Raw genomic sequence first — 71,328 nt, forward strand, 5'->3', positions numbered from 1 at the left:
GGCAATACTAAAACACAATTGGAAACTAATTCACCAACACACAAGAGTCAGGCCATCATGAAACCTCTAGTTCAACAATTTATACTCATCCATGCGTATATATACAAGTGATCTTTTTCTGAAAAGAAATCAATTATACTGATACAGATTGTGAAAGTGTGCCAATGCCATTGCCTGAAAAATATGTTTTCATTTGGTGTGTCTCTTTCGAGTAACACGGAAGTTTGGCAAAAATCTCGTTACAGAATATTGAACACCAAAAAATCTAACAAGGTTTTGACAATCTTTCTTCTCTTCTTCATTATCTGCTTGTGGACTCAAGTGACTCAAATAAGTTTTCCCCTCGTATATATAGGAGAGCTGCTGCCACAAAAGAACGGCTAATCCTATCTGCAACGAAACACTTGCAATGAACAGATAAGCAAGAATGAGTCCTCTAGAGGAAAGAAGCAGGGCAGATCTCAGGAATGCAACAACAATTTCATTCAAAATTCTCCATGCCAGATAGGTTCCACTAACCCCGTCTATGTGCCTAAGGGAGTATTTCAACGGTGGCCACAGATGCGAGCCTGCATATACAGACATGATAGAGACATAGATTGTACTCAACACTGCAGAAATCAGAAAGCCAACGAAGCTCCGGTGATTAGCTGCACCAACACAGTTCCCAATCTGCCAAAGAATTATGATCAAACGAGCATTAAGACAAAGCACGTTAACCACCAAAAAATCATCCATTCTAGAACAGTTGGTAGGTAAAGATTACAGGAGCGCTAAAAAAACCAGTCATCTTCATGCCTGACACATCAAACAATTTTTTTAAGTTGGATACCATAAACAACACTTCAAATACGAAGGGTTACTGAGTTTTTAGCAATTGAAAAGTTTCCAAATTAGGGTTTTAGTCCCTGACTTATGAAACATTACTCATAATCTATATTTTGAAATACTCGAACTTTCGTCCTCGTATATGGTAGAAAAAAGTGATAACTTTACAGTTTGATTATTGTTAAAAACTTATAAATGGAAACTATTGGTTGACAAATCTCCAAATTTAGAATTTTTTTCATGGAGCAAACACCATTAACTCTAGCAAGAAATTTTAACTTGTCAATCTCAGTGTTTCTCTCGGTCTGTAATGTTTTTACCACAATTTATCAAACATCATTTTACAGAATATGAAGAAAGAAGAGAGGATATCCAACATTTGGGGTCATACTGAGGAAGAACATCCCACCAAAGCTCGACAACAGTCTCAGCTAGCTAATGTGGTCGAAGCCACAATTCCCACTTCAGATATCCTCCTTCCTGCCACTCAATGAGCACCTATGGCACTGGTTCTCCTTGCAGCTGATTTGTTCCCCTTTCCAACACTTTGAGGGGACACACTGTCTCTGGCAGGTACGTCTGTTTTGTATCTTTGTTTTGACAGGAGTATTACATCCTGTGTGAAGGGAGAATTGCTCCCTTGGATGCTTACAAACATCATTCTTTGTTACAAGAATAATGATACAGGTTGTTCCTTTGTGAGATTGAGTGTAGTGTGTGTTCGGGGTGTTAACCTGAGTGTGTCCTGGGTTTCTTGCTACCAAGAAACCTATCAGGTTTCCCTATATTATACTTAAAATGATTATAAGAAAAGGATTTACAGGTGCAATTAAACAAACAATTCACAACAAAGAAACTCTTTAGCAACAGCCAAACTGAGATCCATACAAAAGTATACAGCTAAAACTTGGAATGTATACAATATATTTTAGGTTTCTTGGTGACAAGAAACCTAGATTCTATCTCAAAATAAACAATCACAAACAGAGAAATGAATCCTCACTGTGAGGCAGCAGTTTATTGAATGGAAAATACTGAAAACAATCAACAACCTCCAAGGGAAAACATTTCCTTCTACACAGGACAGTAACTGTTCAGAAATAAAACACTCAACAACCAGAACTCACCCCCTCCTTAAAAGCCAGAAACCATCTAACTACTAATTAAAACTTCTCCGAACTGTTGTTTAAACTCCTCCTAACTAGCCCTAACCACTTCTTACTAACTTCTATGTTTTATTTTTCCCTAACCACTTCTACTAACTTCTATGTTTTATTTTTCCTAACGTAAACCTTCAAAGATCTATCAATATACCTAAAAACCCATGGTAAAAAGTTGTACAATTAAAGATGGTGTGCATTAATTAATATATAAATCAAAAATTGAAGTGCTGATTGCAACAATGAAATTGATATTTCCATAACTAGAAGATGATGGAAAGTGAAAACTTACAAATGGGCAGTGATGATCCATGTCCAGGATGCATTTTCTACAAGAACGACAATGATGAGCTCTAGGTGACTTTGGTTTCGAGCAGTAGTGACAAAAAGTATAATTTTCTAGGTCACCTTTCCCTACAGCAGGGTAGCTTCCCCATACCACATTTGGTGGTGCGCCAGCACACCTAAATGCTGAAAAGCTGAAAAAGGAAACGGTGGCAATGGACAGTGCTGCTGTGACGATTGAGTGAAAAACTCCACAAAGAATACTGATAGAAAAGACAACAGGATAAACTGCCCAAACCCCACCAACTGCACAAAAAAACATGTACAAGAAAATAACAAAATAATTCAGTCCATTTTTAGAACTGACAAATATTAAGGATTAACTGACAATAAAACATTTAATGAAGAACTACTGCTGATTGGATGATCTATTATAGTTTGACATTCATAGGGAGAAAAATAAATAATAAACCAAAGAACAATTTCACCAGCACAACAAGATCCTGAAAAGCAACAACTACAACTGAAACTATAACACCAAATCCATGCACTCTTTGCATACTCAATCCAAACTCAATAAAACAATGTAATAAAATCATCTATTTAAGTCATCGGGCATATAAAATCTTAATCTAGTCACAATGCAAATTAGTGAGTAGATTGAAGGTCAAAACTTAAAATTGCAGGATATGGTCTTTACACGCCCAAGCAGACCAGATCTATACCAAAGGTATTCACAGTTCACTGATTTAGCAATATCCAAACAAGATATCTCTCCAAATTCTCAGGGGGTCAAACTAGCTTATTTTTTGAGATTTCCAACATATTCTAGCCTATTATAAAAGCTGAATATATAAGCACAAAGATTGGTTTTTATATAGGGAAAAACATATAGATCCCCGAATTCCATCAGATAATTAATAAAGAAAAGGCTTCCTTGACTAACCAGAAAACCTGGGTATTCAAAAACACTGCTGGGAAATGGAGAGGGCATTTCCTAATACAGTGGAATTTTTTTCCTTCGCTCAAACAAAAAGTAGAAAAGGAAAGAATAAAAAAACAAGATGTAATCTTGAAGGAGACAAGAAATATGAATCTGAAATTAAATTATATTTCAGAAACAATGTTAAAAAATAAAAACGAAAAAGGAGTTCTTGTTAAGAAATAACATATTCTGGTTTACGAACAATTAACACAAGGAGTGCTTAATGAGTAACCATTTAGTGACTAATTGTTCTAAATAAAAAATTGTAAAAACAAATCATTACAAGTGATTTTCCCATTTTTAAAGGGAAGGCAATATTTTATTGGAAAGATAAAGAGGAAAACATAATATTGTGGCAGAAGAATGCCAGGGCTTTTACAAAATATTTCATAATTGTGTTTTTGTATGAGATAAAGCAATTTTCTGGGCTTCTGCCTAATTTTATTCAAGAGGGTTTTCACTTGTACAGATGTAAAAAGATTGCTTAAATTTGTTTGTCTGATGTGTCTTTCTTTTCTGAATTATTTTGGTTGAATTTTCTTTTCATTTACCTTATCTCATACTCTAAACCTTCGGATAACGTATATTTATAAGTCCCCCAAAGTACTACGACCAAAGCACTAGACTGTAGCAACAGAAGACTTGTACACCATCTCTCAATTTGAATCTATCAAACAAACTTCTGACACTAGGCAGATATTTGATAAAAATATGTTGGCATGAAGAGAAAAACAAAGAAAAGAAGGAAAAATTTTAAAATAACACCTACCCTGAGGAAAATAAAAACATGTCTGCCCATTATTGATGACAATAAATAAAAGTAGAAAACAACAGGAACAAGAGAGACTTACATATTACAAAAAATATAAATACGAGGACAACAGAAACAAAGCATCGATCACGCACTACTCTCCACCTGATGCACCTCTGGTCACGTTTCTTTTTGTTCTGATCTGTAATAGCCCCACACCAGCCACATTTGAAAGCAGATGCACATGATGGAAGCAAAACACGCAGTCCACAACCCCAGCATATTGTCTCATAATTCTCAGTAACCTCAGTTACATATTGCTCCTATATGTGACTTACATGAGCAACCAAGGAAGCTACAAAATTTTCAAACTGTAGAGAGAGAAAAGGCAAGCAATAACAGCCATGAAGTCATCTATTTACTAAATGACTGAGACCGAGAAATCATAAGGGCTAACAATATTGATGTCCAAAATCATATGATTTATAGAGATGTTGCAAACTTCAATTACTAGTACAAGAAACAAAAACAAAATATAATTATACATTATTCTTTTTCACAATGTTAAAGATTCACAATTTTTTGTCTGATAAATAATAATAAGAATGATAATACATTAAGGAGCTTGTAATGTGACTAAAAGTGGAATTTGAAAGGGAAGTAGAATTCTCTGTATTTGTTGTATTATTTAGCAGTGATGGATTTCGTGCACTACCTTGGTTAGGGAATTTCTAAGATTGAATGATACAGTTGGGCTAGGATGTGCATAGTTGTCATAACGCCCTTGTCTTAACAATACGTTTTTGTTTCAACAATTTCTAGGGAAAGAATGGCATCTTCTTAAAACCTATCTCACACAGCTTCAGCCAAAAAGAATTGCTTTTCCTTTCCCCAAAATAAGCTAATTGAAACACACAAGGTGTGATAGATTGATATCTCTTTCAGTTTAACATTTTGTCACTTCATAGATAAAAGGATCCATTAAATGTCCTGCAAAGTTGAGCATGTTGTGTACTAGAAAACTTGGAATAGAAAAAGAACACTTTCCACTGGTTTTAAACAACAAAAACATGTTTCGGTATAACGTCAATATGAACTCGTTCTGGAATAAAACCAAACCTTTCTATACTATGTTCTAAGTTTCCTACTTTTTTACCTTCTCAAACAACCACACAACAATTCACATCATAACAAGGGCAAAACTAACATTTTACTCCCTGCTCCAGAGGGGCAATTTCCTATTGACCCCGTGCCATTCCTTTTCTTGGTATTCTAAAAACTTCCTCACTCAGAATTAAAAAGGGTATTCGAGAACAAAAATCCAGAGTGCTTCCTAACAACCTGATTTTGTGACAAAGCAATTTAACATTTGATTTTCTGTTCAATTCAACAATTACACTTGCAAGACATCAAATAACACAACTTCCACTAAAGTAATTAAAACAATAATAACAAAAAAAAAAAAAACGTGATAAACATGATTTCTTCTTTCTTCCCTTTCATAATATTAGTCAATGAAACATATTTCAAGAGATTAAACGCAGGCCACTATCTATGTAACCAAAAAAATACATCTTTGGTTCGGGGTAAAGTTTGAATACACGGTCAGACTCAGATATAACGGAAATAATGATTTGATTAAACAACTGATAAAAGAAACGATGATAATCGACAAACTAATAAAAGACAAATAAGAGAATCCAAATAAAAAAATAAAGAGAAAACGATCGAAAGATGAAAACGGGTATGATTTGGAACCAACCTGTGTCGAGGAAGAAGAATCCATAACAGTAAGAATTGGGAGCTAAGTTAGAACCCGAACAAATTTGACGAAGGGGTTTTCAATTTTGTTTTTCATCTCAATAAATCGCACGTGACGATGACGCAATTCAAACAAATGGTGTTCGGTTCACCATTTCCCACACTAGCCACAACCGGTTTGGTTCAAAACCATTCCTGGCATATGAATGGAAGGCATTTCTCTTTGCACCCCATGATTTCCATGTACAGCCCTATAAATTTAAAATTCCAAGTTTATATTTATGCTATTAAATGTCAATGCACATGGAGTTTGTGAGTTTTGCTACTATATGGTATAATCTAAAACCTTATTAAAAATGAAATTTGACTTTCATATTACACATTCTAAAAGTCAAAATTGTGTTGTTATTTTTAGTCCATATATAAGTTGTTTATTTTGCACCATAGTACATTCATTTGATATTATATATTCTTACTAGTATTCACTAGTGATTTTTTTTTTAAAAGAAATAGATTTTGAGTTTTGGAGAAAAATATAATATGAAGTTAATAAGTTTGTTTCACATTAATAAAATGTGATATTGTGAAATTTAAGATAATCGAAGATGAATTAGTTGAAAAATATTATGTTAAAACTTTTCCAACAGATGAGGTAAGTAAAATTTGTTATTATTTGTGTGAAAATGTGACACATCAAATATAATTATGTTGTAATGTATTTATCTAAATACTTGATATGCAAATACTTGGAATAACATTTAGATTATATTTGTAATTGTGATGTTGAATTTTCGTATAGAGAATATAAAAGAGCTAGATATATGTATTATTAAGATATGAAAGAAATTACAAATATAGAATATGCAAAAAGAGTTTACATTTCAAAGTAAATAGAACATAGAAATGTGACTATCCATTTAAATTGTGATATTAAACTAGTACAGAATGGAGAAGGGTGGATTCTGAAGGTAATATGTGAGAGTCATGATCATGAGTTGAGTGATATATTAATATGTCATTCAAATGTTAACATAATAAAAAATAACGAGAATTCAATGGTCTTTAACATGACTAAAAGCTTAGTAAGTTAGCAAACACCTTACTTTAAAAAAGAACAAAAGGAAAATGTGACCATAAGTGTATAATGTTAGTAGTGCATATAGGAGATCTAAGAGAGGACAAAAAAATAACTTAAATACAAGATTTACTTATGTTGTTAGAATGTGACATGTATATTCACTAGAGTAGCTTTGATGAGTCATCAAGTTGTTACACATGTTAAGAGATAACTAAGAGACACAAGATTTTAATCTAAGATAGATGGTGCGAAGCACAAAAACCTTTAGTTTTAACACTTAAAGCTCTAGTAATCGATTATCACCAACCGTAATCAATTACAAGTGAAGTCGATTACCAGAGCTGTAATTAGATCTTATTGAAAGACCTTCACCTTTAAGAGAACTTGTTTATCAACTTTAGAGCATAAGCATATACTTCAACATATATGGAATATTAATTGTGAATTTACCATGTCATTTAGGAATCAAATAATTTATAAACATTAGATAGGATTGAAATAACATACAAATTCTAAAAAGGGAGATTTCAATAAAGTTTGAAATTTTTTTGCAATTAGTACTAAATGCTAGTTGTAAGAATTAGACGGTATGCAGACATTATTGAACTGTTAAGGATTTTTACATTTATTATAGCATTTAGCATAGTCCGTATATTGCAATGTTTAAGATAGTTTGTTTTCTTTATCTTTTAGAATAGTGAATAATGTTTAGGATATTGTTTAGATATATATTATGTTTGGCGTGTTATCTTAAACAGTTTATTTTGATAAACACTATTTCGTTAGATTATTTTGTTAAACTTCAAAATAAAGGATTTTTAGACTATCTTTTCTTTAAGAAAAATAAGATTGGGTACCCTTCCTCTTATCTATGTAACTCTCTTATTATGTTCTACGTTGAGATGTGCTGTTCAGGGAATATTACCATAAATGCTAAATAATGGTTTCATACTTCTGTAGAGATATAAAAGAAAGAAATCTTATTACATAATATTAAAAAAAAAAAAAGCAGTGCAACATGTACAATTACATACCCAAGCCTCCATATTTATTCAGAAAAGCGAAGTTGTATAACAAGAAATCCAAATACAATGTTTAATCATTCCTTAACTTCATATAAACATCATCATCCAACCAAAGAAGCATCAAGGACCACCATTCAAGAAGGTGTCAACCTTCTTATTGACAGCACTAGACAAGAACTTCATGCAAATTGGTGGACTGGCTCCAGCAAGACTCAGTATAGCAGCAGGAACACTCCACAAAGAATCACCACATATAAGTCCAGATGCCAAAGCAGGACCAAAATCATTTGCTTTTGATTTGTTCTTTTTCTCCCACAAAAACAGAATCAAGCTCCCAATGCACATGTCAATAGCAAAGTACCCACCAAGATAGAATGGGATGGCCAAAGCCATGGCGTTAGGAACAAACCTATATATCCTATACTTGGTCTCATAATGCACCAACAAATCACGCACTATGTTAATAAACACAGCCAAGAAAAAGAATATGATAGCCATTTGGAGACAATGTTTGGGGAGAGAAGAGAAACCTTTTGCCCCAAGAAGGGCCATTCCACGGTAAACTTCTCCATAGGGTGCAGGGTAAGAGCCTTGAGGGTCACCAAGTGTGTAGGCCTTGTGGAAGAACCAAAACATCAAAGGGGACACAAGACACCCTGTGGCTGTACCTAAAACTTGGCTAACAAACATGGATCTTGGAGATGCAAGGGTGAGGTACCCGGTTTTGAAGTCTTGCATCAAATCAGAAGCTGTTGAAACAATGCTCATCATGACACCACACGATGCAAGGCCTGCAATGATGCCTCCATTCTCAAGGCCAACCCATGAACTGAATATAATTATGGCAACTTTGCCATAGTTTGATGCCAAAGACCAATCAGTGAGGCCACATCCATAGGCATTGCAGAAGGCTAGAATAGGAGCCATGAGGTATGTGATTAGTACATGATACCATTTCAGTTGAGGAAAGATGTGTGACACTGTTACGATGGAAATAACTGCAAGAACAATATAGCCACTGAAAGCAACCCAAGAGGGAATCTGATCTTTCAAGAAATACTCAGTGCGACGTTGAGTATCTAAATCTGCACTTGGTATTTGATCAACATCGTCCGGGTTTAGATGGAGTGACTCTTTTTTCTTAAGGTGTTCCGTGATAAGACTATAGGCAACTCTTATCAACATGATGACACAATGGTAAAGACCGTCACCAAGCATCATAGCAATTGCAGTGAAGACCTGTTCATGCATTTTTCTTATGATTAGCACTACACAATTAAATATTGTAAACAAATTTTAACTTTGAAATGACATGTTACAAACTATGAACTATGAAGCTTGATAAGTGGATATATATGCTTACCCTATATCCTTGGATGCTACTTAGACTGCTAGGAGGTATATCTGCACTATACCAGATTCCTTTCTTTTGCTCAATCCAAGGCCATAGGATTCCCCATGAGATTATTGCTCCAAGAAGCAGAGATACATTTATCAAGTAAGGGCAAATCATTCCAACTCCAACATAGGTAGATGAGAAATCAAAGTAGAACCTGTGAATTTTGTATTCAGATTATTGATTTTGTTACTTTTATACAATACAGTCATAGGAAGAAAAGAGTGTTGGGAAATATATATGCCCAGTACGAATTACTATACTCTCACTATAAGTCTTACCACATGAGGATTATAGTCTGATTAAAGAAATATGTTGCTAGATGGAAATTTAGTAACTGGATTTGTCTTGATTTCTTGTGATATGCCAATCAATCTTAAATAAAAGAAGACGAGATATATTTGGCTGGAAGACATATATGCATACCTTTTGCTGTAGGCTTGGAGACCAAATGTGGGAAAAGTGCTGAATCCACAATCATCTCCTGCAGTGAAAAACCACTGGAAGAAACCAAAAGCAAAGCTGCCACAAAAGCTTTTGAAAAGCAAAGCAACCTGTTTCCTGTTTACACAAGAATGGTAAAGTTAAGTATGCCACAAAGTTAAAAAAAAGATCAGTTTATTGCATATGATGTACTATCTGTTTATGTATACATATGAATTGCAAAACCATACTTACTTTGCTAGTTTTGCTCCTTTTGGTGTGTGTAAGCTATTGACAAGAAGAGCTGTGGCAGTTCCACTAGGGTATGTTAGTTTGTACTTCAAAATCATCATCTGTGAAATGTCAATTGAAATTTTAGGTTCAATAAACTGCAATGAAATTTACATGAATGAAGGTGCAACTGTAAAACTTTGCTATAGTTTTGTTTCAACCTACCTTTCTCAGGGGCACTATAGAGAAGAGACCAACAAAACTAACAACAAAGAGGAAACCAAACATCCAACCAAGGGAGAGACTTTTTGTATTGATTGGTGTGTTCCCCCCATCAACTTGAGCAGCAATGTATGGACTCATCCCAAGTAGATAACTTCCCATGCCACCTTTTCACACCACATATTAAATATAAGCAAAACATATTATGCAGTAATCAAAGCCAACAACTCAGTATTATTCAAAAATTGGGGAAAATAAAAGATTCAAGGCGAATTCATTAAGAAAACAAAGATTTTATATATATTTTGAACAGAAGTCCTACTATTTAATGTGTTACCCTGAACCTAATATACTGGTTTTCCTGTTTTTCTTTATAACTAACAACATGCATTCATTGCTGTGTTATATATACCAGCTTTGAAAAGTATTTACAAAATACACGAGCAAAAGGGTGGTCAATGAAAGAGATAGTTAAAAACTCACTGCTGAATGCAATTCCAGAAGATGCAACAACGAAGGTTTGAATGACAGTGTTCTCCTGGCGAGTGAAAGGTTCTCTGAGAAGGCCACATTTGTTGAGGAGGGTAGTGTAGGACTTGATCACTGCAAACCCCAACAACCCAGCAGCTACATTGAGGGATGGAATGATCCCTGTTGTGAAGTTGAGTTTGCACACAATGAAGTTGAAAACAAGACTGAGAACAAAGCTTGTGACCACTGATCTCACTGTGATTTGTTTTGTCCATGGTGGCACCCTTGTGTTCCTGAATGCCTCTTCACCCTTCCCTTTACCCTCTTCTTCCATGTCTACAGACCTTCACCACAACACAATGCAATCAATGCTTTGTTCACTTTCTCTCACCCCTTCAAAGGAATGGTGAATCAGGACAAAGTGTATATGAGGTAAGCACATCAACAAATTGTGTGCAGTTTGTTTAACAATGGAAAGTCTACAGAATCAATCATTTTCTATTTACTACAATTTTTGATAAGGGAATCAAGGGGTTACCATATGTGAAGGATTGATGGGGATTGATTAACCTCTTGTTTTGAAAAGTTTTCATTGCAGAGATTACTTTAGTCATGGACCAATTATTCCTTGTACAGATGAATATCCAACCGTAACCTTTTACTCTTTTAAGGAATATAATTGTTTCATACTAAATTTATGATCAGGTTTTAATTGCTATCTTTATTTTAGAATATAATAACTACGCATTACCAATATAGAAAACAGTGTACAGTTATTCAGTCAGAAATCACTGTCAGTTTAATTGTAAAAGCCAAAAAATAAATATGTATGATGGTTGTGATTAGATGATAATATAATTTTCTACATGGTTGTTTCATAACCTATTTTCTATGCATGTTATCGAATGTGATCTTACCTGGATCTCTCGTGGACTTGGGAGAGTTCAAATCCTAAGAGCAGTTTGATTGCTCCTTTTGATTATTGAGACTAATCTTGTTGTTGAAAGAAGATTCTCTAAAAAAAACTCTTTGAGACTCAAGTCACTGAAAGAGTTGAGGTATTTGAACAATGGAGAGTATCCCTATTTATGGTAGAATGTGAGAGTGAGTAATATGTTCTTATCAAAATAATATTTATCTGTACCAGAAAGATAAATAATAATCAATCCACCAAATTAAATTAGATTTAGTTATAATATATAAATATAATATTATTTATACATATAAAATATTCTATTTATAATAAAAAATATGAATTAAATTTAAAATATAAATAAAAAATAATAGCAAATTAATTAAAGATAAATGATAAAAATAGCATATCTAATAATATAACATATTTTACGGTTAAAATAAAAAAGTTGGATATACTCTATTTGATTGAATAAAAACACAATGAAATATACAAATTAAAATAAAAAAATAGACAGTGTAATTTTTTAAAAATTAAATATGTTTTTATCTTCTAATTAAAGATATTTTTATTATAAGGATCGTATTAAAAATTAAAAATTAAAATTTTTTCTTACAATATGTTGATAGAAAAAAAGTTAAGACCTAATTAAATTATAGAGTATAAAAAAATATTTTATTTTATTTTTATCTTAGTTATTTATATTTAATTATTAGATATTTTAACTTTATCTTTTTATCTTGAGATTATTTTTTATTTATATTCATATATTTTTTATTATAATAGATTCATTTTGTATATATTCAACACAGGGAAATTACTTTACAAGATTGAACATTAACCTTAATTCTTTTTTACAACAAATTTAAATATAAATATTAAAATAAGAAAAAATCCGCTTAAATATAAATTATAGATCTTAAATAATAGAATACAATTCATAAAAAAGAAAACTAAAAATTTATGATTTATTAAATAAAAATAAATTAAAGATAAGCTGATGTTGGACCATTCTAATTTAATACACAGAGTCACATTTAAACTTAAATAATTAATTGTATTATTTGAAATTAAATATTTATCAGTTACAATTCTTTCCCATTCAATAAAGATTACGTTTCATTTAAAGAAACCGTAGTGCTCTCCCAATAATTTAGTGGCAAAGTTACATTTTTTATTCTCACATGTCTCTAAAAATTAGTTTGATACTGTTACTTTGTATTTTTATAATTATAATTTTTTCGTAATATTTGATAATGAAAAATATTTATCATTTTAACATTAAATATTTAATAATATTATATTTTATTTATGATTTTTATTTTTATTAAAAAGACATTTAATTAATATTTGAATTTTTATATGAAAGATATCAATTCTCTTACTATTCTCAGTAGTCATAGCTGTTAAGCAACAATAATTACGTAAGAAAATAGGTGAAATAAGCAACAAATTAATATTCCAGTTAAGATTCTTCAAAATATTCTAAGATAAAAATGATATATTACAAAAATCTCAACAATATATTATGTGTATGTATTATAAGAGAAAATCTTACCTTACATACGAATTGATATATATACTTTTTCTCATATACTCTTATCTAGATGGACCTAACTCATATATGCTATGTCTATTTTAAGAATCGTGGACATCACATTAAATTTCATATTGTAACATTAATATTGATGCATTATTTGCCTTAAATGCATGTCGTGATGATACTGGTTAACTAGTATAATATGATCTCTGTTACAATAACATGACTAGTATGATATAATTTCGACGAGTACAACATGATCTTGGCCACAATATAGAAAACAAAAGTTTCCAAATCTGGAATGTTAAAATTTTACATTAAAAATGATGTTAAATTTCTTCTATGAACAACTCATACTTCATAAGCAGTAAATCTATTGAGTTTATTTTCTAAGAATCTTAATAGCACCAAAGATTGTTAGGTATAAACAAAGTCTTACATCGGATAAAATAAAAAATAACATGAATTTATATATAAATAAAATATCACTATTGATAATTGATAAGAGGTCTTTTGAAGTGGTACCAAAAATAAAACTGTAAAAACTTGACTCGAAGTAAACAATATCTTATCAATAAGACTTATGTTCGTTGAACTTCCTTACAAAAACGATTCATAAAATGGTATATCACTAATTTCTAAAAAAAAAGTTAAGTGAATAATAATTCTTGTTTTTTGAAAACATATTCCTCAAAGAAATAAAATATTATAAGATAAATACATGCTTACATAAAATAAGACAACATAAAAAAAATAGTTTTAATAAACTTAAAACCAGCATTAAAAGACACAAAAGAATAAATATATAATAAGTCCAAAAAAGAATATTAGAGAAGGGTGACAATGGTATGAACGATACATAATATAGAAGGAAAATGGATACAAATTAAGAGGTCTAAACAAATTTTTAATAACAAGACTATATCATTTGGAACAAGGTTTAAATGTAACTCGTTCAGATTCAAATATGATTTTAGATTATGTAGAATTAATGAGTTAAGTTTAAATATGTTCACCCCAAAAACGTTTCAAAACCCTACTTTCAGTTTCTAATATATTTACTGAATAAATAATACTTTTTAAAAAAGAGGTTTTTAGATTTAATATACATATTAATATTGTTTGACAATATTATTACGTACCACTTAAAATCAGTCACTTTGACTTTTCTTCGACATATATGTCGTTATATTTTACTAAAACTAAAATCATATTTAACATAAGGGTATTGTATATATAATTTTCAGAAATGAATGAGCAAACATACATTGGAAATTGGGGTGGTGGCGCAGTTGGCTAGCGCGTAGGTCTCATAGCTTCTGAGTGATCCTGAGGTCGAGAGTTCGAGCCTCTCTCACCCCATTTTAATGTTTTATTTTTCTTACAATTTTGTCAAGGTGTATGAGTTGTGTTTGCACGATTTCTTATTGTGACCTATTTTCTTACCTTTGAACATGTTTTAAACAATGCTTATATATTCCTTTATCTCAATTGAGGGTGTCTGGTTTCCATTTTTTTTTTCTTTTAACTAACAAGATGCAATGATAAAACAAAAATCAAGGACAAAATAGCTACTATAAGACAAGATGACTTAAATTCAAGATACTTTCATTCATTGTTTAAATAAAGGAGGGCAAAAGACGAAATTAAAGGAATGTGTGTGGAAAAGAATTAATGATAAAGGTAATCAAGCTTAATCCCATAAGAGATATATGCTATTCTTTATTCAATTTTATAATAATTGGTTAACGAGTCTTTCATTTTTTTACAATATTTTATTTTTTATTTCTATTCAATATGAGATTTTGATTTATACTTAGATTTTCATATAAGCGATCTATTTATTAGATTGGTAGAGACTTTATAATATGCATTTTGGTTAGACGAGTATAATTATAGGAATGATGGTAATTTAAGCAAAGTAGTGTTTAACATGGACTTGGCTCATATGCAGAGGAAGCAAAATACCTATTCACATTTGAGGCACCGCAAAATCACATTATGTGCACACAGAAATGGTGGAGTGATCCCGAGAGCATAAAATTCATGTAAAAAAATACACCTCAAATTCATTAAGTGAAGGTGTGTAATGGAACTCATAATTCATGAGCACGTGTTGGTGAATTTTGTATCCGTATATAATATATATATCTCTTTCTTCTTATAAGAAAAAACAAATAAAATCAAAATGAAAACTCATTAATTAAACTTGTTGACACATTAATAGTTCTTGTTTTTTTCTTAGGATACAAATGTTGAGAATCTTATCTTTGGTGAAGTAGTCCAACCGCGTAATCACAAACTTGAGGGAAAAAACAGAAAACATGTCATAGAAAGAAGTGTTAACTTAAAGAAACATGACAAGAACACTTCTTTCAATCACCGATCTTGTTCATTTGTTATGAAGAATGAACATAGGGAAAGTAAAATAACGTTGTTGTTGTATGACCCAGACTACAATGAAACACAACATTTATTACTATATATATATATATGTGTGTGCATGTTTTTGAAAACAAGACTAGACAACGACATCGATCAGACTATAATGTATTTAACTAGTTCTACATCATCTCAACCACGCCACCATGTTTCTTCTTGTGTGCCCCAGCTTCAACATCATCATACAATGAACTTCCATACTTCGAACTTGAATTTTCAAGTTTATCACCCTGACCCCAGATGGCATAAGCCTCTTCCCCATGAGCAGCTTCATCACCAATCTCCATATCCTCTTCAGACATTCTAAGTGGAACAAAAAGTCTGATGAAGAGGCATATCAAGCTTGTGGACACAACATTGACAAAGACAACAAAGATAATCCCAATGATTTGTACCCCCATTTGCCTGAACCCTGTGTGTATCCTTTTGGAATGGAAACCATAGAAAAAGCCAACGTATTGATTAGCAGCTCCATAGAACAATGTGTTGAGTCTTGGCTCGGCAAACAGTCCAGTGAGTAGTCCTCCCAAGGTTCCTGCAATAGCATGAGTGTGGAACACTGCCATAGTGTCATCAACCTTCTGCAGTAGCTTTGATCTCTTGTGGATCACCATCATGGTGAACCAAGGAATTGACCCAGAGAACACTCCCATTAGAAGTGCTGCCCATCCCTCCACAACTCCTGAACACCATAATAAACACTAGTTAGGTTAGAACATGTATGGGATAGCTTATATTTTCAGTAAAAAAGTTGAAAATTAAGTTAACTGTTTCGAGATTGTAAAAAGTTACTTGACGTTAAAACTATTCTACAAATTGAAGAAATATATAATATTGTTTAGAAATGTATTAAAAAATCAACTTTAAACTTAACTTTACAATCTAACAACCTAACTAGTTTCTGCATTGTAGTGCACAAAAAGAATTACACACACACACACACATATATATATATATATATATATATATATATGGAGAATGAAAACATGAGAAAGAAACCTGCAGCAGGAGTAATGCAGACCAAACCAGTGATCATGCCTTGAACAGCTCCAATGACAGAAGGTTTTCGGAAAAAGATGACATCAAGAATGACCCAAACGAGCAAGCTGGTGGCAGTGCAAGCGTGGGTGTTGAGGACGGCAAGTGAAGCATCTGCATTTACTATGTATGGATCTCCTCCGTTGAACCCTGTCCAACCCATCCACAACAACCCTGCACCTGCCAGCATCAGAAGGATGTTGTTTGGAGGAAACCTTTCCCTGTCCTTGTTTAGTCTTGGTCCAACCTGTCAAACCATATACACACTCATTCATGCACCAAAATCACTTCATATACATGTAGTTTCAGTAATTGGACATGCATATTTCTACCCCTAAAAGAAAAGATGATTGGGACAAATACTAGATATGATTAACTAAAAACATTGACCATGGGAGTTAGTTAGCATATTGATACAAAAAACCTGATGCTTACCCAAAATGCAGCAGTGAAACCAGCAACCCCAGAAGACAAATGGATGACATATCCACCTGAGTAATCTATTATCCCCATTTTGGACAAGAAGCCCTTCGTACTCCATATGCTGAAAGCTGTGAAGGTGTATGAGAATGTGAGCCACAAAGGCACAAACAGCATCCAAGCATAGAAGTTCATGCGCCCCAACACAGCCCCAGCAATGAGAATCAGAGTAATGGCTGCAAACACACACTGGAAATACACCATTGTGGCATTAGGGAAGGCCCCCAGAAAGGCCTTCTCGAAGAGATATGCATGATTAAGTGACATAGCAGGCTTTCCCCAGAAAGGGACAAGTGGTTCACCAAATGACATTCTGTATCCCCACACAACCCAACAGAAAAACACACATGCAAAAGCATAGAGTGACATGAATGCTGAGTTCACTGCCCATTTCTTCTTCACAGCTCCACCATACAATATTATGAGCCCTGGAACACTCTGCAGACCCACCAGCGTTGCAGCCACAAGCTGCCATGCATTGTCTGCCCTACTCATCCATTCAGGGCTTCCATCTACTGGCAAAAGATTCGAGGGAAACGGAACCTGAGCCATTTTTTCACACCCTCTTTCTGAGTGAGTGAATGAATGAATGTTCGCTATATGGATCACTCACCCATATATGTACAATGTTTGATGGATGAAGCGGCTAGTGTTGGCCTTTTGTGTGAATTCGTTTTGAATAAGGTTGTTTTGATTCTCACGACTAGCTGTAGAGTTGTTGCATAATTGATATGTTGTCATAGGTGATGTCGGTCTTGATATTGATGGGTAAACGATGGCGGGTATTACGAACATTTTTTCTGCTAACGGGATCAACAAAGTTCCTTTGTGTCTTAGTACGTAACTGTCTACCAATCACAAGAAGGCTCTTGTAGATAATATATGTATAATAATTGGTCAGAAATATTCTTTAACATATTTAAATAAAGTGGTTTATGAATAAAACAATATTAACGAAGCTTTTTCAATAGAAAAAATAATTATTTATTATATTAAATGATTATACCGAGTGCGATATGCTATTTTTATTAGGTGATAACATTAACTAAAGAAAGTTAGATTCCTCCCGCAATTGAATGGAAACAATAACCTGGAAAACTAAGTTAGAATACTTACAACATGAAATTTAAATTATGAGAAAAAGGTTATTCTAATATTAATTTTAAGACAGCGACCTACTTTTATTCTTGATATTCTAATTGTTTTAATATACGATTTACTCCCAAAAATAGAAAGAAAGATGGTTAGTAATTGTTTTACTAATTTTTTTCTTTTGATAAATTGGGAGTGCAATGTATCATTATACTAATTTTATTCTAACAATGTTGACATTGATAGCAACCATTTGTAACAATCCAAGAAGAAAATAAAAGAAAATAATATTTAACAGTTTATTTTTATTCTATATTATTGGAGATTTTCTTTATTTCACTATTTTCAAAAGTTTTAATAGTAAGGGTTCCATTCATCAAGAGTAAGGGTTCATGAAGAATAATGAACCATTGAATTTACATTAGAATGTGTTTCTTGAGAGTGATGAACTGAATTTAGTAATGATTTAATGGTAATGGAAATGATATGGATCATGGTGGTGCTAAGGTTGAGTAAGAGTGAAAATGAGCACTCTCACAAAATTAAAATCATGTACTTTACAATAAGCAACCTCGAGGGTTTGACAATATTAAAACCTTCCGTAGTGTGATATAATCTCAACAGTTTTTTCCTGCACTTCTAAACATTTCTTCCTACAACCCACATCTTTTTAAAATTTTAAAATTATTTTCTACAATTCAAAAAATCCTACACTACATTTTTTTGTGTTTTAACGAATTTCGAAATCTGTTGAAAAGTTTTTTCTTTACCGAATTTCGAAATTCGTTGAAGAATTTCTCAAATCTTCAATGTATTTCAAAATCTATTTAAAAAAATTTCAACAGATTTCGAAACTCATTGAAGGATTTTTTTTCTTCAACGGATTTCAAAATCCGTTGAAGAAAAATGTAATCCCGAGACTACTTTTGGAATATGGAGGTGTAGTGAGAATGTGTGGAGGTCCAGTAAGAAATAGTCTAAAGATAGTGTTATTTTATTATATTCTAAAAATAATGAGCTTTTACAAAGATTCAGAAAATAAACCCATTAGGGTTAGTTATACCTTTTGTTAGATATATTATATTAGGTTTAATACCTATTTTGGTCCCTCTTTTCGTAGGGTCTGTTCAAAGTCGTCTTCCCTTTTTTAAAAAGTTCACTAAAGTCCCACTTTTTGTAAAAATGGTGGAACTTAGTTCTTTTTACTTACGGCGTTAATTTTGCTAACGGTAGAGCTGCCCAACTGTCAAATATTTGATGAGTTGTAATGTTTTGGATGTGCTGGCATTGTGACTGTCACTGTGACTTCATTACATGTGTTAAAGAAAATAATTAATTGTGACGTGGAATTTAAGAAAGTTAGGGTTAAAATAAAATCTGAATTTGGGGGTAATTAACTAAAGTAATTTTTAATTAAAGCAATTTAGGGTAACTTACTTGCAATTGCGATTTTCTGGGCGATTTAGGGTTCAACAACTAGCTTCAACAATCTAGAGATTCTTGGTGAAATCGCATTCGTGGTTCGTCGAAGACCTTGTTTCGTTCATCAGCGTTGGTGTACTGCCTCCACTTCACAGGAAGATGCCAGGGAGACCAAAGAAAAAAAGAAGAATGGAGCCTTGGGAACTAACTAAGAATGAGACCCAAATGAGTGTTGATGGGCACAAAAAGAAGTGTAGCATTTGTCGTGAAGTAGGGCACAACAAAAAAGTGTGCCTTTTACGTCTAACCATCATAGAACCAACATAACCACCACAGGAACAAAGTTCATAACCCCTTGCACCATCACAACCATCAAGTCCCCAATCTCCTCACCCAACACAACCAACTCAAGATTCCATCCAAGATTCCACACCACCAATAGCAAGGAAGAAGTTAAACATTAGAAGAAAAGATCCATAGATTATAGTGAAAATTTGGATGTATTTGGATATATTTTGTATTGTTATTAAACACTTTAATTATGTATGTTATACTCTTATTAAGCACTTTAATTTTGTAGTGCTATTAAGCACTTTATTTAAATATGTTAATTTGACTATATTGTGATATTGTGTTCTCATATTTGGATGTAATTATATCTGTTTGTATGCCAGGTATCCTTAATATGTATTACAGTCATATAAGTTAGGGACCACCTTGCATATTTTTAAAACAAAAGGGGGACCAAATTTAACATTTTTGAAACAAAAGGGGGACTAAAACGAACTTCATTGCACGAACTCAGATTGTTCATCCATATTACAACAACAGTTGATATTACATGAAGAAAACATGAAGCTAAACACCTAAGTCATTACATGAACAAAACATACATTGCACACCTAACATCAAGCTAAACACAACCACAATAAGAGCAAACACAACTCCAACTAAGAACTTTATCCTTCTCTGCAACTCTTTAACATCATTTTCGAGATCACATATCCTGTTGCTTTGCCTCAGACTTGTACCCTCTCTATCATCAGCGTTATTTTCAGAACATCACTTGAAAAAATTACATGACATCCTAGTTGAAAATCCACCCTATTATTCACCAAGAACAGAAAAATGTATTAACACATATTATCCAATACACATAAAAGTGACTACGGTATTCAAACACCTTGTAATGACGACATCCCCAAAATTTCGTCCCTACATTCCTTGAAGTTCTGGCAACTTTCATTACAACATTATCACCACAGTGGCAAATAGGGGTTATCCCAACTCCCCTCGAAACAACACCGTGTGAGGATTGCGAAAATCCTTTGCCCGTTGCCTTCGAACAGGAAGAACAAATTTGGGAAGAAGCCATCCCTAACCCTAAGACTTTGCTGTCAAATTTGGGAATAACAGTACCACGAATCTCCAAGAACCCTAACACTTTGCTGTTAGATTTGAGAACAAAGTTAATTCACCAACCTAACTTTGCTTTTAAATTTGGGAACAACCATGAATCACTTTTCTTTCAAGATGAATCAGCAATTGAATTTAACACGTCATCCAAAACATTACAACTCATCAAATATTTGACAGTTGGACAGCTCTACCGTTAGCAAAATTAACGCCGTAAGCAAAAAGGACTAAGTTTCACCGTTTTTGCATAAAGTGAGACTTTAGTGAACTTTTTAAAAAAGGGAGAACGACTTTGAACAGACCCTACAAAAAGAGGGACCAAAATAGGTATTAAACCATTATATTATTAGATATAATAATAGATAAATATCTTATCTTTATTTTGTTGGTTAATATTCCTTATTTGCATTTTGGACTTAACTCATATTTCTTTATTATAAATACGGTGTCCTATATGTAAATTTAAGCGAAGGGAAATTAATCGCACACAAATTTTTATTATATTGAACACCTTCTACTTATATTATGTTAAGACAGAGGCCTTAGGAATCAATAAAAAGAGACAGAAAATCCTATAATAGTAGTGAGAGGTTTGAGAGAAGAACATTATTTTTTCTGCGAGAAGCTTAGGAGCCAAGTTGTTAGGAGGACTTAGAAGATCTAAAACTCTTTGTTGGATTAAAGGTAGGGGGAACTTACGTTCTTGACTTTTATTATTCTTGGTTTTTATATTCTCGTTTTGTTTTCTTGTGTTAATTATGTATATGTGTTGTTGTCTGGATATATGAGTGTGAAGATATGACATGTTGTGTAGGGTCATCTCACCATACCTAGTAAATCCAAAGATGACTCTTTTGGTCGTGGATGTGAAAAGAGAATAGGTGGTATAGTAAGGTACGAAGAATAGATCACAAGTTTGTGATAATGATATGTCACCGTGTTTAAGTTGTTGGTGTGTCAATTGGATTTGATGCATAATTAGCACTTATGATTCTTTTATTCTGTTTATCTTTTTATGATTGATTCTCATTTAACTCACCCCTATGTTTATGGTTGTGATTTTTACTTGCGATGATTGTTTTATACGAGATCATATGAATATGTAGATAATTCAGATATTATATAGCACGACGGGTTGATGGAAAGGATTGAGAAATTTATGGTTTTATTTTTGAATAAACAATTTTATTTTAAGTTTAATTTGTAATTAATTAGAATTGAGTTATTTTTAGTTTATGGTAAAGAATTATTTAAATTAGATTTCCACCATGGTATTATAGTTTTAAAAAAAATTGAGTTTTTTTCTTATAAAAATGAAACAGCTGAATTGGATCCTTTTTCTTTTTTTAAATTGTGTAACAAATAAGTCTTTTTCATTAATTTGACATAAACAATGTCAAGACATAGTGACTTGTAATATTTAGTGAAACACATGTCATTTTGTTGAATAATTTCAATAGATGACATGTTCACTCATATCTTTTTAAGTGATTAGTTTCAAAGTTGATTTACTTGATCTTGTTAAGATCGTTCAGTCTGCTAAATGGTCGTCTGATCTATTAGATTACCATCTAGACAGTTTGATTAATAGTTCGAAATCATGATTTGTTGTCAACATAATAATTGACTATCTGAATTGTAGTTGACCAGATAATAATCATCTAGGTTGAAGTTAACCAAAGAATCATAAACTAAAATAGATAAAAGATAAATTCCCTAATATCTTCTTTTTCTATATTATAATAGATTTTTAAATATATTTCCGTATTTATGGCATATTAGTATAAAATAAAAACAAATAGGTAAAAGAGTAACAAAATAAATATGGATAAAAAAACTAAATTAACAATGCTAAATGACTAAAAGATAAGCATTTAGAACACTTGTCAAAATAATAAACATAGGAAATAAGATATATTCTTCTTTTCTTATATTATAATATATTAAATACCATATAATGTTAATATCCATCTAAGTAATATCAATATAAATATAATAATTCAGTTTTTTTAGTTTATAAGTGTTTGAAAAAATCTGTTCATAATTTACTTTTGCTAAATATTTTTCTATAACTTTCAATTTCATTCCATTAAAATTTAGTATTCTTTTGGTTTTATTAAATTATTATTTTATATTCTGATTTGGATTTCGTTTTAAATATTTAATACTTTTTTGATATGCATGAAATTTTTTTTATATTTATTATTTATAGAAATAAAGATGGAGATGATTAATTTGGGTATTGAATTTAATGTTTATTTAGTTTGAGATGAATTTCCGAACAATAATAATATTTACAGATTTTTCAAATCAATTTCACAAGAGTTTCCCAGAACAAGTTGGGGGCTGGTCGACGGGCTGCTTCAAACGAGGCAGAGGGTTTCCGCTTCTTTAACTGTAAGTCCTTGAAACTTTTATCGCCCCTATTTTCTATATCTTCTTCTGTTATCTATCAATTCACGTGTTAGTATTTTGAATCGAACTCTCTGGGTTACGCTTTCAAATTTTTCGCAAATCAAAATTTATCATCCACCATATCATTTTTTTCTGCTTTCCTCCATTCATTTATTCACTTTCTTGGAATTGTACTTTATCTGAAAAATTCTGTTGCTGTATACATGTTTCACCCATTTTACGTGCAAAATAGGGTTTGGTGGAGAAGGGAATCAAAACTAGATTGTTGGTATTTGTAGTGGCGTTCAGCTGAGGAAGAAATATGTCGGTGACAGCGGGTGTTAGTGATACTGTAATAGCCATTAGGGATAAGCTGAGAGGTAAAATTGGGCAAACAAAAGTTCAGCGTTATTGGCCTGGTAAAGTTCCTGAATGGGCTGATGATGAGAATGAAGACATTGCCGCTGCCGATATTAGACCCTCCAGGGAAGCTGCGTTGGAGAAAGTATTTCCTCGTCACGAAGAAGATACTGCTATAGTCAGAAAAGATGATCGCCGGCTCCGGCGATTGGCTGAGAGTCGGATAGATAACCGGGAGGAGGTGAGGGCTGATCATCGCCGCATTCGGCAAGCTGAGATTGTTTCCACCATTGAAGAGGAGGCCAGGAGGCAGGAAGGGTTGGAATTGGAAGAAGAAGATGAAAATGCTTTGGCAGAAAGAAGGAGGCTGATCAAAGAGAAGTTGCTTCAAAGAGAGCAGGAAGAGGCGCTTCCTCAAGAAGAGGAGGAGGAGGAGGAAGAGGAGGAGGAGGAGGAGGAATCTGAGTATGAGACTGACTCTGATGAGGAATATACTGGAGTGGCTATGGTGAAGCCTGTTTTTGTTCCCAAGTCTGAGAGAGATACCATTGCTGAGCGTGAGCGGCTTGAGGCTGAGGAACAGGCACTTGAAGATGCAAGGAAGAGGAGGTTAGAGGAAAGAAGGATTGAGACGAAGCAGATTGTTGTTGAGGAGATCCGAAAGGATGAAGAAATCCAGAAAAACTTGGAAATGGAGGCCAACATTGCTGATGTGGATACTGATGATGAAGTCAATGAGGCTGAGGAGTATGAGGCTTGGAAAATTAGGGAGATTGGTAGGATCAAGAGGGATAGGGAGGATCGGGAGGCAATGTTGAAGGAAAAAGAAGAGATTGAGCGGGTGAGAAACATGACAGAGGAAGAGAGGAGGGAGTGGGAAAGGAAGAATCCGAAACCTGCTCCACCACCAAAGCAGAAGTGGAGATTTATGCAGAAATACTATCACAAGGGAGCTTTCTTCCAGTCTGAATCTGATGATCGGGCTTCCACTGTTGGATCTGATGGTATTTTCACACGTGATTTCTCAGCTCCAACTGGGGAGGATAAAATGGACAAGACAATATTACCCAAGGTTATGCAAGTCAAGCACTTTGGTCGTAGTGGAAGAACTAAATGGACCCATCTTGTCAACGAGGATACAACTGATTGGAACAACCCGTAAGTTCAATTTCCAATGTTCCCTTCTTTATATGTGTGTGTGTATATATATACATAGCATATCTCTTCGTATTTATCTTCTGAACTTCTGAACTTCACCTTACCTCAAAATGTTCTCTCACATAACTTTCGCATTCTTGGAATGATATTGAGAGGGTTAGGTCAGAAGTGAAATGTTCATCTATGATTAATTTTTAATTTTTTTCTCATGATTTAGTAATATTTACTGCTTATAACTTCACAACTCATCACCCATCAGAAGAGTGGAATTATTATTTTAAGAAGAATGGTTCTGTGATGTGGCCTCAAAGCCGAAGATCACTTAGTAATGGCTGTTTAGGGATAGGCAAAAAGTGTGGTGTACGAATGCAGTTTTAGGCGAAGAGATAACTAACTTTCAACCTCACAGTAGAGCCTGGGAGGAGTGCTTGTTGGTTTGTTGGAGAGAAAATATATACCCGAGAAGGTTGTGTGGAAGATATACTGAAATTAGGCTTGGGCTGGGAGTGACTATACCCTTTTAAAACTGCATGGTAATCTCTTGCATTATTTTCCCATTATACACAGAACATACCAGGATCTGAGCTCCCTTGATTAAGACCTATTCCTGAAATACAAATATTTTTACACTTAATTATGATATTTTAGTCATTCTTTCTTGCTGCTACGTATCATTTTGCTTATCATGGAATTTGATTGTGCATGAGAATGAGATTGATGGAGAGCTGATTGGAAGGAATATAGTTAACTGGAATATTTCAGTTAGACTAAGCATAATTATGCCAACTTACAAATCCTATTTTATTATTTTGGAATTCATTTTGTAGAAAAATATGTACCTTTTGAAACTTTCCAATAACACTCATGTATTCTCTTTCTGTGTGCCACTTCATGATTAATACTTTTGTGAATATAGCTGGAAATTAAGGGATCATATTGCGTGCCACAACTTAAATGATTTGTTCATTAGCAGCCCATGCTTCATTTTATCTAAAATGTTTAACTCCATATATCACCAATTTTTCTGTTACATTGCATGCTTTACACTAGAATATGTTCACATCTGTATTTAGTCATACAAGGCCTAATTTATACTCTATTGTTTTTTCCTTATTGGTACTATGTCTGGCATCACATTTGTTAGAATTGGACTGGATTAACTGGTTTAACCAGGAACTGGTGAATATCCAGTCCAAAATCTCATGAAAGTTGGATTTAATTCAAATTGGGATGAAACTGGCTGGTAGAAAGGTTGGTTTTCTAAGAGAGTGGTAGTTGCAAGCAAATTTTATTTGTTATTATCAAGCTTAAACATGATTTGTTAGTTTTGCTTCTGATATTAGCATCACGAGTTAGGATCTATCCTAACGAGATTGTGTTTGTTAGACATATCATTCTACCTGATATTGGACCACTTATTAATTTTTAGTTCCACGCACGAAATGTATATACCTCAACATATGAGGTGGGTGTTGGAAGTCCCACATTGACTAGAGATAAGACTAATTTAGAGTATATATGTGGGTACAAGTCTCACCTTACAAACCAATTTTACATTAATGGGGATTTGATTTGAAGATATAATAGCTATTATATGTCTTTAGCCCTTCATAACGCATTTTGTTTGAAAGATATGTGCCTCTGTTAGTATAGGTAGACACCTACTTTCTTTTTCCTTTCTCCTGTACACTCCTAAGCTGTAATTGGATAAAGCAAAGAAATAGTTATCTTCACTCTTACTTTGAATGTTCAAGTGGATCTCTCTTTTGGTTTCTGAATGAAGAAATGGCTAGGAAGATTTTTTGTGCCTGCTCCTTGTTCTAAATGTTCAAGCAGGTTCACTTGGAAAGGAACCAGCTATTACATTGCTTTATCAGTAGGAAAGAGTGATTTTAGTTTATAAAAATTTCTCAAAATTGTCATGCATAGTACCACAGTAACGTTGATTCTTAGAGTTGATTCAAAGGACTTTTAGGAACTTGAGATTGAACCTGTAAAATATTTCTAGAGGGCTTAAGAGATCCCTCTCACTGTCATTCTATATATAATAAAGTTCTGATACAAAAGTACATGGAAGATTAGCGGTCTGCCCTAGACACCTAGGTGTAGACCCAGGTACTACTACTATACTAGACTGGCATACTACCCTTAAGTAGGCTTAATGATTATACATAGGGCAACTATTTTAACACTCCTTCTGAACATACAAATTGTATGTACCAAGCTTGGAACAAATAAACTCAATCTGAGAACCCTTTAATGACTTGGTCAACACATTTGCGAGTTGGTCATTTGACTCAACAAACTCAATACATATTTCTTTAGTCAACAATTTTTCATGAACAAAATAGCAATCAATTTCTATATGTTTAGTCCTCTTGTGAAACACTAGTTTTGATACAATGTGGAGAGGAACTTGATTATCACAATATATCTTCATAGTATGGATGTCACAAAAGTTAAGCTCTTGAAGGAATTGCTTCATCCATATAAGTTCACATGTTAGTGACATCATTGCCCTATATTCGGTTTCAACTGTTGATTGAGCTATTACATTATGTTTCTTATTTTTCCATGAAATAATGTTTCCTCCCAGGAAATCACAATATCCGATAGTAGACCATCTATCAATAGGTGAATCAGCTCAATCTGCATCACAATACCCAAAGACCTGAATGCTTCCTTTATCTTCATATAATAATCCTTTCCCGGAAGCCTTTTTGACATACCTTAGAATGTGAATGATAGCATTCCAATGGTTAACACATGGAGCCTGCATGAACTGACTAACCACTCTAACTGCAAAGGATATATCTGGCCTTGTAATAGTGACATAAATCAGTTTTCCAACCAACCTCCTATACCTCTTAGATAGGAGAATGATTCACCTCTTTTTGTCTTTAATTTCTGGTTTGGGTCCATGGGACCATCTATTGGTGTGCAATCAATCATGCTTGTTTTTTGTAATATAACAAGAGCCTACTTCCTTTGGGAGATTATAGCTTCATCTTTGGACTGTGCTACTTCAATGCCTAAGAAGTATTTGACACTTTCAAGATCTTTGGTTTGAAAATGTCTACACAAGTACTCTTTCAGTTGAGATATTCCAACAACATCATTTCCTGTAATGACTATATCATCAACATATACTATTAAGTAAACACATTTCTCAAGAGAAGAATGACAATAAAAAACCGAATGGTTTGCTTCATTGCGTTTTATCCCAAATTTTTGAACAATGGAGCTAAACTTTCCAAGCCAAGCACGTGGTGATTGTTTGAGGCCATATAAAGATCAATGCAATTTGCATACCATACTAGACTCTCTTTGAGCAACAAACCTAGGAGGTTGCTCCATATAAACTTCTTCCTCAAGATCATCATGGAGGAAGGCATTCCTGATATCCAATTGATGAAGTAGCTAGTGACGAATTGCTGCCATGACAAAGAAGAGGCGAATAATAGTCATCTTGGCTACAGGAGAGAAAGGGTCACAATAATCAAGACCATAAACCTGAGTGTAACCCTTTGCAACAAGCCCAACTTTAAGCTGATTAATTTCACCATCAGGGTCGATTTTAACTGCATACACCCATCAACAACCAACCACCTTTTTGCCTGGGGGAAGGGGCACCGGCTCCCAAGTATTACTGTGGTCAAGAGCATGCATTTCTGCAATCATGGCTTGTCGTCCCATTCAAGATAATCAAGTGCTTCTTTCACATTCTTGGGTATAACAACAAAAGACACTGAGGATAAAAGAGAAAAATAGAAGGACGACAATCGATGATAGCTAAGAAAATTATAATTGGAATGAGGGTTTCGAGTGGAACGAATACCTTTTTTGAGGACAATAGGCCATGTTGAATCATTTTCAACAGGAGGCGTGGAAGGAGGTGACGATGGAGAAGAATCTGAAGTAGGAGATTCACCATTTCCTTGGAGGAGTGGACTATCCATCGAGGTCCTGTGTTGGAAGATATCCAGACTTGGATTGACAGATACATTGGAGATATTGGACTCGGCTACTGGAATAGGAAGGTCCTACTGGAGGATAATGTTAATAGAAATTGACAAAGTTCTACTTGGATGATTGAACCCAGTAGTTTCTTCTGCTGTTCCAAGAAATGGAGCGTGTGGGGTATAAAAGTGCATACCTCTACTTATCATATGGTTTAGTAAGACCTTGACACAAGTGGTTTTGATAGTACCCGAGTTTCACTTTTATCATTTGGTTGCTAGTAATTTTCTGATTTTGAGAGAGTATAGTATTACATTTAAAAGTTATGCTTTGAAATTAATGTCTAGACAAAGATATATTCCCTGTCCTCCTGTGACGATCTTAAATGCTACTTATATTATCTACAGAATGCTGAAGCTGTTTATGTTTGGATGTTCATGTAACTTCTTACTAAATTAATGCGGCGACACCTCTAATTCGTAACTACAAAATGGAGTCTCTACACTGTTTTTCACACCAGAATTTGATCCTGCACTCTCATTTTAGGTCAATAGGCTTGCAGTCATTTTATTGCCATAATCTTTGGAATGATGGGCATTAGTATGTTAAGGTAGCATTCTCTGTGTTGTCAAAGAAATTTCTGCATCAGCTTTCCGATGTCTTGCTTTTCTTGTGCCTGATCTATCTCCATTTCCGAGAATTTTGGAATTGTGAATAGTATATAGGAATTAATTTCTCTTAAAATGCAACTAACCTCCGTACTTTCCGTTCTACTGAAAAAAGAGGTTTATTTGTTAATTATTACTAGTGCAAGCAGCATTTTATACTAAAATATTCACTCCTGAGATATTATTCTCTAAAATTCTTGTTGAATTGTTATGCAGATGGACTTACAATGATCCTCTTCGTGCAAAGTATAATGACAAAATGGCAGCAATGAACGCGCCTATGTCAAAACCTAAAGGAAGCAGAAAATTGAAGGATTGGGAATCTCGATGAAAATTTGAACTTAGAGAATTATGCTTGGAGATCTAGTCGTTTCAGTTACTAGACTTGAGATGTCCTTATCCCGTGTATGCTTGTGCTCTGTCTTAAAACATAACGTAAACTAGTTTATCATGGATCAAGCATGTATGCAATGGATCATGGAAGGCAGTTCTTTCATGCAGAATGTGACAGGAATTCACACTAGTTTATGCTGATTTTCTTTATTAGGATTTTATTGAGTTTGCTGATGCTTCAGGAGCCACTATTTTTTTTGTTAACATACTGTATGTGCACAACTACCATACTGACTTGAACTCCGACAAATGGCACTATAGTGACGATGTCCATAGGTGTACCAGAACACTAGTAAATGTTGCATAATCTTCCATGTTTTTTATAATTTCAAATTCGAAAGTTCCTATTAAAATAAAGATTACATAAAAAGGGTTGATTCATGAACCTTAAAGATTGTTTCTTTGCATAATCAAGAATCAGACCTACAACGATAGTACTTAGAGCAGCCTCTATTATGAGGATTTGAGGGGGGAGGAAGACATCCTCCACTGTTACTATAAGCTTCACCAGAGCCACCACCATTACAAACTGGTTTGTCTCTCTGTAAAGCTCCATTGGAAATGTATTTCTTCTGCTCCAGAAACCTTCGGCTTATTTCTGACTCCATCAACAGCTCGTCTTCTTGATTGCATTCAGCTATGGAACCATTGCATGTGCTTACATGAGGGGTCAATGAGAGCACAGTGCAGCTGCTCAAACGCATAAAGCCGAAGAACATCAAGTAGAAGAAACAAAGTCTAATAATGGTGGATGGTTTTGAGGCCATTTTCTGTTTTCCTTCCACCTTCCATTAAGAAGCACTATATAGAGAATATTATATATTATATGACAGCGCCACCTTTTTGAAAATGTGCAAGTTGCATTAGTGACAAGCTGATGGACCGCACTTCACCAAACTCTTTGGACAACATAGAAATATCTTATTTTCCATGTGCTACAGATGACTTTTCTTTCTTTTCTCGGAACACTATGATTTCCTTTGCTAATATTTCTTTTCTCTAAAATAAAGTGGCTCTCTGAAGAGAAAATTCTAATGTCTGAAGTGAATATTGCACTATAAATATATAGACTAATTCAAGAAAATCTATTGGTGTTAAGAATAAAGGTATTAAAAGTTGAGTGCCATAAAAAAAAAAAAAACTTAAAATCATTTGTTACTTTAATATTTTAGGTTGGAGGTTGTTATATTATTTTTTATGATTTACTGATCATGACTCATGAAACTAAATTTATACCTTAGAAAGTTTCTAACAATTGTTTTAGTGATGGTACGTTGGTTTTTATTTTTGTCCATTCTTTGTAAAATTCAAGTTTATACAAACATTGTGCAAAAGGAAGCATAAAATGATAGGAGTAAATTGTTACTTATTTGATTTAGCCAAGTTTCTTATTGAAGACCTTATACATATCTAAGAAAGAATACATGAAGAAATGTGGGGTTAGGTAAATAGGATTATAGGAAGGGAGTTATCATGACAAAAGGAAAAGTGAGTGTTGACTTTAATCATACGTTTAAAATATTTGGTTCATATTTCTCTAATTTTCCAAACCAACAGTTGGTTGGTGGGTTCCATATGGATTTCCTTTCAGTCTAACAAAATGGACATAACTTAAGTTATTTTCATACCATCCTCAAATTATTTCTCTCGTGGAATTGGCAAGCAAAGCTAAGAATAAAACTGTGATTCGAGAATCTTAAGGTGGCACTTTGAATCTTCACATCTTGAATAGCATTTCTTAGACCTTCGAAAGCATTTCTCATCAATTATATGAAACAACTTTTTTCAACCTCTGTGTCGGTGCGACTCGGTTGAGGCTAATATAAACAAAAAATTATCTGAAAATAGATACTTCGAATATATGTAAAAATTATTTCATGGCACACATTTGTGCGACAACAAAAGTGGCTTTGGTGTAAGAATTTCTTAGCTTCAAAGCAAAATACTGAATTCGATGACATTATAGAGTTTGTTATTTGTTCCTGCAAAAAGAACACATGACAGAAAAACACTAATCAATTCGTCAAATTATAACAGTATAGATGTTTCCGTTTTCATCATGAACTAAAGTACTCAAGAATAAGACGACTTATGTCTCAATACGAAGGTATGTAGAAGGATCCTGTGTCGTAATTTAAGAGTATTAGAGACAATTTTATATTTATGAAGAATTACAATTATTCATGAAAAGTAACAACCATTCATGAAAAGTTAAAATGAAGAAATGTAACTAATAGATTTATGAAGAGTTACAACCATTCATGAAAATTTACAATAAAGAAATGTAACTAATCAGAATCTGATATCTCTTGAATTTGAAAGATGCTTGATCAATAAATATATAAAGGAATCTTGTGCTCTATTGAAAGATGATACTTAGGAGACTTTTTTTCTACATTTTGTCATTCACTTAACACACAAATCAATTTGTGAGAATTTTATTCTTGTTTGACGTTAATACTAAGAGTGAGTATTATCATTGTATTTCTTTTTTGTATCTCAAAAGAGGATTTCATGATCCCCTTCACTCTTATAAGGGACGAAATATTACGCTTAGAAGATTATATCAAGTCTACATTATTGTTCATCTTGTTTCCCTAAGTTCTTGGAAAATTGTTCTAATAGTTTAAAAGCAATATCTTCTCTAAGATGACAACAATTTGTGAGATGACAAACTATCACAAATTAGACAAGTTTGAAGGCATTGATTTCTGACAATGGCAAAAGAAGACGCATTTCCTTCTCTTAGCTCTAAATGTGGCATATGTTCTAAGTTCTCCCTAATCCAAAGAAAGTGAAACCGAGACATCAGAGGAAAAACGAAAAAGGAAAAAAAAATGGAGAATGATGATTATGTCTATTGTGGTCAGATTCTAAACGGTATGTCTGATCCTTTACATCATGCAAAAAAATTCCTATTTAGTAATTTTAAATGCTTTCTTGTTTCAACCCCTATGGACCCTAGTTTAAAGATATTATCTAATGGTGGTAAAGCAGTTTCACAACTGGAATATGCAAGGGTAATAGGATGTTTAATGTATGCAATGACAAGTACAANGCCAAATATTGCTTTTGCAGTAAGCAAACTGAGTAGATATACTAGTAACCCTAGTCTATCACATTGGCAAGCAGTATGTCGAGTACTTAAGTATTTAAAGAAAACTATTAATTATGGATTAACATATAGTGGTTATCCTTTAGTTTTGGAAGGATATTCTGATGCAAGTTGGATTACAAATGCAGAAGATCACTCTTCAACTAGTGGTTGAATTTTCCTCCTTGGGGGAGGTGCAATTTCTTGGTCGTCCAAGAAACAAACTTGCATTACAAATTTCACTATGGCTTCAGAGTTTATAGCTCTAGCCTCAGCATGAAAGGAAGCCGAATGGTTGAGGAACATCACGTTCGAAATACCATTGTTACCAAAACCAATATCATCAATAACAATACATTATGACAATGCTGCAACATTGCCAAAGGCTTATAGTCAAGTATACAATGACAAATCAAGGCATATTCGTGTGACCAAAGCCTATACTTTTAAATCCAGGTAAAACCTTTTAAAAATATGGTGGAATTTTTTAAAATATTTACACAACTATAGGCTTTTGTTAAGAACTGAAGCCTATAATTGAGCAAATATTTTCAAAATGTCATTACGACATTATAGGCTTCATGCAGTTAAGGTATAGGCCTTGGTTATCCTTGAATCGTTGCCTATAAACTAGTGTATAAATAACATTTAACGTCACACGTTTCACACATTTAACGTCTAACGAAAGAAAATCTAACGTAAAAATGACTGGTGGCAGTTTTGTAAATAAGACGCCATTATGGAAGTCGGTTACCCTAAGGTCATACGTCAAATAAGGTATAAATGTCGGTTCTCCCAGGGTCAGAGGTCAAATGGTCTGCATACAGAACTGAAAATTCATTGTTTTATTTACTTTAAACGTCGGGGGCCAACGTCTAACTCAAAGTAAACGTTAGCTTCCCCCTCCACGAACGTCAAAAAGGTCCAAAAATACATTTTAAGTGCCAATATTAATTTTCTTACTACATAGACGTCGCCCCCCCGGATCAGACGTCAGATCCTTTATTAGAAGCTGTAAAATCAAACCTTAGACATCGTATCCCCGTCCTCCATTGACGTCTAATTGCTAAAAAATTAAACCTCAAAAACTCAAAACGCGATCCTCACTTTAGCGTTTTGTTTGGGTTTTAGCTTCATTAACGTTCGTCATTGCTGCTGTAAGGTATGTTTGATTGATTTTCTTTAAATTAATTTCTTTTGCACCGATTAACTTAAGTTTGCCCCGATTAAATTCCGTTTGCACCAATTAATTTTTGCTTATGATGCAGTTTTGTTGTGAGTTGACGAATCCCGACAACGGCTTTGAGTGTCCAATCTGCATTGCTTCAAAATCATAGTATATACAATTTTATGATGTGCTACAATGGTTTTATGTATTTCAGGTGTGGTAATATTGTAAAAACAAATTATTTTTTAAAAAAAAAACAAAAGGGATGTTGGTATAGGAGGGGTCTGATGTCAAAATTGACGTCAGATGAAGAGGATCCGATGTCAAATTGACGTTTCGCAATAAGACATCAAATCTAGATTGGACGTTGAATGTAAAAAATAATACAAATATTTTTAAAAATTTCATTGCGTCATTGTAAGCTTCATTTTTCTTAAAAATAGCATATTAGTCGATGCCAAATCCTACTTTTGCACTAGTAGATTAGATATCCATCTCACAAAATTATTTGGTTGTAATTACTTGATGTTATAGTTCTCATTTACTTAAAGGTCGTACTATATCTTATCTATGGTAATAAGATAGGAAACACATTCAAGTAATGAAATTTTGAAATATGGTAAGTTCAATTGTTTCTTAATCTCTTTGGTTTTCATATTCTTTCTTAGTTGTATAGTTAAAAACTTTGAATCTTCTAAACTAACTTTTATAAACTTTGTAATTTGTGTTTTGGAGTAGGTCCTTAGGATTTTGGAGAACTACTTGATTATTTTCTAATTTGTCAAATTCATGTAAGAAAAAGTTAATTTACTTAGTTGTGTTTTAATTGAATTTGGAGTGCTATTGTAAGTTAAGATTAGAAGATTAGTTGACAGTAATAGTTGGTTAGGAAGTGATTTGTATATAATTTGAATTGTTAGCTAGTAAACTAAAAATGAATTATTTGGTTAACTGAAACTTAGAAATTTAGATTTTGGATGCAAATGTTGGTAGTAAAATCTTTTGGTTTTAATCTGCTGCTAGTAGCACTAGTGCAACAAAAGCTTTCTATGTTAGTTGAAAGAAATTTCCTATTTCGGTTTTGGAATCAACATAGATATAACCAACATAGAAAATTTTCACTTTTTATGCCGATTTTGGAACAACGGACATACAAACTTTCTACCAAATTCTTCATGAAAACCTAATTTCACCATGTTTGTTACATTCAAACCCTTAACAATGATGCAAGATCTCAAACCTTCCATCAACTCCTTCTCGCTCCCTAACTTCTTCTTTGTTCAAAACTGTTGAACTTCAATTAAAAGTTAAATGTGAAAAAAATGGAAAATAAATGAAGTGAGCAAAAATATTCACTATAGCGAGGAGAGCATCAATACTACCATGAGTAGCGAATGCAATAGTGCATCAAGGATATACTTCAACAATGCAACATGGAGAGTAGAAAAGGGAAAAACGGCAAGAGCAAGAATGATGAGAGTGAGAACAACACAAACGAATGCGACAACGAGAGGGAGGAGCGAATGCGAATGCAAATAGAAGAATTTAACGTGAGCAAGGAAAGCAATAGTGTAGTGAAAAAGGGAGAAGAAATGCAAAGAAGGAGCACATAGAAGATAGTGAAGTGATGTGCAAAAAAAAAAGATAAATATTTAAGATATTAGTTGTGTCGATTATAATATGACGAACTGATATAGAAAATTTTCTACTTTATTACAAAATTGTTAACACATTATTTTTCATGTCAATTTTATATATAACCAGCATAAAATGTCTTCTACTTTATTAAGACATTATTATCACACAAACATTTTATGTTGATTCTAAATATAACCAGAACAGAAAGTCATCATAAAAGGATATTTTTGCATTAGTTCAATAGCACGTAGAGTTAGAAATGTTATGATTTAAAAATAAGTAACTTTGTGTTGTTGGTTTTTCACTTAAGTTTAAGTTGTTATGGTCAATGGGAATAATAATAGTTATTGTTTAAAACCCAAGACATTGTGTATTAATTGGTGATTTTTAAATTTGACGAAACTTTTGTAATTTGTTTGGATTTGGAATATTTTTTAAATGATTAAGCTAAGTTTCATATTCTACATAGTTTGCTCAACTGATATAATTCCAAGAGGGATGAGATTCATTTTCGAACAAAAAATTGTTCAACAAATGGAAAAATTTGCTTAAAGAATTCCATCCGTAGAGAATACATTACTCTTGCACAGCATATAGTAATTTGTTTATTCTAATGTATAGATTTGTTTAGTAGATAAAAAATTTGCTCTAACAAATTTAAAATTGGGAGCAAATGGAGAAAAAAAAAATTGTTAAATTCCCTTAACATATTTATAAGCGTTGAACAATTAAAACTTTTTTAGGGTTAGACTTTATAGTGTTAATGAAAGTTGTATTAGATTTAGAACAACTTTGTAATCATTTAAAAAAGAAGTTTAAAACTCTACTTATGACTAAAGAAAACGTCAAAAATCAATTTTACTCAAAATTGTTGCAATATTTTTAACTTTTAAACTAAGTAAATGTTTTTTTTTTTTAAAACTTGAAGTTTCCCTAAAAAATGTTATTTATCCTCTTACCTTGTTCTTTATGAATTATATTCAAATATGATTAGACAAGTAGAACTTAGTATCAACTTTTAGGTATTTTTAGTCATTGTAAGAGAATAATTTATACAATATGAAATAGTTTATACAATATGAAATAGTTTAATGGAAACACTAGGAAGTATTAAGGTGATTATGCAAAATTATTATTATTGTAATATATACATACATATAATATATATATATATATATATATATATATATATATATATATGGGGTTTGTTAACACGCGTACGTCTGTTTTTCAGTTGGTACGTTTTAACAATGTGTACCGGATTATACTAGACAAAAATACCCTCATTTATCATGGATTCTAAATTTTAAGGTCAAGGATATTTAAATAATTTTCATTCTCAAAACTAAAAAAAAAAGAAACCCCCAAACCCTTACTCACTTCCCTCATTCCTCTCAACCCTTCCTTTTTCATCTCTCTCACTCCAACATTTTCTCTCTCATCCCTATTGCCCCAATTGAAAAAAAAAAAATCAGAAACCCTTGCCTAACCCTAATCCACCTTCCTCACTTATCCAATTTGTTTCTCTCTCGTCTCCATACTCTCCTTCAGCCACACACAACAACCCATGACATCGTAATTTGTTGTTTTTGCTCTCCTTCAGCCACACACAACAACCCGTGACATCGTAATTTGTTGCTTTTGCTCTGTTCGTTCATTTAGAGGATGTGTTATATATTTTCCCTTCTTATTATTATTAAATTTCATTTTTAAATTAAATTATGTAAATAAAAAATTCATAAATCAATTAAATTTTCATATATTATTTACACATCTACACCACATTTCATTATATTTTTAAAGAACAAGATATTTCCCTCTATTATCCTTTTCCCTTTACACAAAGTGTTTCTTTTTCCTTTCTTTATTGGTATGAGATACATGATGTAAGATTACAACCTAGAATTGAAAGAATTGTACTCCTAGGGAGCTCTTTAACCACTGTGCAAGATAAAAAAAACAGTAAAATACAGTAAAATCATTTTTTACCTTTGAGATTTGGAAAGAGTAACATAAAGTGACAAAGTTTATATTCATTTTACACACATTAATAAATATAAAATGATTATAAAAGAGTAAACTTTTTCAATTTTTAAAAAATATCTTTGATTCAAATTACCACCACCATCTTCAATTGAAAAAATGATGGAGTGATGACAGATATGATGACAAAAGGTTTCTGATTTTTTTTTTCAATTGGGACAACAGTAGGGATAACTGTTGGAGTGAGAGAGATGACAGAGAAAATGTTGTTGGAGTGAGAGAGATGAAAGAGAAAGGGTTGAGAGGAATGAGGGAGGTGAGTAAGGGTTTTGGGGTTTCTTTTTTTTTTTAGTTTTGAGAATGAAAATTATTTAAATATCCTTAACCTTAAATCTTATAATCCATGATAAATGAGGGTATTTTTGTCTAGTATAATCCTGTACACATTGTTAAAACGTACCAACTGAAAAACAGGCGTATGCTTATATATATATATATATATATATATATATATATATATATATATATATATATATATATATATATATATATTATATCCTTGTTGTATTTTTAATGTGGTTGTTAAGAGGGGTTATTAGGAAAAAATTATATATTGGTGTGATATTTATGTCACATTAACGAGACGTTTAGTATAATTTTTAATTTAAAATTTTAAGATAATAAATCTTTCATTTTTGTTTATATTCGGTTTAATTTTGTTATTTCTATGGGATTTTGATACATATTCGGATTATTTCTTACGCTTTTACTCGTTAATATGCTTATTTTTATGACATTAAAGACGATCATTAACTTCGTACATAAAAAAAGTAAATGATATTTTGAGAATAAAAACACTCATTACGAATGAACAATAGATCTGTCATAAGTAAAACAAGAAAATAGTAATTTTGAATTTTAATTTGATAAAGAAAAATTAGGAGCTCCATATACTTGATGTAAATCGGTTTGCTCTAATAATCTTCAATGATGTTTTTCCCACTAAAGTTTCGAAAAAGTCTTCAAATGGATTGGTTTGTTCCATTCCAAAATCTTCTACTTGTTTCTCTTAAACATAAATGCTAAAAAATTATCCCTCATATGCTTTGCCATGACACACTAATAGGAGTAGAATTGTAGAATTGGAAGTCCTTAATTACACATAATATATAAGGCACTTATTGAAGGAAGGGAAACAATGAAACCATAAGTTACATAAATAGAACAAATAGCACTTTTGGTTTTTCATAACACATGCTTTGTATTTGTCTCACCAAGAGAAGCCTCTTACACAACAAACAAGGTAACAAACCTACGTTAAATTTATTCATGACACCAAGCTACGTGAAAAAGTTGGAAGTCTCAACATTATACTATAGTTGGAAGTATTGATAACAATGAACAACGAAAGTCCTCATGAAGGATTCCTTGCAACCATGCGATCGAGCTCATATTCACTACAGAGAACTGACCATTTATAAGCCACTTCAAACAATTCTTGCTCAACTTTTCTTTGATCTTCCACCATTTGAGATTTGCTTTTTCTCACATTTTCAAGCTCCATTTTGTACCTTATTGTTTCCGCAATGCATTTATCTTTTCCCTCATCCAGAGATGATAAGGCAGTCTCACAAACTTTTATTTCTTCCTTCAACCTATTGATTTGTTCTTTCAAAACCACTTCCTTCAGTTGAGCTTCATCATTGAAATTCTTTGCCTCAGAAATTTTAATGGCAACCTCATTTTGACGAGCTTCAAGTTCTTCCAACTTGTCAGTGGTAACAAAGCGTTGCTTAAAGGAGCATAGAATGGTTGGGAAGTGTTGGTGCATAGTCTTTATAATATGTTTGAGTCTATCTGATAGAGTGACATCTTTGAAAGGAAGGTTGGACAGAAAATTAAGGGTAGAAAAAAGACGGAGGGTGTTAGTCTCAGAACCAACTATGTCCTTGAGAGACATCTTGAGATAGTTTTCAAGCTCAACAAGGGTCTTTACAACTATATTATCTTCACCCTCTTTCCCCAAAGCAATTGGTATCATATCATTGCCCCCAAAGTCTTGAATGAGTTCAGGATGACTTTCACTTTCTTTAGTAATACGTGCCTCAATTTGGCTGCTCCTAATTTCACTCTGGAAGGAAAAAAAAAATATAACACGTTAGCATCAAACCACAATAGTTATAAAGTATTGAGTTTTTTAATACCATTTTGGAGGAGTCATATAAGTGCAAGTAGAAGTAAAATTGTGTTGTTATTGTTGTTTTTCTTTCGAGAGGTTATAAAGAAGAAATTATATAAATGTGAGTTTAGTCCAATCCAAGAAATTAACATTACTTCTAACCTTAAACCTTAAAATAATGGATTTATAATTTTTCTTTTTATATGGTGTTTATATTATGATGGTTATAAAACAAGAGAGAAAACAGATAAGGGAGTTATTGATTTTTTTCCAATATATGTGTGCAGTGGGTTATATTTTACAAAAAAAGGTATCTCTCTTATTTATAAGAGATGTAAGCCTAGAAATAATAAATGCTATTACTCTTTCTCACCTAACCTTTAATCATACAATCAACTTCCCCACCACACAAGATTTATAATTAATATCAATATGACAAACAAGAAATTAGATTTTAGAGTATTTTGAAAAATTTTCATTTTCTGACATTACTTAATGTGGGGGACTTCACACTTATACTTAGATATTATTCCTTACAATCTCTTTTCGAGAATGAGTTTCTTTTTATATGATATATTTTTGCTTTATATGATATATTTTTGCTCAAGTATATGTGACTTTTACTTATATTATTGATTGGTATTCATATTTTTAAAGGTTTTGAAGAGATATAAGAAATATAGAGTGGAACTTGTTATTTCATTTTATTTATGTACTCTATATATAAATAAAATGTAACAAAATATCAAATATTTTCTGAATAAAAAATAATAACTAATTTTTAAAATTGAAAAATATTTTTAAAACTGAAATATTTTCTAAAAAGTAGTTTAAATAAAAATATATTAAATTAATATTATCAACAAAATGCCATTTTGATAGTATCTATTGAGATATTATCATTATAATTATTTATTTTAGGTTTAAATCCTTTTTGGTCCCTAAGTTCAGTTCTGATGTTCAGTTTAGTCCCCGCTTTTAAAAATGTCAACCTTTAGTCCCTATGATATGAAAAATGTATCAAATCAGTCTTATCCGTTAACAAATCACAAGTTTTTCATTAAGTGATTTGTTGTTCATAACACCTTCCGTTAAAAAATCNCAAAATATTGGATACCTAGGTATGAAAACTTGTGATTTGTTGTTCATTAAGTGTTGTCATGAGGACTGATTTGATACATTTTTCATATCATAGGGACTAAAGGTTGACATTTTTAAGAGCGGGGACTAAACTGAACATCAGAACTTAACTTAGGGACAAAAAAGGATATAAACCTTTATTTTATTAGGAATTATATTTTATTTAATTATCATTAATATTATCAACAAAATGCCATTTTGATAAATCATTTTTATTTTGACCAAAATGTTGGAAATGTTAATTATATAAAATAAACTTACATGTAGATGTGATTTACGTTGTAAAGTAACTGTTGGATCCAACTTAGAGGTGGCGGATTCGGAAAGAATTGATGAAGCTGCCATATTGGTGTTCTTTGCTATGGTTTCCTCTAAAGCAACTTGCTCAATACTCTGTGCAAAAACAAATGATAAGTAGCTTTGGTGTAATAAGTTACAAACTTCATATCTTTCTATGACTTATATTAGCAGGGTTATTGTTGATGGCAAGTGGACATGCATATTAATTTAGAATAATTTATGGTATTTTTGTTTGTCATTTACCTTAGGAATTTCACCAACTGGTTTTTTCTGCTTCATCTGACACTGTTCACCAGTCTGCTGTGTGTCCACCAATGGCTAAAGAAAGTAATAAAAAGGTGTAAAATCAAAATAGTCTCATCCAATACTCATAAAAAGATTTATTAGACTCACACATGAGGGTGTTGGCTTTTCAACTGTTTGCGAGTTTGTTAATGATGTTCCTATTCTTGGTATTTCTGAAGTGAAAACTTCTGCAACAAATTCCTGCTCTGCTTCTTCATTTCTCAGAGCAACAATGTGGTCATTAGAAACAACACCTATTTCACCTTCTTTATCAACCAAGTCAGAACCTTCTTCCAAGCTAATCTTTGGCCCATCACCTTCTTCAACAGCCTGGGAATATTCTATCATGTCCCCACTACTATACCTGTTTAACAAGCTTAAATTGCTTGCCAGAGAACAAAANACTNAGAAANTGATGCTATCAATCTTGTAAGAATTTCATATGCCACCAAATGTATACTCATCTAATAAAATAGTCATACCTCTTAGAATTCTCATCTATTTGTCTCCGTGCAATGTCCTCTCCCAGCTTAGGATCCCTCGCCACAACACGTTGACGCATTTCCTCTACCCATGAACTCTCAAATCCAACTAAAATAGCTTCTTCACATAGTTTATAGAACTCTTTTTCTTTTTGAGGAATAACACTGTGGACACTTTCCATCTGAAGGAACAACAACATATCTGCCAAAATTTTCAACCTCCAAGCTTGAAAGCGCTCACTAAACTTCTTGGAAGCATTCCAGAGATGAGGATATGTTGTTATTGCCTCCACCAGAAGAGAAATCTGTGTATCATCCAGATCAACAAAATGTTTATATGCTCCTAATCTTGTACGGATATCTGCAGAAGAAGCTGTAAGAAATTTGAGAGGGTGATATGGAAATATAGGATGGAAATGAGAAAATAAGAAATAAGAAACCTGAAGAAATGTCAATGTTGTTGTTAGGAACAAAATCTATTCCCTCTTGTTTATGCAAAAGGTTCAACCGTTCTTGTACTTGGATTCCTTGGCTTGCCACTATTCCTGGCTTGCCTTCAGTCACCTTATCGTCTTGTTCAACTACCTTGGAATCAATGTGAGTTGCAACAGCATCTTCAATGCCAGTGTCTTCAACTCCAGTGGATGAAGATTTAATGCTCTTATTTCCTAAGTCCTCAATGTCCTGTGTATTACAAATTGAAAAAGTACGATTAAGGGAGTGCTCTAAAGTTTCAATTATATAGTATAAATATTTATAACACAATTTAAATTAATATTCATAATCATGTGGTTGAAAGAGTGAAGACTGTTAAATAAAAATATTTATATTCTATTTCTTAGGAAAATTTTAGGCATTATTTAAATTAATTAGTTTAGTATATATTTTTTAAAAGTTGGTTACAAATTATATAGTATAAATATTTATGTTTATGCTCAATAAAAGATGTCAGTTTCCCATTTATTCTTTTGCCTATACGTTAAAACCCAATAATTGGTATCAGAGCAAAAATGATCTTACTTCTATACTTGTATTTGATGGACAAAACTATCAAATGTGGGTTGTCAAAATAGAAGCATATCTAGATGCTAACGATGTATGGGAAGCGGTAGAACAATACTACGAAGTGGCTCCCTTGCCAAATAATCCTACGATTGCTCAAATGAAAAATCACAAAGAAAGCAAGCTTCGAAAGTCCAAAGCCAAATCAGTTTTGTTCACAGCTGTATCTCCAGTCATTTTCAACAGAATAATGACGTTGAAAATGACACATGAAATCTGGAAGTTTTTGAAGGAAGAGTATGAAGGCAATGAGAGAGTCAAAGGAATGCAAGCTTTGAATCTGGTTCGAGAACTTGAGATGCAGAGGAGGAAAGATTCAGAGACAATCAAAGATTATGCGGACAAGCTTCTCAACATTGCAAACAAAATATGTCTTCTAGGCACTGAGATTCCTGATTCTCGAATTGTTCAAAAAATACTTGAACAATTCCAGAAAGATATGAAGCCACATTAACTTCCTTGGAGAATTCAAAAGATCTTTCTACTATTACCTTAGCAGAACTTTTGACAGCACTTCAGGCTCCAGAACAAAGAAGAGACTCATGAGAGAAGAATGCCATATTGAAGGGGATTTGACAGCTAAATTACTGAAAAAAAGGTTAGGAAGTTTCAACCACAAGAATGATAACAAATCCTCTCATGTTTTTCCATCATGTCCTTTTTGTAAGAAAAATAATCATCCACATACAAAGTGTTGGTGGAGGCCAAATGTGAAATGCCATAAATGTGGACAATTAGGGCATGTGGAGAAAATATGCAAGTCAACAGAAAAATAAGAGAATGTACAAGCTGTGGTTGAAGACGGTGAAGAAGACATATTTTTTGTTGTTTCTTGCTTTGCTAATGCAAGATCAACATAAAGTTGGCTAATTGATAATGGTTGCACGAACCACATGATTTACGATAAAGAATTATTCAAAGATCTTGATGCAACCTACAACACAAATGTCAGAATTGGAAACGGGGAAAAAATAGCAGTGAAGGGTAAAGGAACCATCGCGATCAAAGGTTGCACATGTTTGAAATCAATTACTGATGTTTTATATGTTCCTTGAATTGACCAAAACTTGTATTCGAATAATAAAGAATTATTCAGAGTTCAAATGAAAGGCAAGAGCTTTGCCTTGAATTTGATTGATAAAGAGCAATTTGTTGTGCACAATGTTGAAGACAATATGCAGGTACAAAGGCTGCCTAAATTTGAAGAGAAATCACCTGTATGTGCAACTTTGAAATATGGAAAACAAACAAGGTTGCCTTTTCAAAAAGACAAATTTTGGAGAGCAACAAATGAACTACAATTAGTATATACAAATGTCGAAGGACCTAAAAATACTCCATCTCTGAATGGCAAGAAAGTAAAGCTAGTGGGTGTTAAAGTTGGTGAAAGTCAAATTAAACCAGAAAAATTATAGGAAGAAAAACATCCAAAGACAACTCTTCCTGAAACAGAAGCTGAAAATGCGGAGCAACAATGCAATACTGAAAAAGTGAAAGACACTGACAGAGTTAGACGCAGTTCTTGAAAAGATAAAGAAACCAAAAGTGATCGAGACTTCCAAAAGTGGAGGAACTTTAGATGATCCAAGCAAGGATGAAAAGACTTGTGACTCAAACAACATGTGGTTGAAAGAGTCAAGGCTATTAAATAAAAATATTTATATTCTATTTCTTAGGAGAATTTTAGGCATTATTTAAATTAATTAGTTTAGTATATATTTTTTAAAAGTTGGTTACAAATTATATAGTATAAATATTTATACTTATATAAAATAGATCAGTTTCCCTTTCATTATTTTGCCTCTTATATGTTAAAACCCAACAACTCTAAAGTTTGAAAGGAGCCCTATTACTATTGCTTCTTCAAGTGCATATTGGTATGGAAAATCTCCTTTACGGTTTCCTTTTAGGAGTTAGCCTTAATATTACAAAATCCATTTATATGTTTAGTAATATTACAAATTAGAGGCGGGCTTCTAAATTCGAAAGCAGTAGTTGGTATTGCTAGTCTATCAGTGATAAGGTAGAACTTTTCCAATAAATGTTGTCAGTTTCATATTTACAATGCAAAAGGTAAGTTTGGTAAGATAACTTTCATTGTGACTATACTTCCTTCTTCTCCATATTTAGGTTACTAACTTCTATTTGATTCATAATTAGTTGACATATATGACTTTATCTAATGCAATGGTCCTTTTATCTGAATCAAGGGAGAACAACAATTTTCTTTGTTGGTAATTAAGGTGGCTTCTGTTGATTTACCAAAGATGATTTACTTTAAGAATTTTGTGGGTAATGGATTACATTTATTTGTTTTAATAAAAAGGAGATCAAATTTAGTACGTTAAATTGAAAAATGTTATTCTAATAATGAGACATTATCGGCTATTAAATTTATTTTATTTTATTTATATTCATAGATTGGTTGGTTCTGACCTGTGATGAAATGAACTTATCGTCTATGGATCTTACTATGGCTTCAAATTCCCAACTACCAACTTCAGCGTTTATGAAATCTGTAGAAAGATATATGTATTAGGAAATTAACGTGAAAATGAAATTCATAACAAAAAGGAATACAACCTCAACTTTCCATGATGGATCATTATATCATTACAATTAAAAAAAAAGATATAAATAGTTGGGAATATTTTTATCACACCCATCAAAATAAAGTGGCGACTCTACGTCTTGGGGATCCTACCCTTTACAACAGTTTTCTTCATAACTAAAATTACTAGAACCTGATACTAAAAGACTTGCAGCAAAAATTAAGTTAATGATCTAATTTTAAAAACTTCTGGTGGTACTCGGTTGGGAATTGGAAACCATGCCAATATATTAATATGAAAGACTTATTTCAAATGTGATCATATTTTGTGAACGAATTAGCGTTGTGGATTGTGGAGTTAGAATAAGGGAATTCAAAACATTTAGTTAATATAAGAATTATATAATATTTCTTGACATCATAAAAAAAATTAAAAATAATAAATTGTAATAGTACACTAGGATAGATTAAATTACATAGATAACTAAATTGTAATAGTGCAAAAAAAAAATGTGAAAATGACTAAAAAAAAGAGTTAATTTCTTAAAATAATTTGAGTCTAATAATTAATATATTTTGGTTGTTGAATAAAAGTGAGATAAAAATTACATTTAATTTGAAACTCATAAACTTCCTTTTTGAGAGTGTATACGAGTTAAGAGCAACATTTATTTAGAAAAGAATTAGATAGCAGAGTTATCTCATTTCTATACTGTAATAGTTTAAGAATTGATTTATATAGTATTTACCTTCTTCATAAGGAAAATCTTCACGGAGCTTCTGAAGAGTAGTTGTTGAAGTCAAAGAGAGTTTTGGACATTTGTAGACAATACAATTCTTTAAATTATGCAATTCAATCTCTTGACTGAGGTTTGGAAGATGCATAAATATTAAAAGTTTGAGTCTTGGAAGCTCAATTTTAATCTTTTCTTGTTTACATCCAACAAGCTCTTCTAGTTCATTGGCTCCATTTATGGCCAGAAGAAGAAGATTGGGAAGGTCATTAGAAGAAGATCCAGAGAATAATCTTTTCAACTTGTGACAATCATCAACATGCAATGCTTCTAGTTTTGGGAAGCATGGCTGAGGAGAAACAACAGTAGAAAATTTTTTATCCATTTCAATGATTTGTCTTAATTCTTTGCATTTCATTATCTTCAAAAGCTTCAACTGTGGTAAGAATCTTACAACAGACTTTGGAAAGATTACTTCCAACTTTTCACATTCCCATATTGTTAATGTGGTAAGATGTTGGAGAGTAAGTGAGTTGTTGGGAGCCACCCAAATATAAGTCATTTGAGATAGAAATTGTAACCCCAAGTTCTCTAACCTTAAACTCACTTGTTGGCCAATCATTTCATCTTCATTAAGACAAAAAATATGTTCTGCATCAGAATACGCTATATTTAGAGTTTGCAAAGTGAGGAGATGGTTCTGAATCCCTTTCGGATCCTATAGGACATTAAGAGCAAATGTAAAAACATAACCGAAAAAGGAAAAAATAATTAATAATCATTAAAAAAAAAAAAAGAAGACAAAACTACCTTCGTACTTGTGATAATAGGCTCTCTTGAATTTGTAGGAATCGTCAAACAACTAACAGAACCATACAATGGATACAAACAACTGTAACTCTCAAAGACCTTCAAAGATGGCCACGTCACACTGATAGTGTTGGTAGAACAAATGCTAACAAAGTTTGGTAGATTCCAAAGATAGAGTATTTCCAATGCTGAGAATTGAATATAAATCTCCTTATAATCCTTATTAGCTACGTGATGTTGGCCAATAATATATTTCAATTGAGAACAATTAATCACTGAGAGTTGTTTTAAGTTAGGAAAGATAGCTTTCATATTCTCTTTGCCATATTCATCATCAGTGTCTATAATGTACTCAAGTCCATCACATTCCTTAATTATCAAAATTTCCAACATCATCAATGATGAAACATTGGACAGTTTAAAAAGGTACTTTGCACTATCAAAGCCTTTCAGTTCAATCTCTCTAATATTTTGTGTCATAATCAAGTTCAAACCATGTGGCTGTTTTGAAAGACATTCAACACTTCCAATCGGCGGATCAAAATCTGAGTTCGATATCTGCAATTTATACACCAATATACTTCTTAAACCAAACTGAATATTTTCTTAACTCTGGTTATTAACGTATTCCATTTCTATCATACTGTTCGTTTAGATAAAAGTTTAAGCAATGTCTATAATTATTTAGATTCACTTGTTTCTTCGCAAAAATAATTGCTTTCTGTTTAACCTATTAAACAAAATAATTTTCCAAAGTTAATCTATTCCAAATAATCTATCCCAATATTTAAATATTAAAAATTTATGTTGCACCTATGGTATGAGTTCAGGTTACTAGCAAGTGGCAGGGCATGTAAGACCATTTTTATTACTTATAACACAACATCATCTTGAAATTCAAATATTTAGATTAAGTTTTGTAAATTCCCAAAGAGAGAAACAATGTAAATGATGGTTTTTCATACCTTGATTGCAATAAAATCCCTTTTTGTAGCTTCTGAAGCATCAGTTGAAAAATTTATGTTGAAAAACCCAACATATCTCCCAATATCCAATGATAGTGTTCTTAAAGATGGACATATCACATCATAACTACCAACAATGGTTCTGTTCCGAATAAGATCAAGTTCAAGTACTTGTAAAGCAGGAAGCTCGATTTGAGTATTATTTCGACTAGAGATGTCTTTCAAATCAGCAGCCTCTTTATTTGTTATATCATTCAATTCTCCAACTAAAGAAACAGGGAATATACCCTCCAATAAGTCACATTCACTGATATGTAGCTTTTTCAAACTTTGGAAGATTGAAATATCACTCTGACAATCATAGTCATCCTCAAAAATGCTTTCGTGAGTTACTATATCCTTCAAACTTTCGCAGTCTTCTATGAACAATTCTTCCAAAGAAGTCAAGGTCTTAGCTATCGATGCTGTAAAAATTGAACCTAACTTCCCACAACATTTTATCTTAAGCCTTCCAAGGCTGGATAGAGTTCCTGAAAAGCAATTACAAATTAAATAAATATTGGTTGCTAGGAACTAAAACCACAACCTAGAGCGTCAAACTATCAGTTAATAAGTTCAAAGCTACATGTGTCACCATTTTTAACTCAGCAATACCATTCAGACTTACTAATACATGCTTAAACATATTTATAAATGAAAAAAGAAAAATGTACCTGGGCTTTGCTTCACAAATGTTGTTGTTGGAAATGAAGTGTTATATAAATGTGGAAGCTTTCCTTCCTCAACGATTTCATCAAGTTCTTCTTTTCTATCCTGCTCTGTTGATGGAACAATATCTCCAATTATTTGTTCTAGCTTCTCACATCTTTCTATCTTGAGCACTTTCAATTGAGTTAAGCCTCCAACAATGTTGGCTGGGAATATATGTTTTAGTTCTCGACACCTTTTTATCTTTACATCTTCCAGATTCTGGAAGATTTGTACAGGATGCCCGCTGGTGAATTCATCTTGACTTTTCTCATCATATGTTAATATATGCTCCAGTTTACGACATCTTGATATTTTTAATATTTTCAATTGTACCAAATTTTGAGCAACCACATATGTGAAGAGAAATTTCAACCGTCGACAATTACTTAAATCCAACTTCTCTAAGTTGGAGAAGAGAGTTACCACCTCACTCGAGTGACTACTAGTGTCAATCAAACATTCTAACTCTTTAGAATAACGTATCTCCAACTTATTCAGCTCATTCAAACCTCCTCCTTCAATTTCAAATATATCCGGGATCATATTTTTTGCACCTCCATGAATATTTCGTACAAATAGATCCTTTGCTTTTTTTGCCAAACCCTTTATTACCTCATTTGATATGTCAAAATGGTTAAGTAATAAAGTTCTTCCATGAATGTAAATATCTCCATCATTAAAATTATAAAAGTTATCAGACCCTAATACAATTCCATACCTTTGCAGTGTTTCGGGAAAGCTAAACGTCTTAAAGAATTCAATATTATCTTCACTGTTAGCATCCCATTCTCCTTCAATAATGTACAACTCTTCCAAAAGCGGGATTCTCTTCATCCCTTCAAAATTCTTCACTTTAATGTCACATTCATTCAACTCTAACAATTTCAAGGCTGTTACATCGGTTTGTAATTCAGGAAATGAAGGCAGTAAACAATAATATAACGAGAGACTTTGAAGATTCTTCATACCGCTTAAAAATGAGAAGTCGCTCAATTCAAAACTATAAATGAATAGACAACTAAGGTTTGTTAATGTTTTGAAAGATAGTGTTGACAATGGAGTTTTTCCATCCTCATCGTTGACAAGAATCAAAACTTTGAGCGTTCCCATTCTTTTGAAAATCCCATCAAATTCTTTCATCTTTGTCTCTAAGTATAAAAACTCAAGATTGGAGCAATCCAAATCATTTGGAAATTTCACACACCATAGATATCTTACAGAATTTTGTCCCACTCTAACATTTTTCTCCATTTCACACTTGATCATCTTATTCTCATTTTTTGCTATTATGTGGGCCACATCATGAACTAAGTCATGCATCTTGACACATTCATCATCTGCATCCAACAATAAACAACAACTAACAAGCTTAATTTTAGCTGCAATCACTTCACTCCTTCCCTCTTCATATGAGTCAACTTCTCCAACTACACCTAATCCTATTGCATATCTTGTTAAATGTTCTACTGGGATTTCTGAACCTTGAGGATACACTGAGCACAATAGGAAAAGTGATTTAGCGTCTTTATCATCCAAATTGTCATAGCTCAACTGCAAGCACTGGTAGGGGTCAGTCAAACCTCTTTCAATATTTATTGGCTTAGAATGTCTCAATTTATTCAATGCAACACTCCATACTGTCTCAACTTTTCCCTTCAAACTAGAAGCAACAGCTGCAATGGCAACCGGCAATCCTTTACATTCATTGGAAATTAATCTTCCCATTTCCTTTAAGGTATCAGAGGTGGCTTCTGTTATAAGTGCTTTATTTTGGAAAAGAGTCCATGCTTCTTCATCGGTTAAAATTGGCAAGTAAAATTTTCTTCGACAATCCATTGAGGTACAAACTGCTTCTGATCTACTGGTAATGAGAATCTTGCATCCTTTATGGTGTTCAGAAGAAGGAATCCCAATACGACCAAAGTCAAGCTTCTCCCACACATCATCTAGAATTATAAAAATATTTTTCTCTAGAATTAATCTCAAGCACAATCTTTGGGCTCTCTGCATTTCTTCAGTTTCTCGGAATTTAAATTGCAATGAACTTGCTATTTTTTCTTGAATCTTCCGAACATCCACTGTACTAGAAACAGGTACAAAAAGAACTTTTTCAAAAAGATGGTCTGCTTCTACTAATTTCATAACCTCCATTGCTAATGTGGTTTTACCACAACCCCCCATTCCATACAACCCAATCATGGAAACATCATTACTTTTCACTGCATCTAGTAGTTGCTCGTATGCAGATTGTCTACTCTCAAAATTCATGGATTTTTCTGAAAGAATGTGAAGGGTTCCTGAAGGTAGCGCAGGGATGCGGTTAAATGACACATATTTTTTACCCTGATCAATGAACTTTTCAAGGTCAAAAAATTTATATGCTAGTTTTTTTCCTATACGATATCGCCAAATCCAATTTGGACAATACCCAAAGCAACACATTTTTTTTGTTCTTGCCTCTTCTAGCAACTGATTCACTTTACCTATGTCACTCATAGCATCTTTCAGCCACTTGACAACAACTCCACTAGTCTCTCTAGTTTTTCTCTTGGCATCTTCAACAGATTTTTGGACATCATCTCTTGTTACAATCAAATCGTCCTCTCCTTGCTCAAGCTTTTTGACAAAATTGTTAAAGGAGTAAAGATAACGCAATTGATTTAAAGCCCCACACACTAAATCTCTTGAAACAGAAGATGCAAAATCCACAAAGCAGTCCATCAATTTGTTCCACCAAATGCAACTTTCTTTAACCTGAAAAACAAAAGATGTATCATGTATGATTACTTTATCATATCTTTTTTATTTTGATAAATTTGGTATGTTTTATCAAAGTTTGAACTGAAACATGCATTATATACCAAATTAACATTATATATATTTTGTAAGTTTAATTTTGTTGATATTTATTTATATTTATAGCAACCCTTTTAAATCGTATCAATTTTAGAAAAAAATATGTGTAGTATAAGGGGGTGGTCGGTGATCGGTGAGATCCGTAGACCGATCGGCCAAGAGCTTGAGAAGAGCGGGCATAGTGACGAAGGACAACTAATGATATTAATGAGCGGATATCACTGAAAAGGAAACTTGAATGACACGACGGTTACAAGTGATGATATTAATGAGCGGATATCACGGAAAAGGAAACTTGCATGACACGACGGTTACAAGTGATGTGCGAATCTTGCGAAACGTGGTGCGACGGTTATAAGAAGTTAATGCCTATTATTGGGCCTAATGCCTATAAATACAGGCATGTTAGCCAGGTATAGCACTTTTGATTTGATATACTTACATTATATTGGCTGTGACTCTGCTGACTTGAGCGTTGGTGTGCTAATTTGCAGGTCACAATCGTTCGGCACAGCAAAAAGAGAAGTTGGAGAAGTTCGGAAGAGCGGAGAAAGAAGGAAGGGTTTGAAGCCTTAGGGTTTTTCTCTGTGGAAGAAATGTCGACGACTTCTCCTGTGACGATCGGGTGGACCAAAGGAATGGTCTTGATGACAGCGGCGGAATCTGTATCAGCCTCGGGAACTGAGAGCTTAACGAGCTGGCCGTCCACATACACCTTCATAATGTCAAATCCTTCATGTTCCAAGGGAGTGTTAAAGAAGTAGTGACACTGGGCGACCCCTTGATCGAATCCACACTGACGTTCCTCGCATAATTCATCCCCTAGTGTTACATTTTCGGTTGCCATTTTATCCCGATTGGCTATAGCAGCGTCTCTCTCCTTGATCAGTTTCTTATTTTTAGAAGAAGCTTTTTGCAGATCTAGCCTCAAGTTGTCGGTGGACTGCTTGAGATGAGTAATTTCATCCTGAGCCTCTTTGAGGGAGTTTGCAGCCTTCACTCGATCATCCTCTACAGCTTTCGTAACCTCTTTGAGGCAGGAAGAAAGTGTAGTATTTTCCTTTTTTACTTCCTCCAAATCCTTGCGGGTTGTCTCTAGTTCGGCAACCAACAAAGGCTTTGTCGTCCCTGCGAAATAGTTCATACAAACACTAGCCCGAGCTATAAGTTCATAGGCCATGTTCAAAGACTCGCTGAGGGACATTACTTTGAAGGGTTTTTTCTCCTCAACGTTGAGATTGAATTGTAAACGTTCGGCTACATGAACGTTCGGGTCTAGAGGCCCAGTAAGCAGGGGGGCGTGGATTCTTCGTTTCTTTGGAGGAGAGGGAGTTTTCTCTTGGGAGGGCTTCCTCTTAGCTTTGACCTTAACAGCTTCGGGATTGATGGGCTTTGTGTCAGCAGCAGGAGTTGGGGTGTCAACAATCTTCAAAGCTGGGTTCACCAAATGAACAGGGGTGTTACTCGAAAATCCGGTTTGCTTGGCGGGAGACGATGTTCCTTCCCCAGCAATTCCCAGTCTATTTTTAATGGCCATTATGCGTGCAAAAGATTGATGTTGCTCCATACCGCCAAAGAAATCTGAAATAACAAAACAAATTTAGATAGACCTGAAGAGAAAATAAGAGAAAAACTTACCAAACACTCTATCACGTAGAGTGTCGGTCCCAAGAAGATCAATGAGTTTGCGAGACGAGGTCTTCCGGGGTAGCTGGTCGATCTGGCGGGTTACTTCTAATTCATCCTCGACATATCAGATTTGGCCTAAGAATTCACTCGCTTCGGGTTTTCTGTCCAGTAGAGTGGAAATTTTGAACGGCCATCATCGAAGAAATATTTTGCCCGACTGGATTCCCGTATGGCTATTTTGAAAAAGTTGAACTTGAAGTTCTTGTATGAAGAGTTGAAAGAAATAAATAATTGTTTATCTTTCACAGGGTCCAACGATATCCAAGATTTGTTGGCACTCGGGAGGACACAGAAGAAATAAAGAAAGGAGGCAGGGGTAGGGATTAACTGTAGGCCAATGCAGAGTACACTGAAGGCCTGTATGAAGGCCCACCCATTCGGATGTAATTGGGTCGGACAAATGTTTAATTCTCTTAGAACACCCATTTGAAACTCAAAAAATGGGAGCCTTACACCTAAATCACGAAATAAGGTTACATATACATATAAAAGTCTAACTCATATCCCTCCCTACCGTGACAGGCCCTCTCATTCGAACGACACACAACCAGAGAATATTGATCGGCGTCTCTAAGGTCGGCTAGTAAATCTACCCATTCTAATAGATGTCTTATAGACTTGGTGGTATTATAGTAGGGAAGATAGTTTCGAACCTCATGAGGAGCCCAGTCGTACCTCTGCACCGCAGGAGGAGGGATAAGCGAAGTCCATACTCGAGAATTATCTACGTTAAACTCTACATCTTCATAAACAACCCCTCGCCGATCAGGAGAACCGGAGGGGCTGGTGGATGAAGATCCGGACGATGACGACGACGCTGCTACGCCATCAGCATACCCCTGACCCTCGTCGCCAGACTCATTGGTTGACCAGGAGGAGGAAGACATTACCTTGAGTTAGAAGAAGATCGGTGAGAAGATTCTGAGAAAGAGAACGATGCAGATGAAGAGGGACCCTCCACCTATTTATAGCCGCCAAAAGCGGTGTCGTGGGCTCATCGTGACCGCACTTTTTAACGCGATCCAATGGTGAAATAAATGACTCTTCGAATCCAGTTTTGAAAGACAGGCGAACCAATCTCCACCCTCAATGAAAAGCTGATCATGGGGTTGGGAAGTTGTGACTCTTCAAATCCAACCAACATAACAATCCATTGTTGGGTATTCAAACCCCTTCACTTATGACATCGCTTGGGGCTTGGGGAGCTTATGTAGTATAAGGGGGTGGTCGGTGATCGATTAGATCCGTAGACCGATCGGCCAAGTGTTTGAGAAGAGCAGGCATAGTGACGAAGGACAACTAATGATATTAATGAGCGAATATCACGGAAAAGGAAACCTGCATGACAGGACGATTACAAGTGATGTGCGAATCTTGCGGAACATGGTGCGACGATTATAAGAAGTTAATGCCCATTATTGGGCCTAATGCCTATAAATACAGGCATGTTAGCCAGGTATAACACTTTTGATTTGATATACTTACATTATATTGGCTGTGACTTTGCTGACTTGAGTATTGGAGTGCTAACTTGCAGGTCACAACTGTTCGGCGCAACAAAAAGAGAAGTTGGAAAAGTTCGGAAGAGCGGAGGAAGAAGGAAGGGTTTGAAGCGTCTTCGATCTCGGACCCTACACCCGAAACAATATGTAAATAGGAAATGAAAAAAAATATGTAATTCTTAAAATGTTAATTGTTATAGAGAAATCTATATATGAAAGTGCCAGTGGGTATTATATGTTAAAAAAACGTGACCCTATTTGACAACCTTTAAATTGGTACAAATCGGACCTTGGGCCAAATACAAATAATAACGAACAATAAAATATCAACCCACTTAAAATCAAAACCACCTATAACTATTTTAACTCAAACAAAATCAAACCAAATATTACTAAACCCAAAACTAATAAAATAATAAATCTCTAAAATTTAATATCTAACATTATATTTGTTTGAAATTAAATGTAAGATGAATTTGTTAGTCACCAAAGGAGACAAAGGTTTTATGTTTATGTTGTTCCAAATTAATGATAGTTATATAAATTACTCATAAAATAAATAAAGGATGATATACTATATGTTTATTAGTTTATATGTATATTGAAATTCATTAATAAAAGACATTTACTAGTACAATATTTGCTTTAAACTCAATATACCTCATTTCATTTCATATCAAATCGCTGCCTATCAAAACGCGGTGGCAAAATTGAAATTGAGGAGACCTTATAGGCCTCGGTTGCATGCAGGACCAAAGTAGAACAACGCTTTCAGTTGCAGGAAGAACCGGTGCCTAAAACCCACCTAAAAGCCTGACAAGTTTTTGAAAAGGTGATACTACCTCGGTTTTATGCAGAACCGAGGCATAAAGCCCTTACCACACCTACAAAGCACGCACTGAACACACTTCTACGACATCGGTCCCTCTTAGAGCCAGTGGCAAAAGGTACTTCAGCCTCGTTTTGACCGAGGCATATAAGCCTTCTTGGGCTTGGACCTTGCGAAAATTTTTCCCAAATGCCTTTCTCAATCTAGCTCCTCTCCCAGTTTTCTCCCATTTTTCAATCTGGAAAACCCAGCCCCTCTCCTATTTTTCTCTATGCCCCAATCTCGTTCCTTACGCTGCCTGCCCCATCGCCGCCGGGAGCCACCATCACCACGTCATATGTGATGGCTCCGAGTGCGACTTCCACCTCGCCTGCCAGCGCGTCGCCACTGGAGTGAAGAGCAAGCGGTGGCCGTTGGCGGTGAAAAATCTCAGATCTACAGATCTGAAGGCCCCGCTTCCGCCCTTAAAGACCCCTCCTCCATTCCCAACGTCTCTGAAGCCATAGCCTCACTTAGCTCTACCGTAGAAGCCAACTCCTTAAGAGAGAAACGTCGTTGCTCCTTCGCGCCACGTCTTCACCGAGGCCAGTCGTCGGAGCCGCCTTGCTTACGTTGGAGGAAGTCACGCCGTGTACGACGGTTCGGCCTCTACCTTTGCTACCCTAACCTTCTCTCTTTTCTTTTTAAAACAAAACGCCCTAAAGCCCTAAGGTAATCTCCCGTGTTTTTTTTGCTTAAGGATTCAACTCCTTTGTTGCTTAACTTCATTATTTGTTTTGCTTAACTCGAGAAACTGTTTTGTAGGTATGTTGTTGTGACAGAAGCAAATAAGGGAATTGGATTTGCAATATGTAAGCAATTGGCTTCAAATGGGTTCATTGTGGTGTTCACAGCCAGAGATGAGAAGAGGGGTGTTGAAGCTGTTGAGAAACTCAAAGAACTTGGTCTCCCTGGCCATGTGGTTTTTCATCAACTTGATGTTATTGATCCGAAAAGTATAACATCGCTGGTAGATTTCATCAAAAACCAGTATGGGAAACTGGATATCTTGGTAAGAAAAAACTTCTGGTTTTTGTTGGTTGTAATATGGTTTTTGTTGATTGTATTTCCCTAGTTTTAACAGTTTATTGTTGAGTTGTTTGGTGCAGTAAAATGCTGGTCGTGTTGAATTGTTGGGTTTTTTCTTGTAGAGAAAAGTGGTTGTTGGCTGTTGGCTTAACGAAATTTGCAGAGGAAAATTTGATGTCTCATTTGGCTGTTGGCTCCATTTGACGTAGATGAAGAAAGAGCAGAGGACATTTCTGGATATGGCTTTTTTTATTTCAGGCGTTCTGGCATGTTTTGTAAAGAGGAATTGAAGGAGAAAGTTTTCCTCTCTGGATATGGTTTTTGTTGTGTGTTCCTTGTAGTGTAGGTTGAAGGAATGAATTTGCTTGGAGGAAAAACTGTTTCTTTTTCTTTGTGTTATATGCTTATGTTATGTTATGAAAGGAATTGAATATGATTCTAGCATGGTGTTAACTTTAAAGTTTACTATTTCTATGATATTTTCTTGGTATGATGCAAGAGAGAAAATGACAATAAGCAGATGTTGAACATGTTCATGGGAGGTGATCTTGTTCATGACCTGATGTTAAAAATGCATATTATCCATTTTTGCATAAAGGTTGAGGAAAAAAAAAAACCTTTCTAATGCCTCGGTTTCATTTTAACCGAGGCAAAAACATAAATCTTTATACCTCGGTTCAGAACCAAGACCAAAAGTAATAGGCTTTTTACCTCGTCTTTATATACCTCGGTTGCAGAACCGGTGCGTATAGGCCAAAACAACCAAGGTCGTTTCCTTTTACTGCACTAGTACATATCACTCAAGGGTTTATTACTTTATTTTATATTATATGTAATGAATATAATTGTACACAAATTTAGGTGTTCTTTACTTTTACTTATATATCTAATGTAGTATGTGTATTGTATGACTAGGGTTTATTACTTTATTTTATATTATATGTAATGAATATAATTGTACACAAATTTAGGTGTTCTTTACTTTTACTTATATATCTAATGTAGTATGTGTATTGTATGACTAGGGTTTATTACTTTATTTTATATTATATGTAATGAATATAATTGTACACAAATTTAGGTGTTCTTTACTTTTACTTATATATCTAATGTAGTATGTGTATTGTATGACTGCTCAGTCAGTCATAGACCAAGCAGTCAACAGAGCCTTCAATCTAACAACGAAACGATCGTTCGAATCGCAAACAAGATCAACAAATAACAATAACCATAAAGTTAGGTCTTAGTTATGTCCATAATTGGACCAACACTAATCCAAAGTTTATTCCAAAAGTCTATAAATACAGATATTTAGGTAGTTGGTTTCTTTCACTACACATTTGTTGTTAAGGTATTCAGATAAATACTAATTTTAGCATCGGTTTGCCTTTTTACAGGTAACACTCAATCAAATTGAATGGTGGAAAAGAGAATTGAAGACTAAATTGTGACCTAAGCTTGGTTTATTTGTATAAGAAGACTTAATCTCGACCTCATAAACCCATCTAACTAATACATATTTTAATTGTCATTAATATTATAATTAGCATCATAATGTTTGTGTTTGGTATGTTATGTATCACTTAAAGGAGAATGCCAATATACGCTAATTGTGGTTTAATTGTTATGAGTAAATTATGTTTTATTACTCAATGTTTATGTGAAATTTCATTATGAAGTATCGATTCTAATCTAATGAATTTTTGTGTATCATTTGTGTCAATGCTTAATGGGCATAATTTATCTTATTGGAATGAACAAATCATGTTATTACTGACCCTAGCGGCTATGAACAAAAAGCCTTTGGATAGATCAAACAAACTTAATTGTTCATGATGATGGCTATCTCAAATAATATTGAGACGACTCTTCCGAACATTGAAAGTGTAAAAGAGTTTATGGGGTTTGTGGGAGAGTGCTCCTACACAATTGATAAGTCTCTTATTGGGACATTAACAAGTACATTAGGCACTGAATGGGTCACATGAACATATTATTGAAATGTTAAACATTATAATAAGACTCAAGGCATTGGGAATAACTATGAATGAAAACTTTCTTGTACAACTCATTTTGATCATTACCATTTAGGTATAAGCTATTTCAAATGACCTATACTGAAATGCATGATAAATGAAATGTGGAAGAATTGCACATGTTGTTCAAGAAGAAATAAGGCTTAAAAATCAAAGAAATAACCAATTCAATTGTGTAATCCATGGAGAAAATAAAGGACCCGAGAAGAAATTGGTGAAGAAACATGATAAAGGCAAAGAGATGTTAAAGGTTAATCAAACATAAATGAAAATTCAAAAGAAAAGATTAAAAGAACAATAATTGTTTGTTATGTGGGAAATGTGGACATTTTTAAAAGAATTGCACAAAACATAAGATTTTTGCTTGAAAAAAGGAAGGGTAAGTTAATTCTTTTGTATATTTTGAATCAAACTTACCTACAAGTCTCACATAATACATGGTGGATTTTATTATAGATGTATGAATCATGTTTCTAATATAGTACAAGGATTCCTTACCATCCAAACCATAACACTAATTGAAAAATTTGTCTTCATAGGAAATAATTTATTGTTTAATCACTCAGACTAGACATCATTTAGATTTATTGGAAGCCCTTTATATACCTAGTTTATATAGGAATTTGGTTTCATAATCTAAAATTGATGTTACTATATACTCTTTTAATTTGGTTAATGGATGTTTCAACTTCTTTAAGCACAATCATCTCCTTGGTACTGGAATTTTTTTATGAATTTGAATATTTTATATTTTGATATGTTAAGTAATTCTTCTTTAACCATGCTTTTATGGATGCATGCTTTGAAAAATAGCCATAGATGTATGCTTTGAAGAATAACCATGTATTTGTTAAACAAGATTTCTACTAAAGTGATTCTTAACATATACCTCTTTGGTTGTGAATTGATAAGACAACCAATATAAGACACCCGAACGTTAGGGGTGTCAAACAGAAATTAGGATTTAAAATCTGCAAGAACATAAAGTAGATGTAAGAATAATCAATAGATCTTTCATTGATTATCCAAAAAGAAAATAATAAAAGGGGTATAAGTTTTGTTGTCTTAATCATAGTAGGAGAATTGTTGAAACTAAAAATGCAAGTTCATTGAAAATAATGAAATCGATGGGAGTTTGATTCCACGAAAAGTAGAAATTAAAGAAGTTAATTTTTTTTTAACTTGTATCTTTAGCCATAGTGAGTGTTCACGTAATTATTGTGACAAATGACAATGAAAAAGAACAACACAATTATATATATGTAATACAGTAGAGGGTATAACAATGATTACAGTAGATAATAGGTTATTTTAGTAACATTCATCTCATAAAACAGAGAATTTATTAAATTTATAATCATTGAAGGGACAATGATGAAAGATAGATAAGTTTACATTAACAGAGAGAGATACCTCGAGAGATAAGAGAATTGGTGAGTTAGTGTAGAAATAGAAAGAGAAAGATTAAGAGAAAGAGATGAAAGTATACAGAGCTTCTTCCATTGCAGAGAAAAGGATTATAATTTCTTGATAGCTCGAGAGAGAGAGATGAAAGTAATATGCATTGCTTGAATGACTCCAACACGCAACAGAACAGAATAAAACCACACTTTCTCAACACTCTATATAACAACCATATATATATATACCTTTTTCTTAACATTTCCTTCTTTTCTTTTTCACCAATTCAAACATATATATGTTCTTTACTTATTACCTATCCATTTACAAACATATCTTTTATTACTCACCTTTATTCATTAGGTATCCCGGACAAAATATTTCTCAATCTTTTTATAAAATTTAACGTCCAAAAAAACAAAGGATTGCTTGTATCTTTGTTGGCTCAACAAAGAAAAGAATAGAAGATAAGTTTGTGGTTGTTGTTGCATATAACTCGTATTTTAAATTATAACTTGTATCTTAAACAAATCTTAACTTTTACAATCACAACCATTTAATTTAAAAGATTTATTTTATTATCATAAAAGATAAAATGTTTATCAATTTGATTCATATTTGGATTCTTTTCTTACATTTTGACTCATTAATATGCTTATTTTTACGACATTATAGACGGATCTTTAACTTCCTACATAAAAGAGTAAATGATATATATTTTGAGAATAAAAACACTCATTACGAATGAACAATAGATCTGTCATAAGTAAAACAAGAAAATAGTAATTTTGAATTTTAATTTGATAAAGAAAAATTAGGAGCTCCATATAGTTGATGTAAATCGGTTTGCTCTAATATATAGTCTTCAATTATGTTTTTCTCACTAAAGTTTCGAAAAAGTCTTCAAATGGAAAGATGGCTTTCATATTCTCTTTGCCATATTCATCATCAGTGTCTATAATGTACTCAAGTCCATGACAATGCTTAATACTCAAAATTTCCAACATCATCAATGATGAAGCAATGGACCGTTTAAAAAGGTAACTTGCCTTATCAAAGCCTTTCAGTCGGCGGAACAAAATCCGAGTTCGATATCTGCAATTTATACACCAAAATACTTCTTAAACCAAACTAAATATTATATTAACTCTGATTATTATTAATGTATTCCATTTCTATCGTATTGTTCGTATAGATAAAAGTTTAAGCAATGTCTATAATTATTTAAATTCACTTGTTTCTTCGCAAAAATAATTGCTTTCTGTTTAGCCTATTAAACAAAATATCTTTTCAAAGTTAATCTATTCCAAATAATTTATCCCAATACTTACATATTAAAAATTTATGTAGCAGCTATTGATATGAACTCAGGTCACTAGTAATTGGCAGGGCATGTAAGAGCATTTATTAGTTTTAGCACAACATCATCTTGAAATTCAGATATTTAGATTAATTTTTGTAAATTCACAAAGAGAGAAACAATGTAAATGATGGTTTTTCATACCTTGATTGAAATAGAATCCCTTTTTGTAGCTTCTGAAGCATCTGTTGAACAATTTATGTTGAAAAACCCAACATATCTCCCAATATCCAATGATAGTTTTCTTAAAGATGGACATATCACATCATAACTATCAACAATGGTTCTGTTCCGAATACGATAAAGTTCAAGTACTTGTAAAGCAGGAAGCTCAATTTGAGTATTATTTCGACTAGAGAAGTCTTTGAAATCAACATCCTCCAATAAGTCACATTCACTGATATGTAGCTTTTTCAAACTTTGGAAGATTGAAATATCACTCTGACTGTCATGCTCATCCTCAACAATGCTTTCGTGAGTTACTATATCCTTCAAACTTTTGCAGTCTTCTATGAACAGTTCTTCCAAAGAAGTCAAGGTCTTAGCTATAGATGCTGTAAAAATTGAGCCTAACTTTCCACAACGTTTTATCTCAAGGCTTGCAAGACTGGATAGAGTTCCTGAAAGGAAATTATAAATTAAAAAAATATTGGTTTCTAGGAACTAAAACCACAGTCTAGAACGTCAAATTATCAGTTAATAATGATGAAAATAATGGTAAAAGTCAGTTTCCTTTAAGTAATTTCAAAATTTAACAAATTGTTGATTGATGACTATTGGAAATTAACAAATTAAAATAATGCTTTTCTTCAATAAAATAACCTATACAAAAAAGTTCACATGCAAGTAAAATTGTCTTTAATTTTAAACGAGACCAATTTTTCTTGTAGTGTATTAACAATTTTAAGTAAAAGTAGATTAGTATTGTCTCGAGTTTCAATCTTAGTAATGGAAAATAACATGGTGACGAAACAACATATAATTATTATGCTTAAATTTTTCATATATAGTAACAGTTTTAAAATGTTTATGTAACTTGTAAATTAGTTCTAACCTACACGCTTAAACATATTTCGAAATGAAACAAGAAATATGCTTCACAACTGTTGTTGCAATTGAAGTGTTATATAAATATTGATGCTTACCTTCCTCAACGATTTCATCAACTTCTTTTCTATCCCCAATTATTTGATTTAACATCTCACATCTTTCTATCTTGAGCACTTGCAATTGACCTAACCCTCCAACAATTTTGGCCGAGAATATATGTTTTAATTCTGGACAGCTATATACCTCTACTTCCTGAAGATTTTGGAAGATTTGTACAGGATGCCCACTGCTGAATTCATCATGACCTTTCTCCGTTTTTTCATCATCTGCTAATATATGCTTCAGTTCATTACATCCTGATATTTTTAATATTTTCAATTTTACCAAATTTCGAGCAACCACATATATGAAGAGAGATGTCAACCGTGGACAATCACTTATATCCAACTTCTCTAACTTCTCAAAAGGTCCATTGGCAGGAATAAAACAATTCCATATAGCTTTTAGACTTTTCATGTTTTCGATTATCAACGTATGCAACTTGGAGAAGAGAGTTACCACCTCACTCGAACGACTACTAGTGTCAATCAAACATTCTAACTCTTCACAATCATGTATCTCCAACTTCTTCAACTCATTCAAATCTCCTCCTTCAATTTGAAATATATCAGGGATGATATTTGTTGCACCTCCCTGAATATTTGCCACAAATAGATTCTTTGCTTTTTTTGCCAAACCCTTTATTACCTCATTTGATATGTCAAAATGGTTAAGTAATAAAGTTCTGCCATCAATGTAAATATCTCTATCATTATAATGATAAAAGTTACGAGACCCTAATACAATTCCATACCTTTGTAGTGTTTCCGGAACGCTAAACGTCTTAAAGAATTCAATATTGTCTTCACTGGCATACCATTCAATAATGTACAACTCTTCCAAATGCGGGATTCTCTTCATCACTTCAAAATTCCTCGCTTTAATGGCACATTCATTCAACTCTAACAATTTTAGTGTAATTGCAACACCGATTTGTATTTCAGGAAATGAAGGCAGTAAACAATTATCTAACGAGAGACTTTGAAGATTCTTCATACCGCTTAAAAATGAGAAGTCGCTCAATTCACAACCAGAAATTAATAGATCTCGAAGATTTGTTAATGTTTTGAAAGATGATGTTGACAATGGAGTTTTTTCATCCCCATAGTTGACTAGACTCAAAACTTTGAGCATTCCCATTCTCTCAAAAATTCCATCAAATTCTTTCATCTCTGTCCGTAAGCATAAAAACTCAAGATTGGAGCAATCCAAATCATTTGGAAATTTCACACACCATAGGTATCTTACTGAATTTTGTTCCACTATAACATCTTTTTCCTCTTCACACTTGATTATCTTATTCTCATTTTGTGCTATTATGTGGGCCACATCACGAACTACGTCATGCATTTTGACATATTCATCATCTGCATCCAACAACAAACAACATCTAATAAGCTTAATTTTAGCTGCAATCACTTCACTCCTTGCCTCATCATATGAGTGAGCTTCTCCAACTGCACCTAATCCTATTTCAATCTTGTTAAATCTTCAATTGGAATTTCATAATCTTCAGGAAACACAGAGCACAACAGGAAAAGTGATTTAGCTTCTTTAGTATCCAAATTGTCATAGCTCAGTTGTAGACACTTGTAGGGATTAATAAAACCTCTTTGAATATTCATTGGCTTAGAATGTCTCAATTTATTCAATGCAACCCTCCATTCCGTCTCAGCTTTTCCCTTCAAACTACAAGCAACAGCTGAAATGGCAACCGACAATCCTTTACATTCATTGGAAATTAATCTTCCCATATCCTTTAAGGTATCAAAGGTGGCTTCTGTTATAAGTGCTTTATTTTGGAAAAGAGTCCATGCTTCTTCATCCGTTAAAATTGGCAAGTAAATCTTTCTTTGACAATCCATTAAGATACAAACTTCTTCTGATCTACTTGTAATGAGAATCTTGCAGCCTTTATGGTGGTCAGAAGAAGGAATCCCAATACGACCAAAGTCAAGCTTTTCCCACACATCATCTAGAATTATAAAAATATTTTTCTCTTCAATTAATCTTGAGCACAATCTTTGGGCTCTCTGCATTTCTTCGGTTTCTGGAAATTCAAATTGCAGTGAACTTGCTATCTTTTCTTGAATCCTCCGAACTTCCACCGTACTAGAAACAGGTACAAAAAGAACTTTTTCAAAAAGATGCTCTGCTTCTACTATTTTCCTAACCTCCATTGCTAATGTGGTTTTACCATAACCTCCCATCCCATACAACCCAATCTTGGAAACATCATTATTTTTCAATGCATCCAGTAGTTGCTCGGAAGCAGATTGTCTACTCTCAAAAGTCATGCATTTTTCTGAAAGCATATCAAGAGTGTTTGAAGAAAGCGTAGCGATGCGGTCAAATGGCACATATTTTCTACCCTCTTTAATGAACTTTTCGAGGTCCATAGTTTTATTTGCTAACTTTTTTCCAACATGGTATCGCCCAATCCAATTTGGGCAGTGCCCAAAGCAACAATATTTGTGTGTTTTAGCCTCTTCCAGCAACTGATTCACATTGTGTACGTCATTGATAGCATCTTCCAACCACTTGTCCACAATTTCACTCGGCTTTTTGGCTTGTTTCTTGTTATGCATAACAAATTTTTGGACACTATCTTTCGTTATAATCAAATTGCTCTCTTCTTCTTGAAGCCTTTTGACGAAATTTTTAAAGCAACAAGGATAACGTAATTGATTTAATGCTCCACACACTAAATCTCTTAAAACAGAAGATGCAAAACCCAAGCGACACTCCATCAATTTATTCCAACTTATACAACTTTCTTAAACCTCAACAAGAAAAGATAAACGCACTTGTAAGTTTTGCCATTATATTTAGATGTATTACATAACAAAATGATTTTAAAATAATTTATTTCATCTTTCAGTACATAAAAAATTATTAAGTGTAGTAATTAAAGTTAATGTTTTTTATCCTAAATAGTCAATTATGGGATACACCATAAAAAAAATGTAATAACTTTAATCATTGCTTTTAAAAATTTTAGGTTTAATAAGAGAGTTTTTAAATATATTTTTCGTCACTTTGATAATTTTGTCGAACATTTTTTTAAAATAATGTTTTGTAAATGTTTTACCCTCCCACCAACAAAAAATAAATCATGTTCAAACATAGAAGTATGTAGATGAGAAGATTTGTTAAATAGAAAAAAGAAAAAAAAAAGTGTGCCAGTACAAAATATATTTAACCAAAGCTTAAACTAAAACATGCATTGTATACAAAATTAGCATTATACTTCTTTTTTATAAGTTTAACTTTTCTACATACTTATTTAAATTTATATCAATATTTTTAGATTACATCAATTTTACATAAAATGTACAAATAGAAAAAGAAAAAAACAAGTAATTCCTTAAAATGTTAATTGTGATAGAGGATCTGGGAATTAAATTATTATATGCATGATCTGATTCGTGACTTGATGAGTAACAAGAGTTCTACACTTAGATACCGAAAATCACTCTATAAACAATTCGTTATACAAAACTTGAAAATTCATTGTCTTTATCCTAATGTGCGAGACCCTCTTCTCTCTGTTCAAACTTTTCTGGAACGAAGTTTGACAACCATCACATAAAATCTTTTTTTCATTTGATACAAATGCATGTTAATTAACTACTTTAGATATGATTTTCGTTTGTTTTGATCGATTATTTTCATGTTCTTGTCTTTCACAGGTGCATTCTGTTTTCTCTCTTACTAGCTACAACATTTTATTTTGATGAACCCATCTTTTGAAGGTCAGTTTTCATTTTCGTTTTCGTTTTGAAGAACTTATTTGTTGAACTTGTTTATTGTTTTCTTTAACTTGATTGTTGTTATTGTTTGGTTGAACTTGTTTGTTGTTGTTGTTTGATTGAATTTATTTGTTGTTTCATTGAACTTGTGTGTTGTTTGTTATTGTTGTTTGTTGTTGATATACTATATTACACGTTCATTGTTCATGGTTTACAAAATACCAAAAACTAACTTTTTTTTCTGTTTTTCAAGTATTGTAGAGTTGTAAAAAAGGATTAAAATTAATGAAAAATAAATAAAACAATTGATTAACGTCGTATATTACAAAATTTGACATTAAATTTAATATCAAATTTTCTAAATTCGACACCAATTTAATGTCTCTTGACGTGACATCGTTCTTGAATTCGACGTGAAAAACAAAAAATACTCGACGTTGTACGTTGTTTTTCTACTAGTGATTACATAATATTAATTAGTTGAGTGGAAGTGGTCTTTCTTGGGAGATTAGATGGTTCCACCGTATTAAGTCCTATAAATTAAAGATTAATCAGGGAGTTCATCAAGCTCCTTTAGGACTTTTAAATACATAATTTTTCTGTTTCAATTTTTAGTTGGTACCAAAATAGGTTGTTAGTCTTTGTAATTTTCGGAGCATTTTTTTTAGTCTTCCTTCGTCATCACTCATCGTCGTAGTTTTCATTGGTGACCACCAGATCGGGATCACTTCTTCAAGCGACAACCACCTGTGTTAGAATCAGAGTGAGAAACATTTCCAAGCAACGTCACGTGCATCAATTATAGAGTGCCTCGAGGCGCGTGAATCCCACATACCATCGTCGGTCATTTGATATTCTCTAGACAACAGCCATCTGACTCACTAGAGCAATCCCAATACGTTCCTTCCACGTGTCTTATTTAGAGGTCATTTGGTGGACTATTAGTCACAAAGAGATTTGCTCTTCCTTATGGATTGAAGGTTTTTTCTTTCGAACATAGTTTTTGCCTTTAAAGACTACTGTTTTGTTTTCTGAATTTGTTTTTAAAATGTCTACCGGACCCATCAGTTTTGGAAATCCTACCATTGCCATTGAAAAACTAAATGGAAAAAATTACTTCCTATGCTCAGCATTCAATGAAATATGGTTCCTTAGCCAAGGTCATCATGACCACCTTGACCAAGATGGAAAAAATGTGCCTCATGATAAGATATAATAATGGAATAAAGTTGATTTTCAATTGTGTCGTGTTGTAGCAATCTCTGGAACCGAAGCTTTTGGTTTCTCTTAGAGCTTTTAAAATTTTTCATTTTTTTCATAAGAAAGCTCAAAATATTTATGCAAATGATATCCAATATCTTTGACTTTGTAAATAGACTTGGATCCCTCAATCATACTGACCATGATATGGTATCCTTCATGACTGAATCTTAGTCCGCAATTGAAGAACTAAAGATGTTTTTGAAAGTAGAGTCTTTGGATGAAATAAAAACGAAACTTGACAAATACTATATGGTGATGATCCTTCGTGCTCTACATCCAAACTTTGATCATCTTAAAGATCAACTATTAACCATTCATGAGGTCCCTTCTATGGAAAGCTTGACCACAAGTCTCCTTAGAGTTCCTACACCTCAAAGCAAGGAAGTTCATGAACCTGTGGAACTGTAAAAAGATTGGTCCTAAGAAAATTGTTTCTCCTAGCATGGTTTTCCTACCAAGGCCACCCATGTCTCTAAGGCAGAAATTATCGACTCCAAATTCACTAATGAAGAATAACAAGAGTATCTAAGGTTAAAATCTAATAGGTTGGCACAAACATCCAAAACTCCAAATACATCAACAACTTGCATTTCCCAATCCATGAAAGGTCAAAATTCATGGGTACTGACGTAGGTGCTTTTGATCACATGTTCGGTAATACCTCTTTGTTCTCATCTTTTTCTTTTTTAAAAAAACATTGTTCCTTAACTATGGCAAATGACTATAACATTTCCTCAAAGGGAGTCGATCAAGTTTCTCTTTCTCTTTCCCTAAATCTTAAATATGTTCTTTTTGTTCGTAATTGTCCTTCTAATTTGATTTCATTAAGCCAATTAACTTAAACGTTAAATTGTTCAATAACCTTTGATTAAAAGTCATTTGTCATATGGGAGAATGGTTCAAGGAGATGAATTATAGAAGGATATGAAGTTGGAGGATTATACCATTTTGGATCTAGTCCATATGTATCATGTGTTGCATCTTTGAGTCTTAAACTGTTACATGATCAATTATGGCATCCTCCTTTGTCAATATTAAAAAAAATGGTCTCTAAGCTTAGTAGTAGTCTTCAAACCTTAGAACATGAATCCTGTTAACTCAAAAAATATGTTAGATCTACCTTTCCTAAAAGGTCTCAAACAAGGCTAAGTATATTTTTTCTATTATCCCTTTTGATATATGCGTGCCTAGTCATGTCTCATCATTTGGTTTTAAGTATTTTGTTACATTCATTGATGAATATTCAAGATGTACTTAGGTTTATCCTATGAAAGATTGTTTTAAACTATTGTCTATCTCCATATCCTTTTTGAATGAAATAAAGAATAAATTTAGTCAAGTAATTAAATTTTAAGACGTGATAATGCCAAAAAGTATGTACTTTTCATCAAATTTTTCTACAATCTTAAGTTTCCATATATTACATCAGTCCACTTGTCCTCACACACCACAACAAAATGGTATAGCAAAAAAAAAAAATAAACACATAGTTGAGACTACTCATACTATACTACTTAGTGCATATATTATTGCTCATCATTAGGGCGATGTCATCCTAACGGCATGTTTTTTTTATTAATAAGATGTCATCCTCCTCTCTCAATAATAAGGTTCCTTTTTTCATTCTCTTTCCAAATGACCCCCTCTTTACATTTCTCCTTGTTTGGTTGGTTGTGTATATTTTGTTCATGACATGTCTCAAAGGTTAGATAAATTATCGCTCATACTACCAAATGTGCCTTCTTAGACTATTCATGACTTCAAAAGGGATACTAGTGTTACTCTCCTGAAATTAAGAAGTACTACATGCCAATGTCACATTCTTTGAACAGACTCCTTACTTTTCTTCATATATCCAAGATGTTCATGTCATTAGGCAAGTCCTCCCTATACCTTTAGCTGAGTACAATATTTCCAGTGTAACTACCAATTTTAGTCTTGATTAAAGTCAAAATGAACCATCATCTCCACTTACTGATTCCACCTACACGAGGCCTCAATTGATAATCTAGTTATCCAAGAACAAGGTGAATCTCCTACTTCAAATTTTTCTCCATCGTCACTCAATACCATGACTCTCGGTGAAGATGATTCGAGATGGCTCATTGTTCTCAGAAAAAGCCCTCATTCAACTCAAAACCCACATCCTATTCATTACTTTTTTAATTTTCACAAATTATCGTTTTCCTATTGCTCTTTTTTATCCTCACTATCCTCTATTACCATTCCCAAAAATGTGAATCGAGCAATTAATATCCTAGATGGTGACAGACTATGATTGTTGAAATGCAGGCTCTTAATCAGAATAATAGTTAGGTCTTAGTTCCTCTTCCACTAGAAAAAGACGAAGTTGGATGTCGATGGGTATATGCCATTAAAGTAAGACCTAATACTGAAGTTGATCAACTCAAAAACTTATTAGTTGCAAAGGGGAACACTCAAATTCATAGAGTTTGTTGGATCAAATGACAAACTAGCATATATGTTGACCAAATCCTTAAGGAGACCTCAGATTGAGTTTATTTGTTCCAAGCTTGGTATATAATTTGTATGTTCTAGCTTAAGAGGGAATGTTAGTAATTAAATCCATGTCATGTACACACAACTATGTGTGAGTTGTGTAATTAGTTGAGTGTGAGTTGTCTTTCCTTTCTAGCTGAGTGTAATTAGCTAGTTCCATTGTGTTAAGTCCTATAAATGAAAGATTAAGAAAAGGAGTTCATCAAGCTCCTCTAAGACTTCTAAATACATAATTTCTATCTGCTTTAATTTTAAGTATGATTTTCCTAATAGAAATAATATTTTAATCTCTCAATATGCATTATGTTTGTTAGAGATTCCACATCGATTAGAGATAAGGTCAATTTAGAGTATATAAATGAATGCAAACCTCATTTTACAAGCTAGTTTTACATAGTTGAGTTAGGCTTAAAGTCCACTCGACGTGAAGGATTGTGTTAAAAGTTCGACATTAACTAGAGATGAGACTAATTTAAAGTATATAAATGGGTGAAAACATCACCTTACAAACTAATTTTGTGAGATTAAATTAGACTTAAAGTCCACTTGTGAATAATGTTTGTTTAATTTATTTTTTTATTCATTCATATATAAACATAGACAATGACACATAAACCTAAGTGGAAGAATATAAGGTTTTATGTATAATGTTAATTAAATATATCAATGAGTAAATAAATTAATAATGAAGTGGAAAATAGTAATTATTGAGGAGCAATTTTCTAATGATGACTACTAATTGATGGGTTGAGAAAAACAATAGGACCTGTATTTATATGAACAAATAAGGTAGAATGCAAGCTTTCTCATACATTTCTTCGTGTTACATCCATCAAGAAAGAATATTGTAAAATAAAGAGTTAAAGTCAT

At 33.1% G+C, this 71,328-nt stretch overlaps 8 protein-coding genes across 11 annotated transcripts in view; 2 read left to right on the top strand and 6 right to left on the bottom strand.

Annotated features, from left to right (window-relative positions):
• LOC106753653 (protein S-acyltransferase 11) overlaps nt 1-5,990 on the bottom strand; it is a 6,225-nt gene extending 235 nt beyond the window's left edge. Inside the window, exons 1-5 of one of the 2 annotated variants that reach the window (XM_014635494.2) lie at nt 5,772-5,990; nt 4,110-4,332; nt 2,281-2,579; nt 520-672; nt 1-390 (exon numbers count right to left, since the gene is read on the bottom strand). The exon at nt 1-390 is cut by the window's left edge and continues 235 nt beyond it. In XM_014635494.2, the coding sequence (XP_014490980.1) occupies nt 190-390; nt 520-672; nt 2,281-2,579; nt 4,110-4,332; nt 5,772-5,795 (900 nt within the window). In that variant the 5' untranslated portion in view covers nt 5,796-5,990 and the 3' untranslated portion in view covers nt 1-189. Of the gene's footprint in view, nt 673-2,280; nt 2,580-4,109; nt 4,333-5,771 lie in introns of both variants that reach the window. The other variant, XM_014635493.2, reaches the window with a different exon arrangement.
• Nucleotides 5,991-7,820: 1,830 nt separating this feature from the next.
• On the bottom strand, nt 7,821-11,630 carry LOC106753571 (probable metal-nicotianamine transporter YSL7). 3 transcript variants are annotated; one of them, XM_022777612.1, is made up of 7 exons: nt 11,534-11,630; nt 10,629-10,960; nt 10,149-10,312; nt 9,948-10,045; nt 9,696-9,830; nt 9,237-9,426; nt 7,821-9,112 (listed from the first exon to the last, which is right to left on the bottom strand). In XM_022777612.1, the coding sequence occupies exons 2-7, from the start codon at nt 10,948-10,950 to the stop codon at nt 7,994-7,996; spliced, it is 2,028 nt and encodes a 675-aa protein (XP_022633333.1). In that variant the 5' UTR covers nt 10,951-10,960; nt 11,534-11,630; the 3' UTR covers nt 7,821-7,993. The 3 variants fall into 3 exon arrangements, with proteins under 3 accessions (XP_022633333.1, XP_022633332.1, XP_014490880.1); XM_022777611.1 differs by having other exon boundaries at nt 10,629-11,009; nt 11,534-11,621; XM_014635394.2 differs by lacking the exon at nt 11,534-11,630 and having other exon boundaries at nt 10,629-11,027.
• Nucleotides 11,631-15,560: 3,930 nt separating this feature from the next.
• Nucleotides 15,561-17,581, bottom strand: LOC106753572 (ammonium transporter 3 member 1-like). Its single transcript, XM_014635395.2, has 3 exons — nt 16,985-17,581; nt 16,511-16,796; nt 15,561-16,193 (listed from the first exon to the last, which is right to left on the bottom strand). Exons 1-3 carry the CDS (start codon nt 17,579-17,581, stop codon nt 15,634-15,636), a joined length of 1,443 nt encoding a protein of 480 aa, XP_014490881.1. The 3' UTR covers nt 15,561-15,633.
• Nucleotides 17,582-23,233: 5,652 nt separating this feature from the next.
• LOC106753651 (microfibrillar-associated protein 1-like) lies at nt 23,234-30,051 on the top strand. The gene is made up of 3 exons (XM_014635491.2): nt 23,234-23,356; nt 23,607-24,871; nt 29,716-30,051. Exons 2-3 carry the CDS (start codon nt 23,676-23,678, stop codon nt 29,828-29,830), a joined length of 1,311 nt encoding a protein of 436 aa, XP_014490977.1. The 5' UTR covers nt 23,234-23,356; nt 23,607-23,675; the 3' UTR covers nt 29,831-30,051.
• Nucleotides 30,052-30,217: 166 nt separating this feature from the next.
• Nucleotides 30,218-31,066, bottom strand: LOC106753652 (protein RALF-like 32). The gene has a single exon (XM_014635492.2). It carries the CDS (start codon nt 30,657-30,659, stop codon nt 30,303-30,305), a length of 357 nt encoding a protein of 118 aa, XP_014490978.1. The 5' UTR covers nt 30,660-31,066; the 3' UTR covers nt 30,218-30,302.
• A 7,945-nt stretch (nt 31,067-39,011) lies between these two features.
• On the bottom strand, nt 39,012-54,465 carry LOC106753624. The gene is made up of 13 exons (XM_014635450.2): nt 54,093-54,465; nt 52,332-53,470; nt 48,997-51,787; nt 48,284-48,813; nt 47,319-47,876; nt 46,524-47,226; nt 45,660-45,739; nt 42,602-42,845; nt 42,162-42,534; nt 41,788-42,064; nt 41,638-41,712; nt 41,356-41,487; nt 39,012-39,906 (listed from the first exon to the last, which is right to left on the bottom strand). The coding sequence occupies exons 1-13, from the start codon at nt 54,463-54,465 to the stop codon at nt 39,190-39,192; spliced, it is 7,992 nt and encodes a 2,663-aa protein (XP_014490936.2). The 3' UTR covers nt 39,012-39,189.
• A 558-nt stretch (nt 54,466-55,023) lies between these two features.
• Nucleotides 55,024-57,430, top strand: LOC106753574. The gene is made up of 5 exons (XM_022777603.1): nt 55,024-55,034; nt 55,116-55,227; nt 56,253-56,620; nt 56,714-56,960; nt 57,100-57,430. The coding sequence occupies exons 1-5, from the start codon at nt 55,024-55,026 to the stop codon at nt 57,184-57,186; spliced, it is 825 nt and encodes a 274-aa protein (XP_022633324.1). The 3' UTR covers nt 57,187-57,430.
• Nucleotides 57,431-61,467: 4,037 nt separating this feature from the next.
• Nucleotides 61,468-65,511, bottom strand: LOC106753576 (probable disease resistance protein At4g27220). Its single transcript, XM_014635397.1, has 4 exons — nt 64,454-65,511; nt 62,920-64,412; nt 61,919-62,394; nt 61,468-61,509 (listed from the first exon to the last, which is right to left on the bottom strand). The coding sequence occupies exons 1-4, from the start codon at nt 65,509-65,511 to the stop codon at nt 61,468-61,470; spliced, it is 3,069 nt and encodes a 1,022-aa protein (XP_014490883.1).
• Nucleotides 65,512-71,328: the final 5,817 nt, after the last annotated feature.

Source organism: Vigna radiata, unplaced genomic scaffold (genome assembly GCF_000741045.1).
Source record: "Vigna radiata var. radiata cultivar VC1973A unplaced genomic scaffold, Vradiata_ver6 scaffold_134, whole genome shotgun sequence".
NCBI lineage: Eukaryota > Viridiplantae > Streptophyta > Magnoliopsida > Fabales > Fabaceae > Vigna > Vigna radiata.

Coding starts and splice junctions, on each gene's coding strand:
- LOC106753571 (XM_022777612.1), bottom strand. CDS start 10,950: ATGGAAGAAGAGGGTAAAGGGAAGGGTGAAGAGGCATTCAGGAACACA. Junction 10,313..10,628: donor TTCTGGAATTGCATTCAGCA/GTGAGTTTTTAA, acceptor TGGTGTGAAAAG/GTGGCATGGGAAGTTATCTA. Junction 9,831..9,947: donor AAAGGAGCAAAACTAGCAAA/GTAAGTATGGTT, acceptor TTGTGTAAACAG/GAAACAGGTTGCTTTGCTTT.
- LOC106753572 (XM_014635395.2), bottom strand. CDS start 17,581: ATGGCTCAGGTTCCGTTTCCCTCGAATCTTTTGCCAGTAGATGGAAGC. Junction 16,797..16,984: donor GTTTCACTGCTGCATTTTGG/GTAAGCATCAGG, acceptor ATGGTTTGACAG/GTTGGACCAAGACTAAACAA. Junction 16,194..16,510: donor CTGCATTACTCCTGCTGCAG/GTTTCTTTCTCA, acceptor TATGGTGTTCAG/GAGTTGTGGAGGGATGGGCA.
- LOC106753651 (XM_014635491.2), top strand. CDS start 23,676: ATGTCGGTGACAGCGGGTGTTAGTGATACTGTAATAGCCATTAGGGAT. Junction 24,872..29,715: donor ACAACTGATTGGAACAACCC/GTAAGTTCAATT, acceptor ATTGTTATGCAG/ATGGACTTACAATGATCCTC.
- LOC106753652 (XM_014635492.2), bottom strand. CDS start 30,659: ATGGCCTCAAAACCATCCACCATTATTAGACTTTGTTTCTTCTACTTG.
- LOC106753624 (XM_014635450.2), bottom strand. CDS start 54,465: ATGTCTTCCTCCTCCTGGTCAACCAATGAGTCTGGCGACGAGGGTCAG. Junction 53,471..54,092: donor GAATGAGAGGGCCTGTCACG/GTAGGGAGGGAT, acceptor TTGTTATTTCAG/ATTTCTTTGGCGGTATGGAG. Junction 41,488..41,637: donor CAGTTGGTGAAATTCCTAAG/GTAAATGACAAA, acceptor GTTTTTGCACAG/AGTATTGAGCAAGTTGCTTT.
- LOC106753574 (XM_022777603.1), top strand. Junction 56,621..56,713: donor AAACGCCCTAAAGCCCTAAG/GTAATCTCCCGT, acceptor ACTGTTTTGTAG/GTATGTTGTTGTGACAGAAG. Junction 56,961..57,099: donor ATGGGAAACTGGATATCTTG/GTAAGAAAAAAC, acceptor TTTTTCTTGTAG/AGAAAAGTGGTTGTTGGCTG.
- LOC106753576 (XM_014635397.1), bottom strand. CDS start 65,511: ATGCATAACAAGAAACAAGCCAAAAAGCCGAGTGAAATTGTGGACAAG. Junction 64,413..64,453: donor GCTAAATCACTTTTCCTGTT/GTGCTCTGTGTT, acceptor TTCCAATTGAAG/ATTTAACAAGATTGAAATAG. Junction 61,510..61,918: donor GGGATTCTATTTCAATCAAG/GTATGAAAAACC, acceptor TATAAATTGCAG/ATATCGAACTCGGATTTTGT.